Source organism: Nyctibius grandis, chromosome 8 (assembly GCF_013368605.1).
Source record: "Nyctibius grandis isolate bNycGra1 chromosome 8, bNycGra1.pri, whole genome shotgun sequence".
NCBI classification, from domain to species: Eukaryota; Metazoa; Chordata; class Aves; order Nyctibiiformes; family Nyctibiidae; genus Nyctibius; species Nyctibius grandis.
Window position 1 is genome coordinate 9,778,670 of NC_090665.1, and position 71,185 is coordinate 9,849,854.

Below are 71,185 nucleotides of genomic sequence, written 5' to 3' on the forward strand. Positions count from 1 at the left end.
TTTACTGTGCAGCTGAACATCTATAGTAACAAAAAAGACAAAACTTTGACAACTGTGTCAACAAAAAAAATGCTTACATATTTTTATTTTCTTTAAATCTTTATAAAGCATGAATATAGTGCTATGGATCATTTTTTATGGAAGGTGGTCAAATTTCTTCTAGGTCAGATTTCCTCAGAGAAGGAATTATAATTATGAATTATGAGAAAATGAAAGATTTTAGATGGTAGTTTTCACTATTAGGACATCTTCCTTTTTGTTAGAACTAACAGAGCATTGTTTGCTGGGGAGATTTGTACCCATTCACACTATCCGAGGGACTCAGAATTTTGAGCCTTTCAGTTACAGCAGAGTCTGAGATAGTTGGAATCAAGAGGCAAGTTGGAATACTTGTCTTAATCGTTATTTTCAGTGCTGCTTCTCCCTAGAAATTGTATGCTTTTTCCCCTTCTCTATGTGCATTTTTCATTCATTGTACAACTGTCATTGGTTCTGCAACCCTCAAGTTAGGAACATCTTTCTCTGAGGTCATGTAGGCGAATTTTCTGCCATGGACCCATGTGGAAACAAAGGCAAAATTTTTGGAAGAGCAAGTTTGGGGTTTCCTGGGCATGACTTTGATGGTGTAGGGTGATCTGGAAAACCTGGAGCTTCTGGCATCTCCTTTAGACTTGAGACAGTGAAGGGAATACCTTCATCAGTGCTGGAGGAGTGAGAGTTGCTTTGGGATAGCTCAGGAAAGTTTGCAGTGGGAGGTGTGAGAGAATCCTGCTGATTTAGAACTGGAATGTGATAAACAGTTCCTGTTATTTGGAAGGGAAAGTACTTCCCTGATGTGCTTGTCTTGTTGCAGTGATGTCTGTAATAGTGATGTCTGTAATAGTGATGACAGAGATGAGGAGGGTGTCCTGGAGGAGGAGGGTGATGTGGTCCATGATGGGGAGGAGGATGGTGGTGATGTGGTCCATGAGGAGGAGGACAGTGTGGTCCATGATGGGGACCAAGAGGAGGACTATGTGGTTCATTATGGGGAGGAGGAGGAGAAGGGAGATGATGCAGTTCCTCTTGGGAAGGAGGAGGATTATGTGGTTCATCATGGGGAGGAGGAGGAGAAGGGGTATGATATGGTTCCTCTTGGAGAAGAGGAGGTGGTGCATCATGGGGAGGAGGAGCAGAAGGGGGATGTTGTGGTTCCTCTTGGGGAAGAGGATGTGGTGCATCAGCGGGAGGAGGAGCAGAAGGGTGATGTTGTGGTTCCTCTTGGGAAGGAGGATGTTGTCCACAATGGGGAGGAGGTGGAGGACAGTGGTGTGGAGGGTGAGGGTGGTGATGTGGTCCACAATGGGGAGGAGGTGGAGGACAGTGGTGTGGAGGGTGAGGGTGATGATGTGGTCCACAATGGGGAGGAGGTGGAGGACAATGGTGTGGAGGGTGAGGGTGGTGATGTGGTCCATCTTCGGGGGGAGGAGGAGGACAGTGGTGTGGAGGGTGAGGGTGGTGATGTGGTCCATCCTGGGGGGGAGGAGGAGGACAGTGGTGTGGAGGGTGAGGGTGGTGATGTGGTCCACAATGGGGAGGAGGTGGATGACAATGGTGTGGAGGGTGAGGGTGGTGATGTGGTCCACAATGGGGAGGAGGTGGATGACAATGGTGTGGAGGGTGAGGGTGGTGATGTGGTCCACAATGGGGAGGAGGTGGAGGACAGTGGTGTGGAGGGTGAGGGTAGTGATGTGGTCCACAATGGGGAGTAGGTGGATGACAATGGTGCGGAGGGTGAGGGTGGTGATGTGGTCCATCCTGGGGGGGAGGAGGAGAAGCAGGTCCTTCATGGCTGTCTTGATGTTCTTCATTGAAACTGTGATTATGCTTAGGGTCTTCAGGTCTGGATTGAGAAGAGGGTGAACATCCATGTCTGTGATGATGTCTGTGATGATGTTTGTGACCAAAATGATGAGGATGTCTGTGTGGCCATCCCAGAGTTGAATATCTGCATCTTTGCCCATAGTCATGCTGCTGTTTAGAAAAACACCAGGGGAGAAAGTATTAAGTGAGATGTTAATAGGGCATGATAAATGAAATGATAAAACCAACTGAGCAAAATTTGTGATGGATCAAAACAAAATAAAACCCACACTGGAGTAGCTGTTGTAATATAAACTGGACTACCAAATATGATAAAGACCATCTCCCCTCCTCTTGCTTTCCAAAATTCCTTTGAACTTGTTTTCCAATCTCTACTCACTTTAACTAGGGAGTATGATTGGACTGAGAGAAGACGCCCTTGGAGGGAGTAGTAGGGACAGCTCAACTCTAATTCATCCTCTCATTGACCTAGCAGTCAAAAGCCAGTCTGTCCTGACATGCTGCATCGTGCCCAGGCAATAATAAAGGGACATAACAACCGTTGCAATCATCTGTCAGTCTGGACTAAGTGAGGTTGCTGTAGCCTGCATGAGCATATAGCCAGAGACATTTCAGTAAGTGAGTACGTACACAGGGATGGTAGATTTCACAGCTTATATCTGTTCCATCAGGTTCATCTGAATCACTGATGATTCTTGCCTTGCAGAATCCCATGTGCTAAACAAAAGAAAAGAAAAAAACCAATGCACATCTGGGCTCTTGTGATGGAGTTAATAGAAGCTACTGAAAGTTCAACATTTTAAAAGGTAGGCTAGTTCCTTCAGTACCTAAGTATGCTGACATAACTTGGCTAGATCCCGAGATTTCTGACCAGTGATACTTGCCAGGGATGAATAACGATTAAAATATATGCCATTTTTGAACGTTCTTGACTGTGAAGACCACTTCACCATGTGCATCTAGAGGGCTACTACTCTCCATCTTACTTCTCTTTTGATGTCTGTAAGAAATTGGTCAGCTACTGATGTCTCCAAAATGAGTACCCTTGGGTGACTGATTTTTATTCTTTTTTTCTGTCTTTGCTTGTCAAACATCTGTTCAGATTGGACTGTTCTGAAATTTTGCTCAAAGTCCTCAAAAACAGACACTGTGTAGCTATGCTGCTTCAGACAAAGCTCAAAGTAGAGCTTTCTTCCATATTTAATTTTTAAAAAGTAATTAGTTGTAATCTTTTAGCATTACTTCCCTTAGCATCCTGTTTGCTGTGACTATGTTTGGGCCAGCATACTGGCCTATTATGATCAATGATTACAAATGTTAATACCATTTTACACGCATTTTACACACACACACACCAGTGGTGGCAGAATTGAGAACAGAATTAAAACCTCCGGCTGTCTGGCTTGTGCTTCATTCTAGTAAACTTTTGGCTCCACTACCAGTACATTCACAACCTTTTCCAGTCTTCTGGAGTATAAAGAGCCAGAGAAGAAAATGGATGTAGATAAAACAGAAGTTCTACATGTTTTATTTTTTCTGTATTTTTATTTCATTCCTTCAATTTTATTTCTGGGGAATAATTTATTCTGAAATTATGATCTTGCCTAGTTGTTTCTTTGGTGTAGACTATTATTGTAATCAGAAGGTGGGGTGAGAGAGTACTTTGATAGTAACCTGCAGACAAGCCTGAATTATTCCACTCTCCGTTCCCCTGAAGCAGAGGAAAAAAAAGTAACCCTGGGCTCACTGGGATGACATAATACATGTATTTTTACCAAGATCTATGGTTTATGATAATGTAAAAGTTTTTATGAAAATAACATGCATGATTTACAAGGGAATGGCCACAGTTTGAATGTGAAAGCCAGATCCAAACTAAAAAGCTCAGCTCTACGTCTGTAATATGCCAGACTCCAGTTACATTTAGATTTGAGAGTTCAGATTGGCTCCTCACAGAATAAAAAGGAGCAGCTGTAAAATTAGGATCTGGACTTGGATACGCTGGATTTTTAATTTTGAGTTTGGGTGCATACTTATAAGAAACACTTGGAAATCTTGTGGGAAGATCTTCCTGGTGCCACCCATTGTATCAGTTCTCAGTCTAAGACTTTACTTACAGCGTGCCAGTCATCCAGAAAATCACATTCCAATGCCTGATCTGCTTGTTGTGCGGATTTGGAACAGTTGGTCTCTTTTATAGAGAATCCTAAAACGTGACCTTCACGGGAGGCAGTCTGAAACCAAGAGGACAAACAAGAAGTGGTAACTAGAGGTATTTAAAGTTCCATAATTTTAAAAGCAACCATACTTCATGTCATTGTCAAAATCCTGTCTACCTCATGCTTTCATTACCTGTGCTGTTCAAGTGTTCATACATATGCATGTATTCAGTAAGGAAAATAGATGAGATCATTTATACCTTACTTGCCTCACACCTTTATGAGTTCCAGGAATGGTTGCTTTATTTCTTTCTCTATATGTGTACGTTATAAAACCTGTTACTTTTACAGCCTGTGTTTTTAGGAAGTAGCATCCTTAGAGTCTCCTCCCTAAATTGAACTGCTGCTCCGGTGAAAATACAGAAATCTACTGGATGTCAACCACCCCTCACTGGAAAGATTTCTGTATTTTTCTGATTTTAATTTGGGATGAAACTCTGCCAGTTACTGTGAGATTGTTGCTTTCTCTGTCGTCAGTGACGTTATTCATAGAGAAGGCGTTACTCCATAAGAACATGGGAGAAAGCTTTGTGATCCTATTAAAATCCATAAAGAGGTGTTTCATTTTAATTTCCAACTGTAGTAGTAGTTTATTTCAAGTCTGTGTTGAAGGTGTCCATAGCATGTGTGGGCACACAAGTTTCACTGGTTTAGCTAAATTGGTTAAAAGTGGATGCACATACTTTATGGTATATTTTATTATAGTAATTCATAGTTTCTAAGTGTTAGGCAGCCTGTTGAAATCCAGTGGTACAATCTAAGTTGTCTCTGTAGCTAAAGACGGCAAAGTGTGAAAACAAAGCATTTAGGGAGAAATCCATGAATCTAGGTAATCTGAAAAGAGCCACTTGCTAAATGGGAGTAGGGATACATCCTGCATGGGACTACAGTGTAGGAGACTGTCAAGTTTCTGAGCAATATTAAAAGCTGCAGGGAGGTGGGGTTCGTATGCTATAATTTAGGTGGTTTCCAAGATCAACAGGTATTATGGTAGGGGCCATGGGACCTCATTACAGAGGTGTCCTGAACTGACACAGGTGTTAGCAGAATGATCCTGTGCTGTTTAAGTGAAGATCTCTAGTATCTACCAACAAGAAATTGTGGTGATGTGAGAGTTATACTTCAAATCACCCAAAGGATAAGTCTTCATGTCGACATCACTCAAAGATGGAGGAATGATTTACCAGAGCCAGTAGTTCTTCAAGAGGTACAGCACAGATATATATTTGCCTCCTGTCCTTCAGAGCTCTCAGAGCGCTGTTTTGCTCTGCAGCAGAGAGTCAAAATGATGGTGAGCATGTTCCACTTTGTGTTGTACCCATGTGCTAAATATTCTAAGAGTAAAAAATTATCTGACTGCAGTTGACAGAATGTATGACTGTGATAGTACACATGACTGTACACCTTGAAGAACTCTGGTCAGTAGTAAATAAACTCTTGTATGTTACGATATGATAGGTAAATAGGCATTAAAAATAAAAATATGCACACAAAGAAGGCTCTGACATTTTGGATGCCATCACACTGCCATAGTTTTTAGCAGATGAGAAATCCTTTTGCTTTCACATGCCTAAATTAAAGTTGATAACAAGTCTTTGCAGAAGTAGGAGCTTCAATTTTAAGCAGATGGTTTACACTGAGAGGTGACAAGCAATAGTTTGATCCTAGAAGGGTTTGAGTTCTGGTTCCATGGTTTTGGAGCTGGTCACAACATTTTGTAGTTTATAAGTAATTCTAGGACAAAATGCCACTTACCATCTTTAAAATCTTTTCAACTTTGTCCACATTGAAGTAGTTTGTGTGGTTACTCTCACTGTTGAATTTCTTCAGGGCTTTTGCAGCAATATTTTTGTGTTGCTCCGTGACTTCTAAGATTTCAATTTTCACAGGACAATCTTTGCACTCTAATAAATCAGGAGGAACTGTGAAAACAGAAAATTTACTAATACTGCAATGGATATTAATATTCTTGGGAGTGTGCATGTGCCTTTAATGTGAACTCATAATGAGAAACTGAAATGCAGGTGTTTCCTTGGAAGTGAAATACCTATCCCTCACTCCACAAACACGGGTTTGTCCTGTAACGTGAAAAAAACCCCCAAACCTGTGAAAATGAATATTCTTATAAATCTTTTAGCTCCACCTTAGAATCTTACCACTCCAAAAGTTCATTCTTTCCAAGTTAACTTTTTTTCTGCTATTCATTGTCATGTTTTGGTGGACTGGAATGGTGATATCATCTGACATTAATAAAGTCTGCTCTGGAAGAGTAGGGTAACCTTAATTCTATTACTCATTCTTAACATTCCATTTGAATTATCTAAAATATGAATTGCAAGCAGATGAATGAATCTGTTATGGTTACCATACACTAGTAGTGCGCAGACTTGTAATTTGGTACTAGGGCTGGTTTGAGGTATGCATTGGCTTACAACAGTGGTTATTTTACCTGGACTTAATGTACAATTAAATCCATATAGTCGAGGTTTCTTCAGCAGCTGGCTTGTATATATGATAATCTTACATTGCCCAAAGTCCTGAGAGAAAAAAAGATACATGATTATGATTTTATTTTCACTGGATTTAATTGGATGTGGGTGATCATAGAAATTATGCCTCCTTTTAATGTACAGTACTTCTAAGAGTAACAGATGTGGTCATTAATGGAATGTTTGATCTGATACCACTCAAAATTTATGTTGAGATAAAATGGGATCTCCCTCTACAAGAGCCTTTATTTTAATTCTCAGTTTTTACAACTGAGTAGACAATGGAAAACTAAACCAGCCTTCTCAGTCATTCTAATACTTATTTACAGTGAGATAATAGCAGCTAGCAGGGGAAGTTAGGATGCCAGAGATACTCAATGTTACATAAATCTTTATCAAAAAGTGGATGGACCTTTTCTTCCATTCCTTTTCCCCATCTTAATAAAAAGAATAAATGCCTTCTCTCCTCACGGCCTTCCTGCTTTGTCCTGTGGGCTAGTATTACCACTCTCCTATTTAAATAAAGTTTTGGACTGGTGGTTCTCATTCCACACTGCATCATTGGACTGCAACAATAAAGGACAAGTATTGCTACATATCATATGTGTACTGTCACTACCAATATTTCACATTGTTGTACCACAAACGCTATGACAGAAAACTGACAAAATATAACACTGGTATTTCTGGCTAATATACTAGGAACATGCTTTAAAAAATGATTTCTAGCGCTCTTTAGTTGTCAGCATATTATTCTTAAAACAGCAGTACTGCTATCAGCAGTGGAATGCGGAGTATAGCTCCTTTGAGACAACTAGTTAAATAAAGCTGCACTTATCTGAGGAGTCAACCCTTTTCCAAACTTTTAGTTTATGTTTAACAACTCTAGAATTCAATAGATTTTATTCTATAGTGAGCCATATTAAAGCCTAGTCTTCACTTAGAGATTTTGTGACACAGAAATTCCGGGCAGTTCAGATGAAGATCAAGTTAATGCATTATTGACATATGACTCTGCCTGGGTGCCATTACTTGCCATGGAATAGAGGTCACCATATTCACAAGACTCCCAGTGTCTTCTCGATAATACAGAGCATTCAGTTTCCAGCACATCCACAGTTAAGTAGAGGACTGATGAATTTCCCTGGAAGAGAAGTGCAGGTAAAAAGGAGTTTGTATACCAGAAGTTTGGACTGAAAGAAACTTTTTTTGAAGTAGATACATTTAATCTTTAATGTAGCTTCCCTAGTTCCCTATTAAGGTTTTTCTGAGCTGACAAGCATAGAAAGGGTTTAGGCTGGAAGGGACCTTTGGAGGTCATATTGTCCAGCCACTCAAGGCAAAGCTAACTTCAAAGTTAGATTCAGCTGAAAACTATACATCACCAAGACACAACCTCTCTGGGCCGTGCCTCTCTGGGCTTAACCACTTTCACCACGATTTTTTGGGGCCTTACATCTAGTCAGAACTTCGCTTCCTGCAACTTATGACTGTTGCCTGTTATCCTTTTGTTGAGAAACTGTGAGAAGAGTCTGTTATTAACCTGGCATCCATCAAATAGGGAAAATGCCAGTGTTAAAAAGTTGCCATCCCCTTTTTCTGATTTTCACATAGAACATATTGGTCTATTAGGAAGTCAGTTGTCTGGGCAGCCAATGAATATAGCTACATCCATTTCAAATGGCCTTAGTGACCAAATACTCTTTCAGAACTTTGCTTCCTGCTCAGTTTATTCAGGGAGTGATGCAACAAAGCTGAAATAATCCCTACAAAGTCAGGAGCCTTAGCTCTGAAATTCTTCTGGTATGTTCTGTCTTCTGAGCAAATAGGATGGAGAATCAGAATTTGAATTTGCCTGCCAGTGTAATGGGATGTGGTGTTAAGAATTGTCTGTGGCCCAGAGAAGCAATTTTTTATTTTTCTGCAGGAAAATGAATCTCAATTCACATTTGGAATGGATTATTTAAACTTCATGCAAGCCTTGTATGGACATTCAGAACGAACACAGATGTGTTTTATTTTGTCATTTAAAGTGATGCAAAGCTCTTCACTGTAAGTGTGCTCAGGTTTTATGAAATTTCATCCATTTGTATTCCTTTTTCAGAGTGTTTCTGTATAGACGAGACCTTGAGAATGAATTACTGCAGTCTAGTGTAATATTTTTATCAGTGAGAGTCCACCAGTGTCATGTTAGACACTAGTTTTGCAGTATCCATATGTCTTACCATTGTTTCTATTTTTAAAATAGGGGCTAGGTGATATGCACGCCCGCACATAGCTGCATGGCAGCAGCATTCTTCAAGCATGGGAGGCTTGAGGGTTTAAATCTCTTTACGCTGAAGGTGACTGATTGCTTCCTAGTTGAGCTCTTTAACTACCTGGCTATTTCGTAAAACCCAATAGTATCACTCGCCACATCCTTGTCTTTGAAAAGCAAAATAGTCCCTCAGGTTTTTTGAAAGTACACCTGAAGACCTGTAGGAATCTGGGCTTTGCAGCACTTTCTGAGCTTTTTCTTGTCCTAACAGGCAGTCTTAAGCAGCTCCATCAAAAACTAGCCTGTTTTTTCAGTTGCCATACTGAGATGTGTAATACACTGAAACAGTGCCTGTGTGCCTGGATTCCAGTTTCACAGCCAAGCAGCTAAAAGGTAGCCAGGTGCACTAGTAAATCTGCATGTCCTTGGTCTCTTTTATCTACCAGTTAAAGAAATTTTATATTCTATTTCTTTTTCTGCTATTGATTTGCTTTGGCATTTAGGCAGTTGTTGAGAAAGGCTTATGTTACCTCTCTAGGAAACAAAAATAGAAATAGGAAGGAAATAGGAAATGACTGATATGGATTCTCTATCCAGCCCTTCCCCTGTTTTGTCCAGTGGCATTTTTATCTTCTTTGGCTTCCTCTGCGTTTTTCCCTTCCCTCCAGTTATCCAGCTATCTCCAAAATTAAGATAAGAACAAAATACCAATCCTGCAGGATATATTGATCTGTTTAATGTTAGACATTTGCAGATTAAAGAAACCCTCCGGATATAAATTTTGCACATAACATCTGAGACCTGAGAACCACAGGACAGATTAGTTTCCGGTGTTGTATAAAGCCGTTCAGAGCATCTCTTATGCTAACATCCTGTCAGCCAAGAGAATAGAGGGTGTTCAGCATCATTCGAAATCAGGCTTATGTACAATAAATCATGCGCAAATGAATACTGAGGTAGTGTAAATCAGAGCTGATTCATTGAATTACATCAATTGCTCTGTTAAAAGCAATAAACATAAGCTTTTAATGATCTGGCTCATTATTTTAAAATCACAGTCTTGTGCAAATCAGCTTTTAAATTGATACTTACTATATGTAGTTTGTGTGCATCAGCAACACGGAATAAACCAAAAACATAGCCATCTCTGCGATGTCTGTTGACCAAATCCAGGGCCACTCCTGCATCTGTTTCAACGGTATTACAGTCTGCAGATGTAATGCTTGTTTTGTTTTGGGCATTACAGCACTGCAGTAGTGTTAGAAAAAAAGCTGAAGCTAGAAGCAGCATTTTGTTTGCGGTGTTAGGTCACTTCTGCCCATGCTCTGATAATGCCAGTAGTCTGCTTTTAAATCAGAGTAGCCCACTGAAGTCATAAATGAATGCTAAAAGGGCATGGTTTTATATAAATTTAAGTATTGTGTCACAGGGCCATTACCTTGACCCTGGATTAACGTTTGCAAACAGCAAGTAAATGATTATATAGTGATTGAGCAGATTTTGAGGAAAGTAGGCCTTAGGATCCTCTCTGGACTACCCATCAAAGGGACTATGTTTGTGATTCTTTAAGCAGGCATTGTGCAATAGTGTTTTACTGTGAAAAATACTTAGCTTCTAACAGTGTGCTGCTGAGCCTGGCATTAAGAAGGTCCAGTTTATGTATGCAGGTATTATGCAATCTTGGCTTTCTGTTTACTGTAAAAACAGTTGAACTGAAAATATGCTGAAATATTTGTGGTCAAATGATGGCTATATCCATATCCCTGTTTTTACAGATCCTTACCTAGCAGAGAACTAGTGAAAAGGAAACAGGGAGGTCACTCAGATTTGGAAAAGGGATGTAGCTCAAGGTGCACTTGCAAGCTGGTGGTCCGTAGCTTCTATGTGAGTACCTGTTGCTCTTCCAGCTTGAGAAAATTTAGAGCAGATTTCTATCAATCAGCTTTACGTCTTTTCAGACTGGTATACAGAATGGGACTGACTGGCTTAATACTGATGTAGGCATGGCATGAAGTGGCATAAAGCTGCCTTTGCATTCTCAATCTGAGCAGTTTTGTGTGCTCTTTGGCTGTAGTAGCCTTCATAGATTTCTTTAGAGAATTTTTGTATTTATTAAAATAATTCAGTAAATACTAAGATTCATACCTTTCACAGGATACACCAATACCCTCTGCTAAGCAGAAAGGAGATGTTGTCTCATTGTATTAAAAATCTTTTATTCAGGATAGTTTTAAGACATTCTTAGAAGGCAGTAATTGCTTGTCAGGGAGTGGCTGAAGTTTGAATACAAAATTCAAACTCTGAATAAGAAAATACAACAATTCAATGTGAGTCCAAAATGAAAACGTCAGATTCAGATGAGAAATTTTCCAAATCCTGGTAGGTGTGAAGGGTTGGATCAGATTCTCATAGAGAAAGGTACTAGCTATATAATTGACTTGGGTTTATGTGTTTGACTTTGAAGTTTTTCTTTGACTTATTTTTATGAGAAAGATTGGGAAATATAGTGGGTAATCGTCCTTAACCCTTACCTCATTTCTTTAAATCCTTATTAAAAAAAATCCAACTTTTAGCATGTCTGGTGTCTTAAGAAATCACATTTTAAAAGGCATAGAGCTGAAGCAGTGGCTTTCTTTTATAGTTAGTTCAGGACACACTTAAAGGTTCTCTGGTAGTAGATAAGCTAAATGGAGAATCTTACAATAGGAGAAGTGAGGGCACTTGAAACTAGTGTGAATCAGTTTAAAATAGATAAAAATAGTCCTTGCGCAATGGGTGGTGAACTTCTGGAACTTGTTGCCCCAGAAAGATGTGGAGGCAGACAGTATCAGCAGGGTCAGAAATGGCTTAGAAAAGTTCACGGACAGCAGGTCCTTAAGTGGATACTAGAAGGTCTAAGAAGATAAGTACTCTTTAAATCCCTAGTACAATGATTCTGGGTACTGGAAAAGTACCCAGGGGAATGGTTTGCAGGAAGGGGGCAGGTCATATTTTTCTCCTAACCACAATTGTCTTTTGCCACTGTGAGAGATGACTACTGGGCTGGATGAACCACTGTTCTGATGCAGTAGGGCATTTCTTTTGTTTGTGTTTTTATAATGTTTCATTATAATAATTCAGAATTTCTTCTGGAAGATTGAAAAAAAGCGGTGAAATAAATGTTGTGTAAATAATCAAAGACATTTGAAATACACCTCATCAGTTGAAAATAATATTCACATCACTGATGTGTTCCAAATCGCACCCCCATTCATTACTTATAATACTGTATAATTTTTCAAATGGGCAGTCACATTGAAGAAAGGCATCAGATTAGGTAATTTATAACATAATTCCCTTAGTCGTCTATTGTTTGCACATTGTTCTTTTTTTCTCCTTTTGTTCTGTGCTGTTCATTGTGACACCGATCATTTTCCTGACAGTGGCATATGTATTTTTTATGTATGAAACAGAAACACTATCAATAAACTGCAGAAAACATACAATTCCTGGAAAATTGACTGCAGAAGTAAAAGTAAGATTCCATTCCCACTGTAGAGAGTTTTGTCCTTGATTTCTTTGGAAAAGAAAGATTGGACTCTATTGTTAAAGTAAAGTACAGCACGGACAAGCACTCCAGGCACAGTCAGAGCAGTTAATTAAATACTGGTTGTACTTGAGTCAGTATAATGTATTTTTATCATTTCTCATCCAGTTTGATATCTTTTTTAATACTTATTTTGTTTTTATATTTATTGCTTGTAAGTTGTGTGTGTTGTTTTAATGAAGCTATTTCTATAAACAGATTGCTGACAGGAACAGGAATATTTATCCAAACATGGCATTTCTCATGACTAGCTTATCAAAAGCTTGCTTATCTCTATGACTTTTACCAAGGCTTGACTTGCAACAGTAAGAGGTGATCCACATTCAATCTTAAAGGAGTTTGTAATAAACATCCGTCCTAAACCTTGCTCCAGAGATCTGGGAGAATACACCCAAAAGAGGCTTATCTTCCCCACTTGAAAAACAGGGTATCAAATGCTTAATAAATAGAACTTTATTCTAGGGGGAAAAGAAAAAGAGTGCTGACAAATAAAGGAGATAATATTCAATAACCAATTACTCCTTTCGTAAAGTATAGCCATGACTATTTACAGCTGTCTCTGATTTCTTGGGAGGACAACTGCTATGCTAGCTGACTGTTCCCTACCTTCTGCAGTAGTGTTTCACTCACAGGCTGGGATTATCAAATCACATAGCTCAGTGAATTGTGCAGGTAGCAAGACCTTATCTGTCTCCTAGCCTGTGCTGCTCTGCAGCTGCTGTGGTTTCTCCTCCTAAGCAAGAGTACAGCTAACAAAGACACATGTGGCTCCAATTGCTTATAGGAGAATTCTTTGCTAGCTTCTCATTACTTTTTTTTAGTCTGTGGTGCCTCAGAGCTTCAGACCAGGGTGCCCTGGTTTTACACCTTGACGAAAAAAACGTTTTGCAGTTTTTGATGTAGCTTCGCATTTAACAGAAATGCCCCCCAGTGTGATGAAAAAATATGTAAATGCATCACGTCTTCATTCACATCTTATTCTTATCTGCTGGGTGTAAACTGGGTGTCCCCAGATGCAAATGCAATGTTATACAAATTTACTTGGGTTATGGTCTTCAAAGCAGCAGCTGCAGCTATAGCTTCTCCTCCCTGCCTGCAGCTTGTTTTTCTTTACCAGTCACCAGTTTTTTATCAAACTTTTAGAAGCTTCATCACCTTGTCTGTCAAATTTCATTCAAACAGGCCTTAAGTTCAAAGGCTATTTGGAGGAGAACAACTGTCAAGTGAGCAGGTTGACAACGTAGTTACAAAAGTCTTGTTGCTTAGGAGGCCTCAAGAACTAACACAGGGAATAAAGAGTGTCAGTATTCCTTGTCTTGTCCTCAGTGTCTTTGGCTGCAAATTGCTTTCTAGGAAAAAAACACCCTAATTGTAAGTTGATGACCTTAAGAATATGTTGCAAGACTGACCTGTTTGCTGAGGGGCTTGAGAGGCTGGGGAAAAAGGTGGTGTTAAGAATTTGATGTTAAGAACGGGGTCAGAGGAAGTTCCAAGGGATTTGACTTTTTCAGGGCTTCTGGCGTTCTTAAAATTCAAGCTTTAACTCATGCTTATAAGTTGTACATAACAGAAGTATTGGCAACTGTTGTGTTTGTATGGTATTTATGATTATATCTAGTGGGAGATCTTTAAAATCTACTTTTGAAATCAAAATAATATACATATATTCTGAATGTAGCTGCTTAACACGTATAATCTCAGTGATGCAGATGAAAATGTTTAACCATGAAGCGTGTACATTGGGCAGGTTCTGAAGTCAGACAAATAGAATTTATAATTAACTTATTTTATAAAAACCTTGATTTTTAAACCCATCTTGAGAACTTTGATGTCTGTGCCTTGCTTTTTAAAATCTTTTTGATTGGCCAAGGATGAGTGTAGGAGAAGGGTAGCTGAAAAATCTAAACAAATGCATAGCCAATGTATGCAAAAATAAGCCAGCATATCTTATTCTGTACCCTTTGAATATTACTGCCCCTTTTTCTTGCATTCATGATGCCTCACCTGTATTCAGAGATAAAGGCTTGATAATATCTGGCAAAAATATCAACAGTCCTGGAGGTCACTGACCATTGGTTGTCTGTGCGTGAATAAAAAACCTTGTGCATGTGAAACTGGAATGTTTGCTCAAATAAACATCAGACCAGATTATAGCTGGATGTTGCCCAGATAGCAAGTTAATAATGGATGGAATAATATCATAAGATCAATAAGTGTTGAAAAAATGTGAAAGGAAATTGTGAAGTGAATGGGGAATTTTCTGCCAAAATCCACGCACTTCTCATCTCCAGTGACTGGATAGAGGGCTTCTGTGTGTTACTGGCCTGTTTTCTGCTGCACAAGGAGAAGCAGCGCTTAACAGCTCGCAGTCCTGGGAGGAGAAGAGAGCATTTGGGGTGTGACTGAAGGTACACAGGGTGTGTTACTACCAGCTGTTTTCCTCAGTTTGGCTAGAAGGTGACACACCAGGCCAGAAGGTGTGTCTACTTGTACTTCAAGAATTTAGTCTTGGACATTAGTACCAGGCCTCAATTATGGTAAACATTGGTGGTGGCCTAAGTGACACTGAAAGCTGGGTGCAGGACTCTGTGCTGGAGTGGCCACAGCAAATAAAGGAAATGCTTATGAATCTGCACCGACCACTGACCCTCGCTGACCTGCACTGTAGGTACAGTTACCGCTTAGATAAACACCCCTTCTGGTATTTATTTTTAAATCAGAGAAGTCCTTGAACCCAAATCTCAGATCAAAGCTAGAGAAAGCATTGATCCAAATGTCATTTCAGTGCCTTGGCTGCAGAACAGGCTAAACAATATCCAAACTGAATGCTCAAAACTGTGGATTCAGACTTTCAGACGTTCTCTTTAACTCCCCCTGTCTACGTTCACACCAGCTCCACTCCATTTATCTTCACTTGCTGCTGTTGCTGTTCAATTTACTATTGTAAGCAGCTGTAAGTCAAGAAAGAGAACTAACTGAAACAGGGTATTCTTGGCTGTGGCTAGCAGTCAATGAAGTTGATTTCTTCCCCAGTACTCCTTCTGGGGAAGAATCCGGTTACATATGTTGATATAAATCTCCGTAGTGTCATTAAACTGATGGAGCCACAGTGAGATTAGAATCAACATGCAAACAGTTAATAAAATAGACCACATTATAAAATAGCAGAAGTGAGAAATATGGCGATTAATTGAAAAGAGGGGCAAAAAGCACGTTCTGAAAATCACTGAAGCGTGACAGGCTGTTGCCCCAATGCTCTTGTCCTCTGACTCACTAAAGCCAACGGTGGGTGCTCTGTGTGAGGGCATGGAGTGATGCCCCGTATCCCCCATTTCGGCGTGGGGCAAATCAGCAGTTCCTGTGCCGGGAGGCAGAACACACTGGTCGTTCTAGGGAAACCTCAGATGGCAAAGGTGAAGCTTCCCGAGGGAAAAACAAGATGCTGTACTTTGATGACTTGATAAAAAGGGGAACGCTGACACAGCCCAGAGCTCATACTGTGATAAGAATTGGATAGAATTTGAGTTTTATTATTTTTGGAGAACTACCTGATTTTGAATTGTTTTCTACTCTGAAATGAATGAAACCAAAATATGTTGAAATTTCTCATGATGTGCAATTGATTTTGGGAATTATTTTTGGCTCAGTTGATGTGCTTCACACATCACTTTTTGGCTTATTTTAATCTTTGAAGAAATTAATAGAATCATAGAATCATAGAATATTAGGGGTTGGAAGGGACCTCTGGAGATCATCGAGTCCAAGCCCCCTGCCAGAGCAGGATTAAATTTCTCCTTTATATATAATTTATGTTTTTTAAGAGTCTTGCAAACTGAAAAAACAAACTTATTTGTTGTGAAATTAACTCCATACAATATTTCAATATTATTTTGTCTCCACCCAAAATAAAATAATACTTTTATTTATATTTTATTTATAATAATAAAATAATACATTTTAATCAAATTGCATAATGCCAGAATACTTTAACAAACCCATAATTTTTAGTTGAAAGGCTCTTTGAATGGAGAAATTATCCAGCATCTCTAGGGATGATTCAACAGCATAAAAGCTTCAGAAATAATAATATTTTATTGATTTTGTTTTGAACAAATGATTTTACAGATCTGGTGGCAAATAGAGAAATGCTTTGTGGTCTCATATGAGCCCCATAATTATTGCAAATATCCATGTAGTCCTGGCCACAAGTGACATTTCTTTCCCATGTTCACTCTTTTTCTTCTTCTTGCCTTCTTATTTATTGATATTTGTTATTCTCAGTACAGTTGCTATGTCTGGCTTTAGTGAGATTGATTTTTCTTAGCTACAGGTTGTGGAGTGCCCCTGTGGTTTTTATTATAAGGCAGTTAATGTGACCTGTCTCAAGAAAGAATTAACCTGATTTTGTAAATCACCATTTTTTCTGCACAGCAGGTTCAGTAAAGCATAAGAATCTGAATAGCCTGGGCTTGATTCTTCACTAGCCAGAGTTATGTGCAGAAGTTTCACACTCAGGCAGCCTTTTCTACTTTCTTTAAGTGAGGGTGTAAAGCATTAGGAAAAAAATAATCTTTCCTGAGATCTTCCATCGGAAATAAAAAAATAGGCTAAGCTCATCACCTTATAATTAAGAAGTTAACCCATAAAATAACAAAAACCCACTAGCTTTTAATGCTAAACAGTGTCGAAGTCCTCTTCCCTGTTTACACACCTAACACCAGGTGTGACTCTGGAAGGGCGCTGAGAGCATTCCCATCCTAGAAGCTTGGCTGTCGGGGCTCAGGGTCAACTCAGAGACAGCACAGCTGGGGCTGTCCCCCCTCACCTTGGTGACCTTGGGGACAGGCTCCCAGGCAGCACTGCGGGGAGGCCATGGCCAGGGCTGACCTGACACCATTTCTCACAGGAGCTGCTTTAAGCTGAGACTGCAGCATTTTGGCCCCTGCCCAAGCTACAGCTCCTGCTGCATCTCAGCTGTGCCTGTGCCTGGCCACGGACCCTGGTGATCCAGACCCAGATTCAGACCTGCAGCCTGTCTTTCTGGCCTGACCTCAGACCTGCCTCATGATCTGGCCTCCTCCTATAACCTACTGACTACTATCGCTGGGACTGCCCTGCTCACCTCGCTCAGGTACCATGGGACAGGCACCTGCCCTGCCAGCCTAGTTACCACGCTCCGCTCTGTCTCACCATCCCGTGGGGAGCAGCCATCCCACATTGTGCCCTGACAGACTTTTGCTACTGAGGATACTTTTTTCTGATGCCTTTGGGCTGCCTCAGCCCTGCAAGTTCTTTTACCCTCCGCAGTTACCTTTCCTTCATGCTGTTACTGATGGGAGGAATTTGAGAATTAAAAGCCAAATTCTTTTGTTGGAAAACGCTTGTTAAATTTGTTTTTCTAATCTATTCTTGTGCTTTCTTAAAACTGAGAACTCCGAAGATGAAGACTGTAATAAGCAATTTATTTATTTAAACATGTTACACAAATTGAAAGACCAGGTTGCCATTGTGGCCGTTATTTTGTTGCAGGTAGTTCAGGTGATGGGATGCTGGCTAGATTTTGGTAGGCTTTTTAGGCAGCAAAGGCTGGAGGATGGAGTTTATCTTCTTTGCTTCTCCTGGGCATGAGTCTGATAGAGAAAGTTCTTCAGGAAAACGGAGAATAACTGGTCCAGTGATTGTTTTGGTCAGGTCTGGTTTGTCTACTTGAGTCTTTTCTCCGTCGAGACTGGGCGCAGATCCTACAGCCTCAGGTGGAAATGGCTTTACATCTTTATGTTCATTTTGACTTCCTGTTAGGTTTTGGAAAGAGTTGTCCTCAGTTGAAGGGGGTAGAATTTTAACCCAGCCCACTGTTTTTTCTAGGTGTGGGGAGAAAGGATTGGTTTCTGAAGGGAAACCTTGTTGATGATTCTGGCTGGATTGCCCAGGTGTCTGATTATCTTGCTGCTTCCCCTCTTCAGTGGCAGGATCCTAAGCAACAGGTAATAAGCATTACCTATATTGAAGCTATTACAAATTGTTTTAGATATGAAGAAGGTCACTCTTCACACTAAGGATCTGCTGCAGTTGCAGTCTGCAAAGATCAGCTGCAGAACGGAAGCTCAAAGGATAGACAAATGGAACTACTTCTTATGCCAGTGGAGATGGGTGCATGAAACTTGAGTAACTACACAGTTATTGCTCTTTGCATTCCCTTTGTTATTTACAAATTATTTGTAGAGCATTCTGAATACATTCTGTATGATTGACTCTATACTTATTCTATCGCCTTTTTTTATCTACCTAGCAACAGTCTCTTTTATCACAAGAGAGTTTTCTTCCTGATTTGACCTTATAACTTTCTTGAAGCCCATATCTTTGTGAATAAGAAAACTTAAAAAATGGTTGGGCTTTTGAGAGTTCAATTCTTGTTTTGTAAAGGAGTATTACTCTTGCAATATTAAGATTAGATTAAGAAATACCTGCAGACTGTAGATTTCACAGGATATTGTGACAAATTGTTCATGTTCCAAGTCACTGTTTACTACAGAGCCTTTGCAGAAACCTATTTGCTGAAAGAAGAAAATGCAAGCATTTGTTCACATTGTAGCACTTACACTCGGCTCCTGTCTTGTAAAATAAGTGATTATGGAAGGCTGAATAGTCATAGCTTCTACATGTACTTGTAGGGATAAGCAGCTTGGGCAAACTTTTATTTTGGGATTGGCAAGCTTACAAAGGCAGGCAGCATTTTGAAAAAGGCTTTATGTTTGCAAAGGAGGGTTAGGTAACACGATAGTAAAAATAAGCTGGCCGCTTAAGGCCCAAATACAACAGCATGCTTAAGTTCTGCTGCAGCAGAATATCCCCACGCAGGCAAGCTGTGCAATAGAGCCTAATATCATTTTTCAGGCAAAACCAATTTCACACCATACTAGTGAAAGAAACCATGAAAAAATGTTGTTTCTAATAATTGTGTTTTTACTGGGTTGTAGGTAACATGGTTTGGATCTCAGTTAAGATGGGGCTTGAAATGTTATTTCTTGGCAGCATGCCCATTTAGTCTTTCCATTTCTCTTATAACTTTTTCCTTAGTTCCTAAATATTTTCCTTAGCTGACCTGATTGTAATATGAACATACTCTTTATGCATTGTTTGTCGTCTATTGTCTATGTCTGTTGACTTGGAAGAAATCCTTCAGAATGATTCAGTTTTGTAAGGTGATGGCTACCCCTCCTTTTTCTGGATGGTATTTTTTTCTGTTTTCTTTATTCATGGACGTCTGGGTAAGAATTCAGAACTTTTACTGAAATGTTTTCTCTATTCCAAAGCAGTTTGTACAGTTGCAAGACAGTATAGAGCTACAACCTATAAAAAGATGCCTGTGGGTTTGATTCTTGTCTGCAAAGAACCAAGGGGATAGGCTAAGTGTTCACTGAGGAATCATAGTATCTGAAAAATAGGTGTTTATACAAGGAAAAGTACTTACAGCTAGTTTTGACAAAAGTGGCTTGCACTTGGAGATGTCAGGAATCGTGTCATTTTTGGAGCAGGATGTCTCCTGAATTAAAAACTCTACAAAATATGCAGGACCAATGACCCACTGTTAAGGAGAGATCAGTGGCAATTAGACCCAGTGCATGTGTCAGGAAGAAGGAAGAATCCTACAGACCTTGAAATAGATGTAAAACTCCTGCTAGATGTGGAAGGAGCAGGTTATACTTGGGTCATTACTGTTAGTTGTATTACAGGGGAATGATTTTTTGCCAGCACTGCTTTATTACCTGGTTATTTTTTACTTCTTATATGTGCACAATCTTAGTAACTCATGGATTGGCTATAGTTGAAATGAGTGAGTTTTGTAGTAAGTTATCGTCCGCATAGAACTACATATCCAAAGACCCTCTTCAGTGCCTTGTTGATCATTTCTGGCTGCTCTAATGAACAGGATCACTTTTTCTATTTCTGAAATGCAAGTACCTCAGGATTGGAAAATGGGAGTGATTAAATACTGTATTGTGGTAATATCTAACAGTTTGAGACAAAGAATGAAAACCACCTTGTTACCTATACATAATAAATTTTAGAGAGACTGGATATTACTGTGGTAAACAAACAGGATTTAGCCAGGAGATCACTAACTCTCTTTTAGTCTAAAATTAGTTTTAAACTGTTTAAACTCATTCAGTGAATTACAGGTATGTGTTGAAAGGGATGACTGTGCTTTATTAAATACTTTCTGTTAGGGAGTCACTAGTTCATGGTGGTCTAGAAGAAAGTGCTCCTAAACTTTGGAATGCAAATCTGTGTCTTGAGTTTTGCAAAGCCCTTCTTTTTGCAATAAATGGAGACAAAGTCATGTATCAAACAGATCCTAATTTCCCAGGAGAATTCTGCATAGAAGTATTCTCAGTACTATACAGATACAAATTCTAAACAATCTGCAAGACGTAACAAATCATATAAAGTATAACAGGTGAATCCATACTTCTTGAGGGCTAAAGCAAGTCAGATGAGCCTTAGCTTACCTGCATTGAAGCTCTTGTGACATTGAGGACAGAGAAATAATGAGTTTGTTCACTCTCTTCATTGAACTTGGCAAGGCTTTGAACAGCAGCCTCCAAATATTTGGGCTCAGTTGGACAGTCATCAACTGGGCAGTCAGGACATACTGTCCAAATATATCTGGGTGGAACTTTTTATTAAAACAAAACAATGTCATTAGAGAAAGCATAACCATAAGAGCATGTTGATAGTGTAGGTCACTGTAAATGCATCTATGCCCCCAACCCTACCCACTTGTCCTCCAGTCCCCTGCAGTAACAATATGTGATTTGATTCACTCAACGATTTTGAATCTTTATGAATTTGCAGACCTGTAAAAATTGCAGTGGAGGCAGAGACACTGCAGCAAAAACCTCAACCTACTGACAGTGGGCTTGCTTGTTTTACTTGCCTTTCAGAAACCCATAAAAATGCTTTTTGGACCGGAGGGTGAAAGCCCATACAGAAGCTCTGCTGGGTTTCCCAGAGATGAGAACAGTTATTACTGCACTGCTTTGAGCTGCAGGACCACACGTGCCTTATGATCACTGACTTGAGAAAATTAGGGCAGCTGAAAGCTAATGGAGACGCTGTGGTGCCACAATTACAATTAAAATGTAAAGTCATGCTATAAGGCAAAGAGTGTTTTTCCAGTCCTCTTTTAAAGTGAGTGTGTTAAATAAAGACATACCTGGTTGTAAAATGCACTCATAAGTATTCAGATGAGCAATATTTCTTGCCTGATTAATGTAGATAACTGCTTTGCATTGACCATAAACCTAAAACAATATAAACATTTAGAAACAATTAATATTGCACCCTTTGCACTGATCATCTAGTACCTAGACAGTGAGTGGTTCATTTTCTCCTTGCAGTCATGAAATTCTTTTCAAGAAAAAAAGTTGTGTTAATACTCAAATAGCAATGAAGCACATTTTCAAGTATCTCCTTTAGAAATAAAAGGCCAGATCTGCTCCTGGTGTCATTCTGAGCTATACAAGTGCAGTGCTTGTCTGCAGGATGGCCTACACAAGGCCACTCTTCTGGCAGCCAAGAAGTGCCCAGGTGTCACAGAGTACTTTCCCTGGCCAGGTCCTTGCACCGGGAGCTGGGTCTATGTCTAGGACCCAAAGAGCTTAAACCTGGAGATCAGCTCAGAGTGTCTGGATCCAGTCACCCACCTTCCCCCTTCCCCCTTCTCCCTATCTCCATAGTAAGGAAGGAGAGTGGTAGGAAAGACCTTAAATCAGTTTTGTGGCACAGTAACATCACCCTTGTACACAAAGAAACTCTGACTTTATAGCAAAAAAAAATACCGACCTATTAATATCCATTGTGCCTTTATGTTTAAAAGTTAAAAGTATATTCTCTGAGTCCTTCTTAAATAATTGCCGCATGTATGATCAAGGCCTCTAGGACACACATTTCTTGACTTCACAGAAGCCAGACCAGCCGTATATGCTTTGCACCCTTTTCCTTCTGAAAGTGCTGTAAGCAGAAGTGAGCAGAATTCTTTTTGGGTTTTCTAGTTTTTCATTTAAAAATGAAAACTGATTGACCTAAGCAGCAGCCCAGGACAGTTTAATCATAAATTCTTTTTTTTTTCACATGAAGCTCCTTTCTCATCATTCTTCATTTTATAAGTTTTTTTTTTTTTCACTTGTTCAGAATCATTTTGGTCACCTGTAGCAAGAGTCTTAGATCACTTTCTGTCTTTGCAGCTTATATTGCTGAGCTTTCTTTTTTCTCTTCTTTCAGTGCAATTTTTGCAAAGTTGTCAGAATAAAAGTGGAATTAAACTAAACCAAAAATCGCATGTTATATAAAAGTGAGTTTCTTTTATTCCCTTCTTGACAGGCTGTCTTTAAAATAAACTCTTCCAGGGTTGCTATAAAAAGTAAAGCATTTATTCTAAATAGTGGCCTAGCATGGCTATTTAGTTATGTCTGCTTATTAGCTCTGGTCAAAAAGTTTCTTTTAATTTTAATTTTTAAAAATAAATCTTACCAGTCCATAAACTGATTAGAAAGTACAGAGGAAAACTGTGGACCTTGAAAAATGGGTTTTGATTTCTTCCAAGCTCTGCTGCCTACTAAAAATGCACGTGTAGGGATTTTGCTGTCATCAGTAGTACCTGAGTAACTCATCATACCTGAGATTAAATAAGAAAATAAAATCCTTACAGTTGTATGAGCAGATCTGGCCATACAGTTCTTCCACAACTTTTTGCTGAGTACATGGCATTCAGTATCTACTACATCCAAGATAAGATAGAAGACAGAACCAGTGATCTCCTGAATACAAAAAAAAAAGAAAGGGTCATACCCCAATATCCCAGTTTTGTATGGAACAAAGTAGGGACACATAGAAGGGAGAGATGGAGAAACATAAAACACACAGATATCCTGAAAACTGAACATTCTGTGGGACACACTCTCAATGGTGGCAAATCAGGTGAGATTCAAGCCCTGTTAGAACAGGCTTGGTCACGCATCTAGCCAGCTTTAATTAAAGAACAGCCTTTTAGACTCAGCTTTATCCTCCAGATTCTGGTACCAACCAGAACCCAAGAATAAGGACTAAACATGGTGATGTTTTCATTGCAACTGCATTTTATGATTAGATTTGAAAGGTAGGTTATTTTGCCTTCAATAAGAACGAGACGATAAGTACCACAAATTATAAAAAAGTGCTAACATGGAACATTCCCAGTAGGCATTAGAAACAGAAATATCTTATTTCTTAGAGTAGTGTGTTCTTCAAGTATGGATGCTTTGCACTTGCCATAAAGAGGCATTGATGCCGACAACTTGAATATTCTCTCAGATATCAGAAAGTGCTATGAGAGACCTTGCATATCTACATGGTTGTCTCTGACTCACTTAAAGCTTCAGTCCAATGCTTGAGTGCTGAGCCTGTGCTTAAGTCCAGAAACCTTTATTCAGTTCAGTGCAGCACAGGTGCACAAAGCAGTTAGGCCTCAACTTCTGGGCAAACATGTTTCCATGCAAGAGGGACAGGGAAAGACTAGAAGTACAGTCCCATATATCTAGTGATTACATCGTGTGGTACAGAAAGATGAGATGCTGCATGGTGCAGCTGCTGGTTCTGCTTGCACTGTAGATACGGGTAAGCACCTTTCCAGGATGTTTATCAAGGATACAGTTTAGTAGGATCATATTTTATTTTCTGTAGTGGAAAACTGGAAAGAGAGCAGCTGTCATTTATACATCCTAAAGAGCTTAGATGTGAGTGTTAGCTGCATGTTTACACTGAGATTATGTCTTTGCTGAAGAGGAAGAAAAAAACCAAAACTGAATGAGAGTAGTATTCATTCATTCCTAGTTGATTTCACTGGTTTACGAAGTCTTGTAAAAGTCTGAGGCCAGTATCTGTACAATTTTGGCTTCAGTTTTGATTTCTGTTTAACAGTGACTAAAGACCAGTCAATAGAGCATCTAAAGGCTGTAGTAGTGCTGGCTTTTTTGTTTTTTATACTGCTTGGAAAAACACTAAGAGGTATCTGTTCTTGAGTTCTGAGGAGACTGAGTGATATGAACTATTCTGGTCACAGTATAGAGATCTCTGGAAAGAGACTGGGATGGTGGTTTTATATGATCTCTACCATATATACTTGTAATACTAAACCTTTTAAATATAAAAAAGCAAAGTAAATGGAAAATAAATATGAAGAATCAGTAAACTTTTGTTAGCTTTGTCTCTAAGTTACATTCTTACATATGTAACTTATCATGCTTTATACCATTTTTTGTATTTTCATATCCTCTTTTTTCCTAAGTGTTCTATGAAGTAATCTGGTAATGCCTTGCACTGAGCTCTCAGGGTTTGCCTACACTAATCCTGAGGTTTAATTATAAGTGTCATTTTGAAGGTCGTGAAAAGATCAAAAGCTATTTTGTCAAAGAGTGAAGCTGAGGGGCAGCAGCACTGTGTGCAGTGGCATGGCAGTATCCCCCCACCTGGCTGCATAGATCCTTCTGTGGAAGGAATTAATCATAATTTTCTGTTTACATACAAGGTACCTAAATACCATGATGATATGTCTCCTTAATATGATAGCTAATATAGTTTAAATCAGTAAACAGAATGTAAGACTGGTCAAAGAGTAATTGCCATTTGCTGAAAATGTTTTTTTTTGGGTAGTGCAGCATTTGGTACAAGCTTGTAACTTTAAACATATCCTCCATGAGGAAAAAACATCACTAAGACCACCCTGCATAAAGAAGTAATAGCCAAGAAAAATGTGTATCTTTAAGGAGTCCTGAAGTTGGGACTGGTGACTTGAGCTTTCAAGTTGGTTGTTCAGGTATTCTGGAGACAAAAGCACACACATATCTCATTAAAGAAATGTTCCCATAGTCAAATGGGTTTGATGTTACATGGGTTTACTCAGCTGAATCATGAAGACTGACTGTAAAGTTTGGTGATCTTGGAAATACTAAATGCAACCAGGGTGGATCAAACTGTATTTCCTGTTGCATGTAGCTCTCTTGTCTAATATCAGCTCTAATAGGCAGATGAGGCTATTATAAAATCTACACATCTCTTTGTCTGCCTGCTTCTGTATGTATCATCCTCCACTGGGGAAAGGATAATTTGGGGTTTATTCAGAGCTCAGCAGATCTCTGAAGGTTTCATCATCCTTATTTTAATTTTCATTAAAAGACTGTTATGCAAAGGCCTTATGATATCTGCTTAGTGTTGAATAAAAACTTCTATCATTTCTGCATTGCCAAAAAGATCCCTTCCTCAGTGCTGCTGGTGCTAGGATTGCCACTGCAACGCATGCCAGGGAGCCTGGGAGCCAGAAGAGATGCGGCAGCGGTGCAGCGTCGCCTTGGTGGCAGGGTGACCTGGTGCAAGGGAAAGAAGTGGAATATTTTGACATGTTTTGTAATTTTGGTTAAGTGCCTGTCAGTGAAATTAATCATGAGTATCTTTTATGAAAGAAAGGCTCTGTCCTACTTGCATACAAGTTAATACCAGATGGCTCATTAGTTTCAATTAGAGCAAAACTGAACCACAGGTTGCCTAAGGGCATATTTGAATTTGAAGTAACTTTGAAAAGGTTTTTATCCTGAGTACTGGTTAAAAAAAATGGGAGGAAGGACCACTGACTGATTTAAAAAAGAAAAAAGATTTCTTTATTTTTTTGAGGGGAATAGAAGGTTGCATAAGGTTGTTACTGTCCATGAACATCCCTGACATAGCTGACTGCTTCTTATGTGCTCAGTCCCAGGAGCAGCAAAAATGTGACAAAGGGCTTAGATTGTCTAGTTTGCTATTGCAGTGTCTTGAAACACCTTATTTACAGGATAAGCATATTAGATGCAAAAAATAAGAATAAAAGTAAATTAAACTCCCAAATGAACAAAGAGCAAAGTATGCCCGAAGGCAATAAGTCTCTAGGGAATTAAGTGACAGAGCAAATCACAAACAAGGACCAAAATTCTCCTGCGCTGAGATATACTTGGCACAGGTGAAGGAGAAGCAGGGAGATGACCTAAGTGGTTCACTGCACTCTCAGGTGGTCATAGGGCTGCTCTAATTATTGTCAGAAGGAAGTAGCCCCAGGATGAGGCTAAGTCTCTCACTCCATGACTGGTGATTTGGGTTCTGGGCCAGCTCAGAGGCATCCCATGTAGTAAAAATTCTCAAAAGACCTGATCCAGTTGCTTAGTGAGCACATTGAGCAAAGCAATATAGGGAACACAGTGCAAAGCACAGCAAAGTGTGCATCTTTAGTCATGAGATCTCAGATTGCTGGAGGCCACAGCGTGTCTGCAAAAAACTGTGTCCTTGTGAGAGCAACAGGAAGTAGTGTCATATCCTTGCCAGTACAGATCTTTAAACATCTGGCAATGAGCCCGATTTTCTTTAAGGGTTCAGAACTCAGCCTTTCAGGTAAGATTATGGGAAGTGACCAAGCATGCCAGGGAATGTTAGTAGTGTGCTTCCACAGTGCCTTATCTGTTGCAGGCCTTGTGGACTCATTTCAGGTTGTCCCTGGCTAGTGCCAGTAAATTTGGCTATTGTAACACAAAATAGTAATAAATTAAGCACACGTCAAGAAATAAGATACTTGAGAATATGAAAGTGATATTCTGTAGGTACTTCCAGTGTAATTTTTGCACTTGAGCTGGTTTCAGATTTCTTCTGGGGAATGAGTCATCATTTAGAGGTCTGTGAAGGAATTCCCTGGTCCCAAGCTGGACGTGTTTACACCTTTCATGCAAAACGCACAATGACTTAATAGCCTTTGCACTCCAACTGCTCAAGACAGTGGGAGGAAGGTGTAAAATGAAATTAAATCAGAGTAGTGGTGTTTCATACCAAGTTTGAACTGATGCCTGGAGCTATTCCAGGGCCAGGCAGCAGAGAATTGTGACTGAGGTTAATTGCCCACAGTGATGATGAAACTGTTTCTAGTTATCTATGCGTAAAGTTGACATGGCCTCTGGAGTCCTGTGAATGTAATTTTACATTTGCCTTTTGAAATATTTCTTAGTTCAAATAGATATTACTAAGGAATAGTGATAGACACAGGGTTCTTCATGGGAGAAACAGATACAGAACAAGCAGGTAACTTACCTGATGATGTTCTCGGACACTGAAAATTCGGTGGAGACTGAGTATGTAGCCCTCTTTTCGGTCAGCATTGATCTGGCGAAGAGCCAGATCTGCAGCCTCCTCTACTGCAGTGTCATTACAGGTGGGGGAAAGCAATGCAGTTGGTGCTTCTCTGGCAGGAGGAGAGGCAGCCCAGGAGCAAAGCGCCTGTATGCCAAAGAGCATTGAAACAAGTAGAACCATTCTGCTTAGAAAACCAGTGCAGCAGATTAGAATGGTGAGCCAGTATGGAGGGGCTGACTTGCGTGAAATAGCAAACTTTTGTAAAGGAGCCGTGTCCCCTTTTTATCACACACTGACCATCACCTTTAAACCTACAGCTGCAGCAGCAAACACTAAGTCAATGATTACAAGGTTTTACAAAACTGTTGTCACTCCCTCTGAGACCAGAGAGCACTTTCTCCTTCTGGCTTTACATCTCCAGTTCAGACTTCACTGGGCAGATCGTATAACTTTGATCTCATCACAAGGGACAAGAATATACATGCAAAGCTGCTTTCTTAAGAAACAAGAATTGCTTAAATAAACCTACATGCAGGACAGGTCTGGCTCCACCTCTGTTCTGTTGGTGATACAGATCTCTCAAATAAGACAGTGACCTGCTCAAGTCATTAAATACTCTTATATAACATGATAACAAGGCAATGGAAAGAATTAATGGTTTCATCATGGTGTCTGCTTTTAAGCAGAAATTTCCGTTGTGTTTATTTGGGACTTCACTGTAACTTCAACATTCACTGTAAATGAATATAGTAGCATAGATGTGATAAGTTTTGTTCTTGCCTCAAAGACTTCACTTCTGTTGGTGGGATGGTGCAAAATGAGCTGCTGTAAGAGGTTGGAGGAAACAGACAGTAAGTGAACCAGGGCTATCAAAACGGTCTCAGGCTATTGAAGGCTTCATTTCAGGATTTGTTCCCTCTCAATGCCCTGACTGCAGCCCACTTGTCTTTTGTTGCCTAAAACTCTCGATTTATTGACTCCTACCAGGTATTTGACCCCCTACTCTGATTTCCCTGAGCCCTGAACAATTCCCATTTCATCCCACCTTCCCCCAACTCTTGACTTTGTTCTCACTGCCACATTGTGCAAAGTACTCTGTGAACTTGCCATCATTACATGTTGCTTCCGATGCCAAGAGCAAGTCTTGTTTTTCCTTTTATCTCCTCCTGTCTTAACTTTTTTGGCTGCACCTGGCTTCAGCCTCTGCCTGGCAATGCCTAGCTTTATATTCCTGTGGGTTTAGAGGCAGGTGCAGTTACATATGAACTTCACCATTAATTGTAACACGCTGCTGAATTTTTATTGCCTGAGAACTAAACTTAGTGATGAAATAAGAACCGTCTGAAATTATATGCTGAGAGGGAAGAGGAGAGGAAGGTGGCCTGTAAGAAAGTTATGGACCTGAGGCTGATTACACTCGTCTCAGTGCCAAAGGTCTGAAGGGGAGAATGTAGCAGAAAGAACTTTTTAAAGAAGAGAGAGTGTGTAATATGAACTGGAGGGTGAACTGCCTTTTTTTTGCTTCTTGTAGCCAGTGCCTTCCTCCTTATGCTACCTCTTGCTCTTTTTTTTGCCTGTAAATTATTCTTTTTGTACTTTGAATCAAGGAAAATGTACATCCAGTTGTTTCTTTTCTGGTTCACATCACCTTGCATAGCTCTCCCAGATTTAGTCCAGACTTCTCTGGGAACTGCAGCTACTTATCCCATAACTGCCTCTTGGCTGGATGATTTAGTACCTTAGTTTTCTATCTTGTTCAGTGTTATTGTCTTCCCTGATACTGTATGGTCAGAATTGACTCAAGGAAAGCAGTCCCACCTGCTTAATCTTTAGCTCCTTGGCTTCTCTAACCACTGCCACAGCCTACCCCAGTTTAAATTGTAGGAAGCCACAGGAGAATCATAAGGAAATTGGTCCAGCAGTGTCACTATTTTAATTATTTTAGCACTACTCAGTGCTCTGCTTTTATTCCTTTTCAGCAACAATAAATAATACAATCCTGATGTGACTGGAGACTATTTTTCTGGGAGGGAGCCATTCACTGACCCAGCTGCTCCCCCCATAGTATCACAGAGCACACGCTGAGCTCTGCAGGTTTATTCCAGCCTGGTTGATTCTGTGATTCTGTGTGTGATTCGTACCTTTGACTTATCCCCTCATTTCTGAATTTGGAGGTTTGTTTGTCAAGAGACTCCACTGTGGTCACTATTGATTCTCAAGTGATTTGCTGAGTACAGATGAAAAAGAGTCATGGAAAATTCTGCCTGGAGAAACTTTAGTTTGAAATGACAGCGGTATGCCTTGTGGCTACCCTGTCAGGAACTCCAGGCTGGAGACAGGAGAGACTAGCTATGCAAAAAGCTGTTATCTCGAAAATCTGGAGAAGTGACAACCACCATTACTTGGGAAGGATCCCAGTGAAAGTCACTGGTTTTCTACTAAGGGGCAATTCTGCAGTATGTCACCTTGAAGGATACCAGAAGCTGAGCAACCATTTCCCTGGCCCTCATTTTCTGTTATGGAAGTCTCTGTGGTCACAGCTATCTGCTGGATGACACCGAGTACCTTTAGGTTTGAGGACTGCCCCTGTGTTGAGTGAGGAAGGAAAAGTGCAAGTGAAGGACATAATTGTCTCTATTTAATACTACTGTAAAGTTTGGGGGTTTTAAAATTATATATATTGTCACATTTTTTTACTGGTGGCATAAAGAATCTCAGCTTTTTAGCCCAGCAGTGCTCAAAGCATATTCCTCTGGGAGACAGCAGAACCTGTCCCAGGGAATGTCTGTAGAAGGCTGGGTGGGATTATACGTACAGCCAGGAAGACCCGCAACAGCACTGAGGCTGAAACTCTTCTAAGAAGACTTTGGTCGGTGGCAGAGGTAGAAAGCTCAGATAGCAGGAGAAGGGGCACATGCCTGCTCGACTGAGCCACCTCGTGTTGCCAATTGCTCTTCAAACTCAGGGTAAGGGATAATGTACGGACTGTATCCTGGAGGGAAGGGACACAAGCGATGAATGTTGAGAAACACTGCTGTAGCCATAGTACAGGAACAGCAGAAGCAGCAATGCGACTGGCTCACATTGTTCCTTGCGCCTGGGAATGCTCCCCCTGCGGCTAAAGGATAATAACTCATTTTCTTTATCCTTACAGTAGACGGCATTTCTGTGGAGATGGGAGCCAGTTAGTACTGTCTGTGTCACTGCCTCTTATAATGGGGAATTGTTATATCCATGACTCTGTTCTTTGTACTCTTCCTCCCACTGGAAAGGAAAAAAATTTCTCTGTTGAAGTATCTGACCTCAAAACATGGACACAGCTGGGAAATCTGAGCATGTCCAGCCAAAGCAGCACATGAAGTACATATGCTTTAGCAAAACAGGGTTTGAAAAAGCTGAAAAACATTGTCAACCAGTTATGCAGACCTGACAAAACTATTCATGCTGCATTTCAGGGAAGGAGGCATTTGCATTTTATGTATTGCCATTTGGTAGCAGTCATTGCGCAGAGAATGTTACTAAATACTGAATCTGTTACTAAGGTCCAGGTGCATGAATATGGGGCCATACTGGGGGCAGACAAAGTGACTGCTTCAAAGCAGTCATGGAAAAAGTATCCTTAAGAGTGCAAAATGTATCCTTAAGAGGGCAAATGTTAAAGAGCCAGAAGAGGTGCAGCTACTACCTGGAATGCCCAGAGCAATTCTGGGGGTTTTTTCCTCCCTGTTTTGGGAAAAAAATGGAGTAGTTATGTCAGGTGTAGGAGAACATCTGTGAAAAGTGGAGGCTGCAGATGTTCTGCTATGTATCCTTGCTTTGTATGTTTGGAAAAGGCAACAAGAAAATGCAGCATTTCTGGAGTTCAGATCCTGTGGGCAGGGATCCCTTTTATAAACATACTGTTTCTGCCACCAGATAGAGAATTTTCTAAACCTGAAAAACCCTGTCTCTTCTATAACTTAGTGCCCACTTCATTATATACAAGACAATTTGTATGGTTTAGTTAAGGCAATTCCTAGTTTTAAAAATAAAAAAGCTAGGAAAATAATTGCTCCAGACTCATTTATCTGATGTTATTGTAATGCAGATCTTAATAGTAGACGAGTCATTAAATCCTGTACTGTGTCTTGTGCAGTGGGATAGGAGAACCACTTACCTTACCACTTCAAGAAATTTCTACAGCTTAGTACTAGCACTTTTTGAACAAATGGCTGCATGCAGAACATACTGGAGTCACTGCTTTACAGAGCAAAAAAATCACTGAGCAATTGACTGGCAGTAGCTTGTGCAATTGCCTGCAACATACCTCCTGCAAGAGCTCAGCGTATTCTTGAAAAGTGATAGCTGCTGCCTTCATGGGGAGAGCTTGTTGGCAGTATGTTGCCATCACAGTGGACTAGGGCTTATAGAGCCTGGGCGGATTTCCCTTTGCTTTCCCCTCCACACACCCTGTTGAAGCACTGGTGCAAGTGCCTACGGCTTTCCCTTTCCCCATTGACACGGCAGAGCAGAACCTTTCTGCATAGCAACCTGTGGCACTGTCACCAAGAACAAACGTTAGTTGTGTTGCTTACCGAATACTGGAAGGTTGTAACTAGGAGAACAGGTTAGGTTATTTGAAACAGTTCAGAAATGACATGTGTTCTGCAGCTTTTGCTGCCTGAATGATAATTATCTTGTAGCAAGTGCTGTTCCTGGTTAAAGATTCATGACTGTCTTTGAGACTGCTCCCCCGAGCCTGCAGAATTCCAGTCTGGCTGACAGTAAAGATCCTTCTGGCCCCTGTCCCTTATTACTTCTCTACCTAGAATAGATTTTGCCTCTAACATGTCAGAAATTCAGGGAAGATTTAACTGCTAGGACAACGGTAAATTGCCATCACTCTCCAGGTCCTATAATATGAGATACATGTCTGTAGTATATTTTTATTCCCTTGAATTGGTATTCGCTCATATGCACACAGGCCATGCAGTACCCCATGATCATATTGCACCTGTGTATCTGCTGGAAGACAGAGAATACACGTGTTTGGCTGGAAGGATTGATGCTTTCAGCCTGCGCAGCAATGAATGTGTCCTGATTCTTTGTTCTTTTCATAGACATGGATGCTCTTATGCCACGTCCAAAAGTATTGAGGTACTTCTGGTGGGTATTAAAAGTAGGTACATGCTAGGAAACACTACGATGGAAGGGAAAAATACATTTTTTTCCTGCTGCTTCTTTAGTGTTATTGGTGTGTGGTCAAAAGAAAGGACTGACCTGATTTTCCGCAGTGCTCAGCACCCACACATCCCAGAGAAGCTGATGAGAAGTGCAGGAGCTTACTGTCTTTGAAATCAAGCCCAGAGTATGACTCACAATTCTGGAAGGAGGTACTTGACAACTAAATGAAAATATATACAGATAGAAGGTACCAAAGCATTTCTGACGGACATTTTATTGTGAAGTAACCTTTTGGGTGGTGTTTCTATCACAAAGCTACAACTGTTGTATAGGTCTTACAACAGTTTCATTGAAACAATATTTTCTGTATTTTAACTAGAGCACCCCTGTATGTAGAGAAAACAATTGCTGTATTGTTGTAATCACCTATATTTTGAAGTAGGCCTTTGCAAGACCCTGGCCAGGGCTCTGCTCTCTGGAGGTTAAAACTCATTTGGGCTCACAGTCAAGTGTTCTCAACTATTTGCACTTGATGTGGTCTGTGTGTTGATGCTGCTGCTGCACACTGATCCTTCGGTTAGCTGTATTGCCATGTCTGTAACACGGCCTATATCTTGAAATGGCGAATCCTCCCAGGGCATGGAGGAGGAGGAGGCACAGAGCCAACTGGGCGAGGTACTTTGTCATGCTGAGCAACCTTTGCAACTGCTCTCTTTGCTACAGATTTTGCTGATAGCACGGAACTAGGAAATTCTGAAGAGCTGGATTCAGATGCAACAGGATTATTGTGCGAAAGCCTGAGATTATGGTTTGTGAAGCCTTGTGCAACACTGGGCACCAGTCCTGCTGATGTATCTTGACCTGGTTGAGAGTAGGTAACTCCAGGCTGGAAAAGAAAAAACAGTTTGTGTTTGTGTTCAGTGGCTTGGGGCTTATAATATACAGGTCATTGATATCTTACTAGGCACCCTGCTCCTAACTAGATATAGGCCTCCAACCCAGGTACAAAATGTTCCTGACCATCACAGAAGTTTGATTTGCATTTGAGCACTTACACAGTAGCCCAGGAACACGTTTTTAATGTCTGGTGGACATTAGCACCAAATTCTGTGCTATGTGAACTTTCCGAGCCACCTATGCAGCTGGTGAAACATTCAAGGCCAGCTGTCTTATTCTTTCTTTCATATACCTCCTAGACAGCTGATTACTATTGTGTTACCAAGAACTCTGGTCCATAGGAAGTAATCAACCACCACCTAGCCCTTCTCAGACCAAATGGAGGCTGAAATACCTGGAGAGCACTCAGGTCCAGTGCATATATATTTCCCTCCTCTTGCTATAGCAGTGCAGGTCAGGCTCCCTGAATTCAGTCATGTCTAAGGACTACTAGCAAAAAACCCGAGCTGATTTCATCTACCACAATGGCTCATTTATGTTTTACATCTATCTGCCCCATCCCCCTAGGTGAGCAGAGTTTGGTTCCCTTTGCCCTACCAGACATGTGAAGCTCCCAGATGGTTAGGAGGACAAACTGTGTCAAGCATGGATGGCAGAGGTGACATAATTCCAGGCACAGAAATCCATAGGGTAATCAGGAGCTACCTTACCTTGTTTTTTAGGATACAAAGTTAAACTGAAGTTATCACAGACAGCTAATGCAGTCTACAGTGAAACAGGTAAAGTTGGGGTGACTGCTTCTAACCCAGACTACTCTGGAAAAGAAGAGAACATCTGGAGCTGGTACCTGATGTCCGTAGAGCTGGCAGTTCACTTTGAGGTCCTGTGAGGGACGTATTACCATTGTGGCCGTGCAGAAACCAAAATTCTGGCAAAGCAGAACATAGTCAAGAGAAAATAGTTATAAAATAGAGGAGACCTGCATTACAGTTTTTAATTTCAGTACATTTAGAAATAGCTACATCTTTTCACGTTTTATCTGAGCAGTAAAGTGCTTGGTTTTTAGTCTGTTGGACTCAAAAGCCAAGCTGTTTAAACGCATGACCAGCAAATAAGTGAAACTCCTGTATTCTGCCAGAGTAAGATCCTTTGTATGTCTGAATATGAGGGAGGGAAAGAATATATAGGAATCTAGGTAAAAGATTCCCACTCACTAAAACTGCCTAGGACTCCACTTCATGAGAAAGAAAAGAAGAATTTTATCGTGGTAAAGTATACAATATAATTCTTCAGGGCCTATATATCAGAACAAAGCGCACTGACAGCACTTAAATTGTAGGAAGGTGAAACAGTCTGGCCCTTTTGTTATGTGTTTGTGTACTGTCCAGTACAAAGAGCCTGATTTTCTCAGGTGCTCATGTTAAGAAAACAATATTATATATTCTGTTGGTTTAAAATATTTTGTGTTAAGGACACTTTGGTCCTCAAGCCTTTTTGAAATATGTTCAAATACATCAGGATTCAGTTCACATACCTCAGAGAGAAGAGAAAGGTGTGATATAGCTTTAGGAATTACATATTGAAAAGCATATCATGATGTTATACACCTCTCGCACTTTCATCCTTACAAAGGTCTATTCCTGCACAAGTGCGAGCGCGTCACGGCATGCTGCTTTTCTACCTCTGAGCTGGTGAGAGCAGGACTGATGTGCTGGCATACTTACAGACTGATCGTCAGGCAGCAGTTGACAAGCCTCCACATTATCTTTAGCTGCTTCTGCTGAGCAGTTCGTGGCAGCCACAGCAAACTCAACATAGACAAGATGCACTGGATTATACTGATAAAACAGGAAAATTGTTTAAGTGAGTTTGCACTGTGAAACTGCAGAGCTGCTGAGAAAAGATAAAAACCAAGTGTTGTGGTTTCTAGCTCTGCATCTCTCACTGAAGTGAAAGGGAATCCTGTGGCTAAAATGACACAAAATGCTTGGGAAATCAAGAGCAATTCAGTAGGGCAAATTAGAGCAAGCTAAATCTGTTTGCAAACGTAACTGGTTAGCACTGCACAATTACCACAGAAGAAAGATTCTGTTTACGTGGAAGGCTAGACATAGTTCGAGCAATTACCTGTATATTGGCTCTTCCGATCTCCAGGAGCCTGAGGTAAGCATCAGCAGTTTTGCTATTGTGGTCATTGAGAGCAGCTGTAACAGCTGTTAACACATCAGTGTTATTCAAACTTGCCAGCAGAGGACAGTCGGGGCAGAGTTGGAGAACATCTTCACTTGAGTCTGCAGGAGGAACCAAACAGATTATGTTTCGATCAGATTGTAGGTTGTTTTGAAAGGCATTATAGACCTATTCAGTCACACAAAATGCTGTTTCGTGGTCTGTCCCAAATGATAGTGGAGGAATTTTTGCAGTCCAGGCTATAGATGGCAGTAGTTCACACGACTTTTGCCATTCCAGTCTCTGCAAGCAAAAGTGCTGGGGACTTCAATAACACATTTTGAATGTTCTTACTCAGGTTTTAATCAATTCTCTTTCTGGAAAACTATCCATGACACCAATGAAATGATGTCTCAGCTCACACAAGGAATGGTGGGAAAATGAAGATATTTTAATTTATTGGAATTGTATTTGTGTGAGTGTGTTGTTTCATTCACTCACAAGTTTTGAAAGTAGTGCTGAAGACATCTCATACAGAGCGGAGAGATCTCATACAGAGCATGCAGAATAGAGATTCTGCTTTCCCATGGCAATACTGAAAATGCTGCGTTTAGTAAAATAAGCTGCATCTGGCAAAGGGGCTCTGATGACCAACAAGCTCTAGTAAATTCAGACCAACATGAAATCAAATTCTTGAGGCTAAACTCCTAAGTGAAAAGCCTCAGTCCCAGCAATCTCTAGGTCAAATCTGGGACATGCTCCCCAGATAGTCTTATAGGATCTTAATTGTCATAGTAAAGAGGAGCAAAGAGAGGGCTGGGTTTGTAGGTGAATGAAATCAGAAAAGGGGAAAAAATTACTTTCAAAACATCTGGGTTTAGAAAACCCATTAACTGTCATCCTTTATGCCATATTTATGCACAGCATTTTAAAATCAGAAAAGCTAGTGAACTGTAACCACTACTATAATAATACTCCAGCCCTATATTCAAACCTAAAGAACAAAGTCTTTACCTGCATGTGAGTGGCATTTACTAGCAAGTACAGATAACTTTCCATCCAACTTCTGCAGTTTGACATCACAGTCACCCTCAACTGCCTAGAGAGAGACAAAAATCAAAGGGTTACATCGCTGAGATAAATAGGAATTTCTGAAAAGGGCAGCTATTACTAAATTCAAAAGAACAGATCCTGGCTGAGTGTACCTGGCAAAATCAATCTGATTGCAAAGGCGCTGCTAGGCGTGTCCTGGTGTCTGTGATTTTGTAACAGGCAAACCAGAGCTGCAAAATTGGGATCCAAATCTGGATCTCAAAAGTATGAGAAGTACTAGGATAGCCAGATTATGGACATTTGGTTCAGATTCTTTCTCACAAAGAGCAAAGAATATGAGTACTTATGAATTAAGACCTTCTGCAGAGCTGTTTGATAACATTCTCCCTAATCTCAGCTGGTCAGTGGCCATGGTAACAGCAGAGCGTGCTGCCTCGTGTGAGTCGGCTCACAGGCACCAGGATCCAGCAGGGGAGGAGATGTCAAAGGCAAAGCTGGAGTCACTGGGAAGAAGGAACAGTTAGTTACCTCCCCCAAGATGGAAATGGGATCTAAGCCCTGCTGAATACGGGGGTGGATCGTGATTCAAATTTAGTCACGAGCTCTGTGAATTGGGCCCCATTCTAGAAACAGCGGGCTTAAATTGTCAATTGCTCACTCTGCTTTCTGCTTAGAAACCAGAGCTACCTGTGCTCAGGCAACACTTCCGCTGCTTTGGTTAGGGGAAGCTTTTCAAGTTGGATCACACTTGCATAAGAACTAAATATTTGAGGCCAGTAAATTCCAGCTGAGCATTACCTCAAAGGCAGAGCCCTGTCTGAAGGGAATAGCACTTCTGCAGACTTGACTAGGACTAGGTGGCTAGACTTGACGGAATTTCACTAGGTAACAACCCACATGTAGCCAAGGGAAGGTTGTGTTTGCACAGTTTCACAACCTGCCCTATCTACGGTTTGCAACGAGGCAGTGACATCTGGGCTGACCATGGAGGGCTGAATGTGGAGCCCCTAAACAACCGCATGGCATTCATGAACCGCATGTCAGATGTTATGCTGACAGTGACCTGTCCTCTTGACATAACAGGACATGAAAGAAATCCAGGAGTGAAATCCTTCATGACATGAAGGCAACTAAATCAACAGGGATGTTACAAGTGGTTGAGTTGTTATAGGCTGTTACAGTGATATAACATTTGCTTGGAAATCTAACTGATGATAGCCTGGCCTCGAGCATCAACATACTGAACATGCACCTTTGGACTGAGCTAGTAGGGTTGTAGATACTCACATGTGCTGTGAAGCTCCTTACTGTGCAATTTCCAAGAGGCAACGGGCTGAGAATGTGGCACGTGGTCTCTAACAAGTCGAGTTCAAGAAATATTATGTCATTATTTGGGCCCTGGAAGAAAAAAAAAACAGGAATTGTAGTAATTACTTAAAAACACATCACCAGATTTCTTTTCAGAGGCTGCACTGTGGCTTCTGTTGCTGACTGTCATTGGGTAGCTCCAGGTATACACTAGAGTAACTGAATAGGACCTTACTATTTAACTTCATAAAAAACAGGACCCAGTTTTTAAGCTGGAGTAAGTCAAGATAGTCCCACTGATTTTTTGCAGCTAAGGAACTGGCCCATAAATTTTGGAAAGTCCAGCCTGTATGTAGAGGGTCAGTTCTCTTAAAGTCAACTTGATTTTATTTTGTGGGGTAGTTTTAAAAAATCAACAGCTGTCTTTGATGATGAAAAAACTTCATGTTTCTTTAACCAGATACCAAATGAATGCTGGTGCACATTGGCCTGTCCCGTTTAGTCCATTGGAATTACCCCGAATTGCACCAGCTAAGTTCCAGCCCCAATACTCATGTTGTTTATGGACTGCAAGATCCTTTATGGCTGTTCCCGAACTTTGCAACTATAACGTAAGAGTGGAAGGGCAGAAGTGAGGTTCGCTAGCTCCAAGATTGTCTCTGAGGTTTGAGTCATGAGTGATTCCCTTTAAACCAATGAAGTTATTTTAGTGTAAAAGTATTAAATATGAGCGAAGCAGTGTCACCAGTCTTTTTGTGCAGGTAACTGTGGGCACACTTCAATCTCATAAATGTCTGGTTTAGTCTCTTGTAAATTGCTTTGGTATCCTCTCACAACAAGTAGAAAACAGCTATGGAGTTTCATTCTTGTTAATATTTGGGACCTTTTTCAATGTTTTGAGAGAATCGAAGGTTCAGAATGGGTGCATATATTGTACTCATGATCATTTCTACAGCCTTTCTAGATGCTTACAATGATGGCAATAGATCTTAATGAAAATGAGACTACGAGCCACAGTTATTTCCATTCAGCTTCCTTGTCAGCTCAGTGGGATATGAGGTAAAATTAATGCCTACTACAAAATCACTAATAGCATGGAGTTATGATAGGTAGGCATTTAGCCAATAAATAATTACCTGCATCACAAAGATTATCCTCACAGTTTTTCTCCAGATTAGCTACTGGGCTCATGAATCGGCACTTTGAATGCTCTGCCCTAGCAAGCATGCCGCATTTGTAAACAGCCCTTTCTAGCACTGTACAAAAACATGTGAACATGTCTCTCTCCTTCTCTGTTCTGCTCTTTGAGAGATACATTCCAGTGACCTGGATTCTCAACTGCTACCAGGTGGCATTGCCCCATTTAAATCAACAGAGCCACGCTGATTTACCCCATGTGAGGATACAGCCCTTGGCAGGGTTTGTTGGTCATTTCCAAGCATCTCCATGTTAACACAATGCTCTGCCTGCAAGCTCCTCACTTACCTGGGGTAGCACGAGGATATTCTCGATTCTGTTTAAGGCAAACTTGTATCCGTGATGACTGTGGCCATTAATATAACTCACAGCTACTTCAGCTACTGCTTCAGATTCTGGGTCATCGCAGCCCAAGGGAGCAGGGGGAGCTGCTGGTACAGCTTTGTGAATTGGAAGCTGAACAAGCAATACTAAAGCTACTAGTGCCTTCATGGCACCCGAGAAAACCCGATCCCTTTCAGAAATAACGATCTAAGAATACTGTTCAGACAATAGCTAGGTAGCTAGAACTGGGATCTCGTTTATATAGTATGTACCACAGACTTAACATGAGCGCATGTCTGATATTTGTCCCAGTTCCAAGAGGCATTGCAAACAACAAAAGAGAAAAGTAAATGTTAGGACATCAAGCTGACTGATTAATATTGGCCAAAGTAAATTTTATCAGGTAGGATATTGCGAAGTCTGCTAAAGCAGCTAAAGAAGAAAGCGTCAGCAAAAATGTAACATAATTTTTACACAATTTTCTACCAAAAAAATACAGTACATGCTAGAGGAATATAATCCCTCCTGTAAAAGGTGTAGAGATGCTAGTGCTAATTAAGCTTTCCTGTAAACAGGACACATTCTGTTAGGGCCCAGATCTCACCAGTCTAAATTGTGAGATCAGTAACATGATAAATTAGAAAATGGAATTTGAATAAGTTCTAAGGATCACATTCAACAGTAAATGTAATTATATAGCAGCTTTTGCTACTTAATTCATTTGGAATAGGAGATGAGACATAGTTTCTAAGTCTTTTTCATCAGATCTTTGTTTCTCTGAATAATTTGAATATTTCCAGTAGTTCCTGGAATTTTATTTTGCAAAGCAGGCGTCTTGTAGAATTTTTTCTGGAATATGTTGTACAGATTTGAGGATTTGGTGTAAGATCCTAAAGGGCACAAAAATGTTTTAAGAGAATGTAGCTGCTTAAATGCTCAGGAGTGCTGGACCCCAGCTTATATTTACATTCACAGTGTACATGTTTACAAAACAGTAACTGGATAACAAAAACATTCTATGGAGCAGAATATAGCTTCTATGATGTGTCCAGCATTTAAGGTCTTTAATTAAGCTGAGGTGACTTTAGCTAGACAGACTCTAGCTCAACCAGTGGAAAAGTTTTTCCTGCAGGGACTTCAGAGTAGGTTTCTATGATCCATTTTATTGTGGTGATCAGGCTGCAGACTAGTAAAGGTCCCTTTTGGCTTTAAAATATCTGGATCTCTGTCGTCATTTTCAAGGAGCTCAGGACTTAGCTGCAGATTTTAGATGAATAGGAGAACTTCAGCATATTTAGAAGTTTTCACTTTTGATAAGTATTTCTCAGCTTGCAAGACAGGGTGAGTGGGACTAAAAGATCTGTGAAAAAAACAGTCGAGTCATGCCTCTCTCTTCTAGAATCTGGAAATGTGGAAAACAGCATAAATAGAAATGGTTCTGTTAGATTAAGTGATGAAGAATGAGAATGGGAAGAGACTAAAAAGATGGAATTATTTCCTTCAATTGTGTAGGGTGAGATGAGTTTTGGATACTAGGATCTGCATATTGAAGAGATTCCTGGGGAAAAGAAAGCTCTTCCTCTCTCTTGCAGTAAAAAATTGCTCTGAGCATGATTTGTTTGTTCCCCTCACCTGAAGCAGATGTTGTTTGGCATTTGTTCTGTTGTGTGGATGATCATTTGTCTTCTTGACTTTGGCCTGGAACATTTGAAGGATGAAGGTTTGGTGTCCCAAAAAAACACTCTGAATGTTCCTTGTGCGTATCTTTTGAATCATGGCAAATTTATTTAGAAAGATAGTATTTTACTCTTTACTTTTAACCCACAGTTCAGTTTCTAACCTGTGAATCTTGTAATTCCCTTTTTCATTTTCTGGTGTGAAACATTGTGATAAACTTCCAATAGGTGCAGATTGAAATTAGTTTTCACCTACATGTAAGTTGGTTTTCACACTGACATATAAGTGCCCCAGCGAAGGACTTTGACCGTTCTTTAAATTTAGTGTGGTCATTACTCAGCTTCTTAGGTTACATCTTCTCCACTTCAGAGCTGCAAATACTGTAGGATGTATAACATATCCGCAGTCAAGCTCTAGGTATTCCTAAATGTAACATATAACCCAGTTCAGTCAACTTCAGGTTCCGTTTCAAAGAACAACTTTAAAAACTCAAACAACAAACAGGATATATTATCTTCTTTTTTCCCTCTCCATTGTCACTCACATTCAGTGTTCCATTTACCAAGCAGGACAAAAAGGAAATACTTTGGAGTCCACTGTACCTCTTCTCAGTTTCTCTATAGGCTTACTCAAGACCTTCCCATCTTGGTGACTGTATGAACTTTCTTTGCTGGCATACAGAGCGTCAGAAATGTGCCCACGTGATTATTAATGCTCAGTGCAATGCAGAATGTTTGCAGCTAGTACTTTGTGGGTGACTTGTGATATGTGTGAGGAAATTGGTATTTGGTTTTTATGTTTTGGAATGGAGTTTGAAAGTGCAATCAGATAGTTTGCCTACAGGTAATACAACAAAGGAGCCGTTCACCTTTTGGTTACAAACTGACACAGATCTGCCTAATTATTCCCTTCTGGAAGTGAGATTGCTGATGTCAGTTCCCTGCAGGCCTGTGTCCCATCACCACTGGCCCTTTTTTGGCACCCTCACTCAAGAGGTAATAATTGCAGAAATAACTTCTCATTGAACTCAGTGCAGATCTATTCTCTCTCTTTCATGTCTGGGGCATAGTAAAAAGTTGTCCTTTAGTAGTGACTGCAAATAGTTCTTACAGCACAAGAAAGTGAGCTGAATTCCATGGGCTCCTGGACAGAAGGTCACATCTCGACCCCACTGAAGTGAACAAGTCTTTCACTGAATCACAGTGTCACAGAATAGTTGACGTAGGATGGGACATCTGGAGGTCATCTTGTCCAACCCCGCTGCACAAGCTGGCCACCTAGAGACAGTTGCCTAGAACCATTTCCAGATGGCTTTTGAATATCTCCAAGGAGAGAGACTCCACAGCATCTCTGGGCAACCTGTGCCCATGCTCGGTCACCCTCACAGTAAAAAAGTGTTTTCTGATGTTCAGACAGAACCTCCTATTTCAGTTTGTGCTCATTGCCTCTGATCCTGTCACTGGGTACCACTGAAAAGAGCCTGGCTCCATCCTCTTTGCACCCTCCCTTCAGGTATTTATATACATTAAGATTCCCCCAAGCCTTCTCTTCTCTACATTAAGTATTCCCAGCTCTCTCAGCATTTCCTCGTAGGAGAGATGCTCCAGTGCCTTAATCATCTTCATGGCGCTTTGTTGCAGTCTCCAGTGTGTCCATGTCTCTCCTGTACTGAGGAGCCCAGAACTGGGCACAGCACTCCAGGTGTGGCCTCACCAGTGCTGAATAAAGGGCAAGGATCACCTCCCTAGAGCTGCTGGCAATACTTTGCCTAGTGCAGCCCAGGATATCGTTAGCCCTCTTTGCGGCAAGGGCACATTGCTGGCTCATGTTCAACTTGGTGGCTGCCAGGACCCCCAGGTCCTTTCTGCCAAGCTGCTTTCCAGCTAGGTGGGCCCCAGCGTATATTCGTGCATGGGGTTGTTCCTCCCCAGATGCAGGATTTCAGACTTGTTGAACATCATGAGGTTCCTGCCAGCACGTTTCTCCAGGATGTTGTGCTCCCTCTGGATAGCAGCATGACCCTCTGTCCTATCAGTCACTCCTCACAGTTTTGTGTCATCTACAAACTTGCTGAGGGTACTCTCTGCCTCATCATCCAGATCATTAATGAAGATGTTAAACAGGACTGGACCCCAGTATTGAGCCCTGGGGTACACCGCTATTTACTGGCCTCCAACTAGACTTTGTGCCACTGATCACCACCCTCTGGGCCCAGCCATTCAGCCAATTTTCAATCGACCTCAATCCACCTCAATCCACCTTTCACATCAGTAGTGTTAGACTTTGGCCCTAGTGAATTAGGTTGCCTGAGAGACTTGACAAGGCTTCACTGTGATGGAAGTAGAACAAGCTGGGTTTACTGCCCTTGTTACATAAAATACAGTATTGATTCTATGCTCAAGAACTGAGGCTCCACTGAATCTCAGTTCTTAATAATTCATATAAACCACAATGGAAAGGTGAGTTGATGTTTTTCTTTCTTTGCTCTCTCTTTTTCTTTTTGGTTGGATGCTTAGAACAACTAGTGATGATTGGAAACTTGCTGCCCCTGCTCAACCTCATCTGGAAAAAGAGCAAAGAATTGCTTCCACAAGTTGTCAGGTTGACACTTTCCTGAGCTTAAAATTCAAACAAATTAAACAAGCAAACAGATAAATATCCTTTTAAAGCTTCAGATCAAAGTTGAACACTTGTGGGGATTTCTGAGGCTCTCTTTTCAGATTACTAAAACGTCATTTTTTGGTAAAGCAGACAGAACTGGTCCAATTCTCTGCACCACATCAAAAGATACATTTCTGAGCAGTCAGGCATTGTACAGGACAGCAAAACTTAATCACTTCTTGCTTTACACTTGATTAAGTACATTACTTTTGGATCATAGAGTTCACAAGATATTGGAACATCAGGGCTGTCCTCTATATAGCCATCACCTGCACAGAAACCTGCACACTAAGGCAAGAAAATACAGGGAAAATGTCAGATAATTAAAGTGACCAGTCTTGTCAAGGCAGAGTATTGCTTCCTTAAATGACAGTATAATCAGCATTTGAAAATAAAGTGTATGAAAACGCATAGAGGTCTGAGAAAAACCTCAAGACAAATTAGACTAATTATTTGCATAATCTTATTGGCCCCTTTCCACTACATGGGCAAATCTTCAGCAGAGGTAAGTTGGCTTAGATTCACTACAGTGTCCCTATATCAGACATTTCAGGCTGCAGAAAATCCTGTGAAGTCTGAACAGTTTTACCAGACTGTCATAGCAAAACATTATATGTTAATTCTTTTTTTTTAATATGAGATTCTTTAAGGGAAGGAAGGCTGATCATGTGCCATAGTTTGCTGTAGTATTTGCAGTTCAGAGATTTCTCACTGTGAGAAATAAAATGTGCAGACATGGCATCTAATTTGGGAGCCTCTAGTTTTGGGTGCCCAGCTAGAGATTACTTTTCACTCAAATTTGCTGATCCCAATTTGTTAATCTCTATTTTCTTTTAACTGTAAAATGGAAATAACTGTTTTCCATTTTACTTCTGTGATCTGAAATAACTCACTGAATTTTATAAAAAGTTTCAATATCACGGGGTAGAAAGATCTATTCAAAACATTAGTGGAATATAAGAGTCAGGCAAACCAGATGCCAGTGAGTAAAAATTTAGGGATTCCTGGACTTACTGGAGACGTAGCTGGATTGAGAGGGTTGAAATTTGGGCTCCCAGATTTGGTATTGATTATTCTAGAGAAATTTTATTTGCTAGGGCTTCTTTTCAAAAACTGTGCTGCCTTTTTTTTTTTTTTTTTGAAAGAGCATGAAAAGTTGTCAAGAATTCTGAAGTTTTTACTGGAATGGAAATTCTAATTTTTGACCATCTCTCCCAGCCAAAGCCAACCAAGGCTATTTCTGTTCTGTTCTCTCTTGTTCTATTTTGCTCTTCTATTGTCTATGACACTGAAATACTTGAGTGCCTTCCAGCAGTACATCAAGTGACATAACTAGCATTTGTTACATGAAAGTCTATTCTCCTTCTCTTCCCAGTGGGAAGATTATATAAGATGTTTTGTCTTAGTGAAGTTTTTGATTGATTTAAATTTTCCTCCCCATTTCCGCATTGTCTCTGCTATGTTTTGATGTTGCACTCAGTAACAAGAGCAGTTTTCTGAGTTGAGGGGTTTCAAGCCCCTGGATGACTTACCCTGTGTTATGCTGTCCTGGTATGTAAGACCCCCCTTCCTAAATTTTTATATTTTTTTACCCTTTTATCAAGGTCAAAGTTATTTATGTTGCCATGCAACTCTTAACAGTGGGATATTTTTGCTTCCGCCCTGCAGGGATGTCATGGTTCTCTCAATATCAGGCCTGTGCAATTTGATGGGTGTGGGAAAGCTGTGTTGGAGATGGATAGGTGGCAACTGTGAAATCAGAGATTAGCAGCTACTGAAGTTTTTCTTTTGGCTTTATGTCCTTATGCTGTAGTTTGGGCTTCCAGCTTGTATGAGTGCTCCCCATGATCATTGCTTTGTATCAGAACCTAGAACAAACAAAGCAAGATACCTGGGAAGAGACTGCAGAGCTGAACAGCAGGAACAAACAGTGGATCAGACAACAGAAACAGAGTATTTCTCACTAAGTAAACAGACATTCTGCAGTCAAACTGACCTCTCCTTGTCTCAGGGAACAGCAGGTCAACCTAGGTGAATTTAAACTCCGCTCACTCTGAGAACCAATGACTGTCCTGGCATTACCAGGGTATCCACAGACACATGGCTCCAGTTTAAAAAGGCAAATTGAAACATGCCACATTAATTCCTTCTGCTTACAGGAATGTTTGAAGATGTAAATGCACAATTGGTCTGGATGCTGTCATGTCCTATGATGCTGTTACTCTCTTTGATGGAGGACTCCACATGATAACTCCACATGTTATCTTCCCTTGCTGAGTTAAATCCTGAAATTTAGTAGCAAGTGTTAGGGAAACCTGCTGTGCTCGCTGGATTCCCACAGGCTCAGCTGCAGTGACATGTTTTTGATGTGAGAAACCAAGTTCACTCTTGGCACTGTAAGTGCTTTTTCCACTGAGTTCGGTAGAAAAAGCTGTACATTCATTCTTATGCTGTGACAGTCTACAAGCATGAAGTTGTTACCTACTTATACTGGGCTACTGTCTTGAAAACAGTGCATGTGGAGGCTCATTGGCATGAGGGACAGGAGGGTCCATGCTGTTACAGGTAGGGCTAAGGAATGGCAGGTGGAAGGATGGCAAACTGATATGCTTTCTCCCCTTGGAGCACTCCTTCAGGGGCATGACAAACTCAATCACTATCCCAATGAGATTTACATAATTCTGACAAGCAAGAGGGTTTTTAAAAAATTAAAGTTATTTATTTTTAGTGAGGCAGATGATCAAGAAGGCTTTTTTACTGCTACATGTCCCTAAATTATCCATTTATTCATCTCTTTCTGCTGCTTTCCACCCACATGGCTAAAAAACTGAAACTAGGATAGGAAACATGAGGGGGACATTTTAATTTAATAGCATGGAGGCAATATATTAATAACACATTTGCAATAGGGGAAGTGGGTCTTTCCAAGTTAGTGCAATTTGAAAGAAATTATATAGACATTCCTGCTTAAGGAGTTGAAATTTTGCATGTTAGACATAAAGTACAGATGACTTTTATGACAACAAAGTAGCTAGACTTATGGCTTTCCTTGCTTAATTTACACAACATCAGATTCACAGCAGACAGGGACTCCAAGCTGTCAAGAGCAATAAACATGAGGAACTCTGAACAGACACAGGTGCCCAGGTGACCTTCTCCTTAGTGTCTAAAAGAAAGGGAGATGTGAATGTAAGCATTGTGGGCTGATTAAAAACAACATCCTGTGTCACATTTATATAAAGAGGTGCACATCAACACCTTTTCCTGACATGTTTGTGAGTTTGTTAAGTTTTGTAATGCCAAAGGAAAAAAATCTGTATCTTGGTTTACATTCAGCCCAGAAATTCTGAACCTAACAGTGATGTTAAATTCTGCCAGTTAGAAAGTGTACATATAACTGGCTAGTGCAGAATACTGCTTTTGTACTCATGGATTTATGAACAAACCAGGTAAAGATAGCTCACGGAACCGCTTTGGTGAGGCTACAAGATTTCGTAGTGGGCATCTCAGCCTTTGCCTCTGGCATATCCCTTCTGCTGTTCTGTCGAGCATTGCTGGTCTCGATGGGTTTCTAATTTTTCCATTCATTATTTCCATTCTTCATTGCTGGTGGCAGCACCCTTTCCCTGACACCCAGGTCTGTCTCTTGAAGGGGATCATGGGTCATTTTTAGTCCTCTTGTTTAACACAATCAGCCTCGGTCTACATCATAATCTTCTTCCTGCCAAATATACCTGAAGTCCCTATTTTATCTGCCACTATTGCTCAAGTGGTTCATATATGCTAATTTCCATACGATGATCTCCTCTACAGCACAACCACTGACCCTACTCCCTATGCTAGTCTGCCGAATGTGTCATCGTTTCTCCAAGTGGTTCTCCATTCATGAGAATATGAAGCTCAATTTTCTCCTCTCATCTGCAAGGCCCTGGCCAAGACCAGACCTTCTCATTTAACTGTTCACCTGGATCTCACCTCATCCCCACTACCATCACTATCTCTTTGAGCCATTCAGCCATGTCACTGACAGATATGTCTCTTTCACTCTCTTCAGAAAGAATCCTGTTTCTGAGCTTGTCCTTGAGGCTATCACCTCTCTGAATTCTCACAGGGACTGAAGAACTGTCCCTTGACACGTTATCTACAGGTAACACAAGTAACGTGTGACATGACTTTTAAACCTGTGTTTATTATACAGAGGACTGCACTTACACTGAAAAGTTTTTAGGACCTCACAAGTCAAAACATTTGTAAACCACCTGAAATGGTGAGTTTGTCTGCTTCATTTCTGTTCTGTCAGGTATTTGCCTAATCTGCCTTTAAGACCACATGTGGGATAGCATTATCTTCTTTGCTTACCAAGAACAGTTTGGTATGAAATGTTCCTTTGAAAATAGATGTCTTAGCTGGCTTCATCCTAACTCTTGCCTGGGTGTTGGCATATGTAAGGATGGACGAAACCATCCTGTAGTCCACACACAAGTCTCGAAAATGAGACTGTCCTTGGGACAGCTGAGGAAAGCCTTTCACTGACAAAAAGGAACACACAATATTACTTGGTATAGAAGAGGAAGGGAGGTTTAGTTCATGCATTTTGAAACCTGTGAGTTCCTAACAGAAAAGTTGTTAATACTGATGTCAAACATTGCTATTTATCTTGCTATATAACTCACCTGGAACTCAGCTGCAGTTGTAAGTGTGCATTAACACTGGAGCATCAGGCTTGACTAGCATTAGGATGTGGCAATTCCCAGGAATTCCTTGAAAGGAAACAAGATCTTTTGTTAACTTTGCACCAACAAGAATATAGTAGATGCCATTTTCCTTAAGTTTCAGGACGAATGATTTGCTTTATTGTATGAAGCTTCTGTTGTGCTGTGGTATAATGATGCAAGTTAAGGATTCAGTTTTTGTGAGAACTGCTGAGTGATGGTTAGAAATCTTGCAATCTGAAATCTCATTCAGTAGGTATTTCCAGAGGAAATAATTTTCTGAGTGCAGCTGAAATACTGTTAAAGATTATTGTGTAATATTATGTGTGTATCATAGGAACGGGTAGAGATAGAGCACTAAAAGCAAATTTTAGTTCAGGCAAATTTCTTTGCTTGAAATTCCTATTGTCAGGGTTCATCTCTTTCTTGGCTTTTGATGTAGCCCTGCAAGTTCTTGCAAGTCAGGTACTTGGGGCAGGCTCATGGAAATGCCAGTACAGATAGACAGATGCACTACATGTGCTTTGGAGAGCTAAAGCACTGCTGCAAAGAACTGCTAGAGACTATTTGTACACGGAGAACCAAATAATTCATATTCCCTGCTCTGTAATCAAAAGCCATTCTTGGCTGGGGGAGATCCCTACAACAACATTCTTGCCTCCCCTTGAGAGAAGGAAGCCAATGATTATTCTGTTACCCTTCATTATCATTCAGTGTGGTATAAACTGGCCAGGACTTGAACTCTCAAGTGCCCAGGAGGGCCAGCACATGAATATACCTTGTGTCAGCAGAGGCCATTTCAAATAATACAGATGATGACAGATTGATGTTGGTAGCTCATTAGGCAAAGCACTGACCGAGACATCAAATTCCTTTCAGCAAGAATATGGCTGGACTGTTTGCTGTTGTGGATTAATGGAGAGACACATTTTTCTTCTTTGATTTCTTTTGCTTCCTGCTTCCCATGTTTGCATCAGACAGTGCCGGCTATCAGATCTGTCATCATGTTTGACTTTCCTAATGCAAACAGCTGTGCCAGAAGAATCAAGGTGTAAAGCTAAACCAAATCTGCAGATATAGTATATACAGTGCATTTCAACAAAAGACCTGTGTTCACAAGCCTCCTGTGGCATACAGATTTTAATATAACACTTGGCTTCTAGCTCATCCAGATGCAATAGTACAATCTTCCCACTCATGCCTGAAAAGATAGAGAACAGATTTCTGAAACAGTGTAAGGTGTATTTAAATTGCTGTCTTCTTGACATGCTAACTCCCACTCTTGAGGATTATGCTTTCACACTTTTGGGGCATGCCTTAAGCCATGTGGTTAAGCTGGTAGCCTGTGGGCCAGATCTGGCCTTCTGCCTCTTCCTGAGGAAGATGGGGAGCAGTTTTCCAAGCACCAAACACTACCACAGTTCTCTACCTACATGTCACAGTCCAACAGAGGAAGCCAGGTGACTTCTGCTGCCATCACCTTCCTCCCCAGTGAGCTGTCTGGGGATGAAGACAGAGTGCACTGGGCAACTTGCTGCAGAGAAGAGAGGGAGGTCCAAGATTTAGTGGGGGAAGGAATCCCCAGACTATATTCAGTGCTTGTGTAGTCTGGGGGCTAAGAAAGGGCAAATACATCTGAGGCTTGTTGGCCACTGTGACTACCCAAGAAGAAGGGCTGGTGCTGATGCTGGAAAAGAGGAGTCCACAGCTGCTGAGAGGGACCACAGAGAAGAGATGGAAACCCAAAGGAAGAAATCAAAGCAAGGAGGGGAGGGGGGCGGTATTCAGCAACTGAAAAGATCCCAGGGTGAGGATGGGTGCTAAAATAACTGGGACCCTGATGGCTGCCTGCTGCAAACAGCTCATTAGCCCCACGCATACCAGATGGTTCATCCAGTCTCATTGTACAGCACATCTCTGGAAGTTCTTTGCAGCCATGCAGTTCTGTGGCTTTGTGCTTCAATTAGTAATCTTACAATACACTGGGTACTTTATCCTCACAGCTGATATTATACTCAGTGCTTTTGATATCCAAAATAGTTTTACAAACTATGTGGGTAATCATCCCTTGGAGGCAGGAAGAGACAAACATTGCATTTATACAAAATATAATATTGGAATAAACACCACTGCCATTGCAGTATGGTAAATGTCACAAATGGACCTGATTGCTGTGATAGAAAACCAATCTTTTAAAGTGAATATGCATTTTTCCCTGTTTACTGTAGTTTCCTCAGTAGGTTAGGTCCTTGTCTTTCAGCTGTGGTCTAAGGTATATCCATAGTAAATTGCAAGACAGGTGATGAACTGCTTTAAATAGAACTGGCTTTAAATAAAGTCAATGAGAAATGACGATATGGGGCAGGAGTAGCCTGACGGACATTTCCCACATCTCAGTGTTGTGGTAGACATCTTACATGAAAAGATTAGTGTTAACATTACGTCTAATGTTACTAATCTGATGATACACATACCTTTTATTGATTTTGTTTGAATTGAGTTCATAACTGTTGTTTTGGTCTTAATTTATATAACCAGTGGCCAAACGCACTGTTTTCTTAGTAATTCTCGCATTACAGAGAGCTAGATGCAATGACAGTAACTGCGCCTGGCAGTCTACCATCTGGGCACATGCTAATAAAATAATTATCTGCATAATTCTGGAAGTCATTGCAGATACTGGGGGGAAAAGGTATTGGGTTTGATCTGAAAATTGCAGGCAGCCCAGTAGAATAATAATGATACAAATAATTTCCCCTAAAATCCTGGAATGGTCTCTGGTGGGATTTGTTTTACATGCATCATGAAGCTGCCTATGTTAACTTTGCTTTGATAGCAAAGGTAAATAGAGGGTGAATGATTAAATAATTTCTTTTCAGTTTTGCTGAAAGTAAAATTTAAGTCAGTAAGAAATGAACAATTTCTGCTCTGTATTCTGACAGTAATGAGGGGGGAAAACTCTTTTTTTCTTGCATTGCTAAATAATAAACTATTAGGGTCTGCAGATCTCGGTCACAATTGGGTCCCATTGTTAGGATCAATACGCGTTTGTAAGGAAAACAGTTAGCTTTCCAAGGAATATATCCTCTTCAGCTTGTTCTGCATTCTGAAATCAATTCTAACTCACCTCAAAGCTGCCCCAAATAAATCCAGAAAAAGTAATAATTCCTTAAGAAGTATGTCTCTATGAGAAGATATGTGTGGCTCCAACACATTAGCACCATACTTTATTCAGCAGTAACTTCCCCTGTTCCAGTCCAAAGGCCCTTTCTGCAGCTGGAGCTGAACACAAAACATCTTATTCTGGGGCAGGAGTGCCCACACATTAGGTTCTTTCTTAGATAGCTATTTCCATATTCAGTTCCCACTCTGTCTCCATTCAGTTTATCTTTACCAAAAACACTGTGCCTGTGGAAAAACCATGGGAGCAATGGATGGTATCTTGGGTAGAGCAGAGAGTGGGGCTGGAGGTCCACAAACTCGGATCTCGGATGCCAGAAACTGAAAATTCCCAGCAATTGAAGTCTGTGAAAAGAATTGTGGGAGGGAAAAATAGGAAAACCCATTAAATTCCACTGAAACTCATTGGCTTGGAAGAGCTTTTAAGAAGGCCAGCACAGAACTTTTGTAGGTATTTTAAAAAACATTTCTCACTTACTGGCTGGGCTTATAGCCTGTCCCCTGAGACTAGGAACAATGTGGGGTAGTTAATGCAAAAGATGGTACTCAGGCTTTTGGGTGATGGCTATTTAAATGAAGAGCTTGAGCTGGGAAACCAGTTTAGCCAAGTTTGAAGGGACTACAGAATGGAAAATTACCAAGAGGAAAACAGATACCAAGACAGTGTTAAACAGACTTGCAGAATACTACGGGAAGCTTGTGGTAGGAGAGAGGGAAGGATGAACAGGCTTTCCTAGAGCAGAGGTTCAAGTTTGCTGTGTAACAAAGGTCAAAGAAATGTGACCTGAAATAAGACCAGAAAAGTGTCCATGTTTTTGAAGAGAAGCTATTAGGGCAGAAGAACCTGAGCCTACAAACAAAAAATGCTTCAGAGTAGCTAGGAACTAGAGGAGGCACTGTGTATGGGGTTAAGTACATTTTACCTGCAGCCAAACTCTCTTACACTTAGAATTTTTAGTGTTCAGAAAACTATGGAAAATCTGCACCAGTGACATGTCCCAGAGAGGCAATATTCTGGATGCAGGGGTTTGTACCTTCAGTGAGATGGTGAACGTGCTGGGAGAAAATTACGGAGATGGTGCTAGTAGCAGGTAGTACGTACGGGGCTCATGTACTGCCGCTGCCAAGTGTTTTGCAGCCGCTGCTCCGTGCCTGCAGACCGAATGCCAGGATCCATGCCTAATGCTTCCCAACCACAGCAAACTCGGGGCAATCTGGCAGGTGTCCATCAGAGGTACTCAACCACATCTGTGACGCTGTGACAGGTCAGGGAAACGAGGCAGGCATGGAGAATGGAGCAGGCTCAATTCCCATGTCTGCCCCTAAGGCATGGGTTGATGTTACTGGTCGGCTGATGTAGCCGCTAGCGGTCGCAGAAAGGGGAGGTCCCATCCCCTATTCCTAGCCACAGGCTCTCACCCTTCTCTGGCATTCCTCCGTCGTTCATCTGACCATGCGGTGAGGTGATGCAGGGAGCTATGCCAGCAGAAAATGAATCATTCATTATGGTAAGGTTAGCTCTTTGGCAGATTAACTCCATGAGTTGGGTCAACAGAGATCCAACGAGCGGCTGTGCTGGCACAAGGGAAACAACAGCGGCCAGTGGGGAACTGGGCAATCTAACCAGTTGAGTCACCAAATCATAAAAATTCATTTGGAAGGGATCTCCGGAGATCATTTGGGCAAACCGCCGACACGAAGCAAGACTATCACTGGCATTACAATGGTGATTGGAAGCACCAGCTGTTTCAGCTTCAGTTTCTTTGCATGTGAAATAGGGGTAACCCTACACTGGTGAAGCTGAATAACTGTTTGGTGACGCGTCTGGAGATCTGTAGGTGACAAGTACTGCTGTAGCATGAAGGACTTATAAGACCATGCAATGCTGCTGGGTGCTAAGGATAGGAATTGTGTTTTCCCTGGCCTTTGTGTAAGGTTTGTGATATGGACTAATGTTTTAGGTGCAAGGCTAAACTTGTTCAAATATTAAGACTTCTAAGCACAGCCTATGGAAAAATACAACCATATGTCATTGAAGAGGGGGTGATACACAGCCCTAAATATTGATCTGTTTCTCAGTAGGTTTAAAACCAGCGATTGCCTGGAAGCTATTCCTGATGTGATAATGGCTGTCATACTTGTCTACCAAAACACAATGATGTCAGAAAAGACAGACCTTCTTTGCTCCTTTATAGTAGCTGTTTCAGACTGGATCAGTTATAACCAGTTCCTTTAAAAAATATATTTACTTTTCTTCAGAAGTTTACATAACATGTTCTCCAAGGGAACAAATACTGTGTTTCAGCATAGTTTGAAACATGGGAGATGGAAAATAAGTTAATGAACAACATTTAAGTCAACATCAAAGCACTTTCTTTCTCTCGTAAATACCCAGACCATCACGTTATGATGCAATAAGGAGAAGTTAATGGTCAGTCTCTTTCAGCTCGCTCTTTAGTACATTTTTGAGACCTCATGTAAAAATCCTGCACTGGCCTTGGAAGACTTAACTGCAGGCAGGGAGTATTAATGCATATATACACCTTAGGGTAGGCCTGATCTGGTTAGAGGGGTCTGCAGGAGAATGATATTAAAATATTATAAATAAATGAAAATGAGAGGAGAAAGCCTTAGAATCCTCTTCAGAGGAAGGAAGGGCCTGGTGACCAATCCTGTGGGGTTCCTGAATAGAAGGACTGCCAGGCTTGCAAGAGAACAGAAGGGGGTGGAGGAAGTAAGAAACATCAGAAGGGCAGTGACCTCAGCCCATGGCAGGGGTCTTGCCTGCGAGCCCTGTGCTGGGGAAGAAACAGAGCTTGGTTTCCTTTCTGGGGATGAGGATGTCCCCAAAAGAAGCCCACAGTATTTGGATTCAGAACTGGAGACTGCTGGCTGGTGTGAGGACACTTCAGTAGCTGCGCAAACCTGAGGCTGAGTATGAGTTAACTAGAGGACTGAGTCTTGAAGAGAGCTAGATCTTTGTAGACATGCAGGAGGAGTTTGTGGTCCATGCAAGGGACAACCCCAGTCTGTTTAAGCCTGGTGGGAATGGTACATAAACCTTTTGCTGCATCTTTTCATTGTATCAGGATCTGTTGCCTTGCTCTGACTGCAACAGGAATTAGCATCAAACTGCCTGCATTCCTCTTCCCTAAAGAAATAACAACCCTTGGCAGAGGTGGAAAAGAGAAATTATTACAGCAAAATCTGAAGAGCTCTGTGCACCTTCATGGAGGGAAGTGGGCACTGGGGACAAGGCACTTTTTGTCCTAGAACTCTGACAGACTGGGCACATGAGATTGTTTATCCCAGGCATATCTAACAAATGAGCAAACGGGACATCAGGCTTGTGATTGGAGAACAGCAAATAAAAAACGTCCTATATTTACAAGTAGTAACAACAGGGTTGCTAGACTAGTAACAGTAGCATGAAAAGCTTATGAATAGAGTTTGGAGGGAAGAGTAATATGAGAGGGAGGATGGGAGGGAGAGAGAGAGGAAAGTGGAATGAAACGTAACAAGCTTTTGCCAATGTTGGGTCATGTCACACTATTATTTTGAAGATAATTAATTTTCGTAGCCAGGGAAAATGTGGTAGATCTCCTAGGCTTCAGTAAGTATCTGACAGCTGCCATATGGGGAATTACTAAAGATGTTACTTACATGTTACAGTTCTGCTGGTTAAAAGGGAGACAAAAATATGTCCTATAAATAGGAAAAGTATCAGCTTCGAGGAAAGCTGTTAGTGACGTTTCCCAGATATATTAGGTTAGTCTTAAAAGGCATCCTGCTTTAATATATTCGTTAATGTCCTCAGCACACAGGTAGGGACACATTTATGCAAGTTGCTGGTAGCATTTAGAGGGCACCATTAGTAAAGGTGGATCAGGATATGCTATACAAAGGGCCAGGTGTCCTTGAGAAGTGGAGTAACAGAGACAGAATGAAACTTAGCAAAGGAAAGAAGATAAAAGCTGAGCCATGTGATTGGAACGTAGTGCTGTAAGCTCTATGTAAGTAGCATAAATGAGGGGGCAGGAAAATGTGGGCATTTAGCCTCATTTCAGGATGATTGGACTGTTAGCATGAAGCATCTGGAAAAGAAACACAGTGTCTGATGGTTTCCTGAGGAGCAGCAGGGAAGTGTGAGTGGCATTGTCCAGGGAATCGGTAGGACGTCTGCAGTGCTGTACCCTGGTCTGGTCTGCTCACTGCCGAGGAGTGAGCTTCAGTGGAGGTGGGTGTAGGAAAAGGCTTCTAAGATGAGCAGAGTCCCTTACACAGGAGCAGACTAGGGAAGAGTAGCTCTTTTATTCTTGGAAAATTAAGAATAAGGGAGGGTAACACCCAAGAAGGCCTTATTTTTTAACAGTACAGCCTGTCAGACATCATTAGTCACTAAAACCTGGACAGATTGAACAGTCTATCTGTCTGAAACAGGGCAGTTCACCCATGCTTCCACAGCATGAGTTTGCATTGTGCAGTGATCTGGAAGCCCTAGGCACAGGCCAGTCCCTGCAAGCCCAGCAACGGCCCTCATTAGAGCAAAGACAGCCCTAATCAGGCCCATCTTAAAAAAAAAAGGGAGAAACTGCAGAGATGAGGAACAGCAATGTGGAGATAATTCTATCTTCTCTGTGTGGGAGGCTGGTGTGCACTGACTGCAGAACTATTAGGGATTTGTATCCTTTAAAAAGGAGAGTTGGAGGATGCTGATAAAATAGCTAAATCTTGAGATCTACTGCAAAGGCTTGTTCAGGATCTACCATCACAGATAGATAAAACAAATGGATGTAAAGCCATGTGAGTGTACACTGTATGCAGATCCTACGGCAGGGCAGTTTTACCGAAGTGTGTCAGTAAGGGTACATACCTAAATCAAATGGGTTGGAGTTGCAGTGGGGGAGGCTGGATTGCAGCCTCCATTATGCAGACCTGAATCTGGAGTGACTCTGCCGGAGTCAATGAGGTTACACCACTTGGCTTTCAGCCCAGTTTGGTTCGCTTGACCAACTATCTTTTCACCTTTGCTCGCAAACAGCAGCAGATAAAAGTTGGCCTTGTCTGTGCTCTTTTTGGTGACTTAATCCCCAGCATAGGCTTATGTATCAGACCTCTGTACACAAGGCAGAGTTAATTGGCTCAGATCCACCCGAGCGGAGGTCCCTGGAGCTATGCTGATTTTTACCAGAAACAGTTCTGACCTAGCCACTTAATTTCCTTATGTAAAAGAGCTAGTTGGATTTTTCAGTGAGCTTAAATTAGTGATAAAAGATAAGTCTTTCCTCATTTCATGAGTTGGAAACATATTTATTGTGTATTTGCTGGGGAGGTGAGAAAGTTGCTGCCACGCTGTTGGATGTTTTGTTCCATCTCCCCTGCTCTCTAAGACCAGATCGTGTTTTGGGTGTCCACCTGTGAGTTCCTGAGTGTTGATGTCACAGCCCCGGCCTAAGTGGCCTCTGTTTTTATTAATCTTACCTTACAAGGTAAATAAATGGTCTCAAAAGATAAATAAGCAGAAGCACAAAAAGCATGCAGACGTACAAATGGCTTAAGGTGCAATTCTGATTTACTAACGGTAGATGGTACTAATGCATCTCCAGTAACACCACCTTTCTGATGGATTTGAAAGGCCAAAAGAGGCTTAGATCTGAATCCGCTAAAAATCATACAAGCCAAAGGCTGTAGAATATCATCTCCTCAACATCAGAGGGTGTTTAGCAGCCCAGTCACGGCCGTATGTCAGTCTGTTGAGCTTTGCTGAGTTCTCAGCTGAAAAACGACCATATAGGAGAGTGGCAGGAAGCATAGCGGTTGTTATGAGACTTTGTGAATTTTAAATCTATTTTCAGGAGTTCATAAAAAATTCTCTCTGGCCTGCACTGGGGAAGCTCTCTGAAAAATTACTGCAAAGATATGAAAGGCCAAGGTGGAAAACTTCTGAGATACAGCAGCATAGATTTTTACTCCTTATTTTAACCTTTTTTTACCCTACTGATGTTTTTGTTCCATCTTAATTATCTCTGAAAGAAATCCTACTCTTTCCTCCCTCTGTGAATAGGATCCTGCAAATGTCATTAAGTCACATTGTTTCATTGCACTGGGGAGCCCAGGGAGCATTTCTATCATCCTTATGCATGTGATTAACACAGAGTTTTGTGATGGGCAGCAGTTCACCTGGACCGGTTTCCATGGTGCTGTTAAGCTGGAAGTGTGGGATCCGGCACTCATTTGTTAAGAGCTGATGAGGGAATTTTCCCTTTGACCTCTTTGGCAGAGGTCACTAGTGCTAATCAATTTCCTTATTGGATTTCAAGCATTCAGGTACTCTTCTTAGACATACCCTCTGAAATTTGCAGCAAGGACTGATTAAAGGGAGACAATTGGATTTGCAATATGACAATTTCTTTCAGCAACCACTGAAAGGTCAATCAAATACTTGCTAACCAGTATGAACCACTAGACTCCTCAGCTTCTTTAGTGATAAGGTGAACTATGTCTGGCTTGAAGGCTGCACTGCTACCAGCTAGTGAAAGTTCATGTACAGTATAAATAGAGATGAAGATCTTAAAGAACAGGTTTGGTTTTGGCCAGGAATGCTTTGAGTAGAGCTGTCCCAGCCTTTGGGCAGTGGGCTTCTAGGAGATCCTCTTTTCTAGCCTGTTCTATAAGTTTTACAGTAATCTTCAACTATTCATTAAAATGTGTGAGACATTCAATATCTACTTCTCTTTATTGTGGCAGTGATAGGAACAGAAAGCATATTTTGTTCCTCTGTCTGCCACCATTTGCTAATACAGCTTTGCACGTGAAAATGTGCACCATATATGTGCACAATAATTGGCAAAGAAATGGTAAAAGCAAGTTTACCAATGCCTAGTGACTGATGTTTGAGCATGTTTTTGTATTGCCCTTGAAGTTAAGATTGCTGAGCACTTATAGTTCCTAGTCATTACTTATATCCAGGTACCTGTTGCTAAAAATTTTAGTGATTAAAATCAAAGCTAGCAATCGATCCAGATACCAATGAAATCAGTGTAAGGTTCCTGTAGACTGTATGAGCAAACAGGTTGGTATAGTCTGACCAAATACCTTTGAAATCAATGCAAGGATGCTTATCCACTTCAGTGGATGAACAGAGTCAGGGTCTGTGTTCTCTCTGTACATATGCACCCTCACCTTTGCACCCACATGCACGTGCATGCACACACAGAACTACAGAAGACAGATCCCTGAAATCCATTCAAAAACATTTTTGAGGTTAGGACTCGTCTTCAAGGAGTTTTGCTTCATCCTAGAACAGTCAAAATTAATAAACTTTTTTTCTAAGAACATACACCAGGTTTCCGTTTAGAAGTATCTGTCAGAAACAAATGCATTTCATTAGGAATTTAGGGGATTTTTTTCCCAGATAGCTGTGAAATAAATAATGGAAATATTCTCACTTCCAGACAAGCAAAACATATTTAAGAAATGGTTAAATATACCCGTGAGAGAGCTACCAATCAACACTTTTTTTACTAGTTTTGTTTTGCATTCTTTTCTGACTAGTATGTTCATGACCAGCTGTTTTTAGAGCTAGTAAAAATTCTCAAGCTCACATTAGGAAGGTTTCAGTTACATGATCTGTAGCTACAGTTGTTAGAACACTTGGCATGGCATTTAAAAATGAGAAAATTGTTTTTGTTCAGTAAAGCACCAAAGCTCTGAAATAATATTTCACTGGACTTACAGAAAATGTTTTTGAACTTTGCTCTTAATGACCAAGTGATAGGCAATTTGGTAGGCAGGGAGTTTCCAAATGTGACTTAAAGTGATGTCAGTGTGTGAATATTAGACATTTCAGTGCACTTATATGGGAAGGACTTGTACCCAATCGACCTTGACCAACATTTCTTTATCCACACTAACTCATCTCACCCAAGAATTGCCTCCATATTGGTGGTGAAGTGTACATGCAACAAAAGTCTCCCTCATCTTTGTTGGTCACCTTAAATGAGGAAGCTAGCAAAGTTTAGTCAAATCCTAGCAATTTTTGCTCTTAACTGTGCACTGCCTAATAACATTTCTTGTTTTCTGGGCAGAAATTACCTATCTTGTGTACCATCAGTCTCTGCCAGGAGGCTTGTACAAACCTCTGTCTCCATTACAGAAGCGAGCACAATAAAAAGCGTGTTTGGACTATGGTGATAGAGAAACTGGGGCTTATAATGGTGCAGTGGCTTGCTGCGCTCTCAGATTACTTCAGACTCCAGAGGGAAAATAAATGCAGAGAGTTATAGGAATGTATGAAATTCAGAAAGGCTACAGGAAAAGCTAGCCTGCCATTCTCAGAGCAGCAAAACTAATGAAATAAGGATGGATGATTGGATCTACCACTGAGATTCATTAGGCAGGATCATTTCAGGATTTCTGAAACAAGGTGGAGGGCATAAATGCCAGTATTGCCAGTACCACTGCTTCCCCAGGTGCCCATGGGGAAAGCAGGTCTTGTGAGAGCACCAAGGTGGGCCAGCCTGCTTTGTCCCTTCCATATGGATGATTTTGCAGAACAGGGGAAAAGCTCTGTCCTTTTGCCAGCCCCTGTGACACGGCAGGGAACAGGAGAACTAATGGCCCAGCTTCATACAGGTCAGGAAAGCAACTCAGACCCTGGCTTTGGCTCCTGCAGGGACCAAAGCATCTTGCAGCTAGCAGCAACTGAAGCCAGCTCTGCCCATGGCACTTACCTCCCAGGGCTTGGTGCCTTTTGCAGCGCTCAACCCTTTCTTCAGCAGGCTCTGCCCTACGCACTGCCCTTCTGGTGCACCCTGCAAGGTCTGAGGGTCCAGGAGGTGCTGGGAGCAGGTGGGGGCTGGAAAACAGGGGAAGGAGAAAGCAGTGAGGACCCTGCCCAGCTAAGGGTGAGGATGTGTGGGGAAGGTGCCTTGTTCCATCTGCGCCAGCCATGCCACCCTCCTTGTCTCTTCAGCCCTGGACTTCAGTGCTGCCTGCAGCCCCTCCAGCATTGGGCCATCCCTACCCTTCAGTTGCCCACCCGCCTGCTACCCAAAACACTGGATGCTCCCCGCGGAGGTGGGACCAGCCTGCAAGTGCTGCTTGCTGGTGGTAACAAGCCTCATCTCCCCCTCCTTAAACCCAGCAATCTGCAGGTACTGGCAAGCTCTCAGGTGGTGCTTGCCCCTTGCTGGGCTGGCAAAGCCCCATCTGCAGTGCAGCCAAGGGGCTGGGAGACACGGCCAGCGTGTCGAGGGGGCAGCCCTGCAGAGCTAGTGTTCACTGGCAGAGAAAGAGAGCGTACTGGCCCATCTCAAATGCCCTGTGATTAATTCCCAGCCCTACTATTTAGAAAATTGTTTAGAAAATCATTCCTGGCTATATGCTATAGTCACTGTCTCCATATAAAAATTCAGAAAATAAAACTACAGAGCCAAAACAGATCAGCATGAGTAGTGTCAAAATATCTGGCTGAGGGTTTTAATTTTGGGGTAGAAGTGGCCATTGCTTTGCATATGAGTGGACAGAGAATGCAAAATCCAGAAGGAAACCAAATGTTCAGCTTCCCATTCAGACATCACTCTGTGTCTCCTCTTAACCAATATTACGACTAAAAGGATCAAGGAAGTTAAATATCAGTGGGGCTGGATGAGATTTTGTTGTGGTTGTGTAATGAGAAATATGGCATATTCCTGCTTTTTTTGAACTGAGAGTCAGATGGAGCATAGCTAACATTTGTCATGGTACCACTAGTCAAGTTAAATATGCTGGTGTGGAACTGGGAGGGAATCAGGAGGCATAATTCGGTCCCACAACCGTGACTTACAGGCTGGAAGCAGGACAGGATGGAGACGTGACAGTTCCCTGACAGTTACTTTTGTCCTGCCATAGACAGTTGTAACAATTACACTTACACTTAATTATTGCACTTAGACTGTGATAGGCTAAAGCACTCAGTAGGATAGGAGATTTTAAGAAGCAGAATGCATTTTAAATTTAGAAAATCCCCTTGAGAAATATCCTTATTTCACACTTATTATTAGCAAAGCCAGCTTTGGAGAGAAAATCTTTGCTTCCATGACTGGAACCACTGTCTTCAGCAAGAAGCAGGTGTATAGAAACCTCTCATACGGGAACATCGATGTTCCTTCTGCCCTGAAAATCTAGTAGCTGCTGAGTCATCTCCCATGCCATGTATATTTGACATAATTTTTAAAGGTTATCAATACTGGGGCACTGCATGCTTAACGGATGGGGTTTTTTATCTTATTTCATTTTCCTGTGAGCCTGAAAGTAAATACCTGTCTGATCCTACTACTGTTAAATTCAATGACTAAAGTCCTTGTTTGTTCCAACAGTGGAGGATTTAATGTTGCAAACTTAAAGAATTGAAATAAGTGACCCATAGTGATACGAGGCACACATCCAACAGGCAGAAGGTCATTTTCTTCTTAAGCTGTTTATAGGTGTGAATTAAGATGCCTATGAAAAATGCTTTACCATTTCTTCCACATTCACCCATGTAGCAAAATACATGCAGAGCAAGCAGAGTTTATAGGGGGAGGATTGGAGCAAAAAATTACAAATAACATATTGTGCAGCTCACAGTCTTGGCTGAAGCTGTCAGCACCCAGCAGTTTCTGTTGTGCTGCTTATGGGCTGAGATTTTTGGTATCTTGTGCTCATTGTGCACCTCGTGTGTTGGGCTCCTTTGAAAATTTAGGTACTTGTTTTCCTGCCTAATTGGAAGCAGAACTCATTTGAAAATGTATTCGCTTACCCTCCAGGGATGGTACTATACCAAAATACAGTGTATGCTTTGGCTTAATTTAATAAGTCATAATCTCTTCTCATATTTTATTACATTTTAGTGCGAGGTGATTTTTTCCAGAGATGACTCAAAATAATACAAAAGAAACAAGCTTGTCCTGTGAACAAAACATGAATTATAGCTGATAAAATCAAGATAGTTTGAAGGCTTGCCAGCACAAAGAATGAACTCCCTCAGATTCCTAACTTACAGAGTAATGTTAGCAACGCAAAATTTCCCTAGTAATTTTGAAGTTTAAAGGAACCTTAAGGACACTCTAAGGAAATCAATAGAAAGAAAAAAATTCCTGTTAACACCGAAAAGAATCGCTGCGAAATGAGGAAAAGAATAAGGTGATTTCTGCTGTTTCGATGAAGACCCACAGCTTACAGTGCCCTTGGACACACTTAACCTGTGCCTTTTGGATGTGGGTGTTGTTATGCTCATTGGGAACTGCCATCTCAAGAAAGTGTGTAATGCTGTGTGTGGAAATGTCGCATAAGCGGAATGAGGTGTTCACTCGTTTTCTGAGTTTCTTGCATGGGGGATATTGTGCTGAAGCTCTGTAGACTGCATTATCACACAGCTCCTCGCCAGGTGCTGTTCAAGATGTGAGCTTTGGCTTTTAAAGCCATTTATGGGTGGAATAGAGCACACCGTGCCAGCTCAGGCTGCAAGCCTTCAGATGGAGGTGTAAATTCAGCACGCAGCTATAACTGAGCATTCAAAGATTTACATTGCGAGTCTCACACGATTCGGTATTCTGGTGCTGCTGTTTATTTTAATGCTGGAGAGCATCATCTTTCAGTCAGGCTTTTCTACAAAAGGAAGTGGAACTGATTCAAAGAATGAATACATTGGGTTTTCAATGTACTGAGCTCATGTTTAAGGATCCCAATAAATTCCTAAAAATTCATCCTATAAAAACCTGTAGAAGAGTCTGTCTTTGTCCTCATCAGCTTCTCTGTAACAGAATGCAAGAAATCAACTGATTTCAGTGGAGACTGTATCTTGTGTGCTGAAATCAGCCCCAGTAAAGAATAAAAGAATGTATGTAAGCACTTCTACATTAAGGACATGCTTAAAGGTTTTGGATGTAGGTAGAGTTGTGCCTAAAGCAAAACTTATGTTTTGCTAAACAGGTTTAGGTGTGAAAGAGACCATTGCGTAAAGCGTGTGAGGCTCTGTCTCAGCGAAGCACTTCAGGATGCTCTCAGGAACTTTCTTACACTGGAACTTTTCTCACAGTGCACGTGACATGGTTGAGGTTGATGGCAGGCTACTAATGACTCTCTTATCCTTTAGGATTTTGTCAAAAATGAAGACTGCAACACAAATGAGATTGAAAGCGTACAAAATCTGAGATGAGGAATCAGTTCCCCACTGCCACATTTTTAGCCTGAGAAGTACATAGCTACAATTTGAGGCAGACTTTTCAGTTCTCCTTCTGTAAGTGTAATAGTGGTTATTTTAAATGCATGCATCATACTGAAAGGATGGTGGAATGGATGCTTTCTAGTTCAAGGTCTGCGGCTGAAAACATTTTCTGCTTTATTAGCTGTATGCATGCTGTGATGTCTCACAGTGCTCAGTGAGAGTACTCTGGGTGCCAGGATTTGCAGGGTTCAGGACAGAACAGAATGTAAGATCAGGCTCTGAACCGGTACAAGTGGACAAACTGCAGGTGTGTAGAGGGTAGCAAAACTACACTAGTTGCTGCCTACTTACCACATCCTGATGTTACTTAGAGTTTTCCCCATCAGCCTGTTGCTGCAACATGTAGGTCTAATAAATCCTGGTTTTTGCATCATATGCACCAACCGGATCTCTGCTCTGTTTAGCTCACTAACAGTTAATATTTGTGAGCCATTTTTTCCAACAGAGAGCCACTTGTTCATGGAGAAACTCTTTATCAGCCTGGCAACTTATGAACTTCTTAGCATTTGATCTGATGCAGACAGCACTCCTGATGAAATCAATAGCTGTATTGATTGAGTAGCAACCTGAGGGACTGGGCCCTGGACTGGGCTAACACAGCTGAGAGATGAAGTCAGTGATTGAAATGCTTTCAGCAGAGTTAGGAGCCGTCCCTTAAGACAGGAGATTTTCTGCAGACTAGAGATTTTAGACGTCCTCATATGAACTCTGATGTACAGACAACTCACCCCTAAATCAATCTTTTCATCCTATAAACATGGGTCTCAAAGTTCTCACTGACTGAATTCCCAAGAAGGACCTGGAGGTGCTGCCTTTCATGCTTCTGCAGTTGTGTTCTCCATTAGGTGAAACGTTTTCTCCCTTCAGTAGAGAATAGTGCAGCTTACTGCCTCCTTTGACCGAATGAGTCTCCTTGCAGTGACTGGGAACAGCAGGACCTCAGAGCTACCCTGGGTTGTGCTACCAGAGCCATTACAACCCTTTGCTCTCCTGGCCATGAGGAAAGGCAGCTCTAATTGCTGCAGCTCTCCAAATCTTTTCAATGCCCATGTGACACTTGCACCTTCTAGACTTTCAGAAGTAGTCCTGAAAATGAGCACTGTCAACCTAGAAAAAACAACACGTTAATCTCCATGGTCATCCAAGGGGCAAAACAAACTTGGAGCACTTTAGTAGCTGGGCTTCATAACCTTTCTGCTTCGTGCCACTGTGAGCAACCTCTGGAGACCTCACAGATTCATTCCTCACCTTGGTTAACCAGCTTTATCTAGCAGCATGACTGGGGTCAGTTACGCTTACTAAAACTCCTAACCTTGGATAAAACCTCACTGATCCCCTCAGCAGGATGACTTCCTTTTTCAATACTGATAAAAGGCCTGATTCGGTGTAAAGTTATGCAGTTTTCCACTGAGTTATTCTTGACTAACACCAGTGTTAGGAAAACACAGCAAAGATTTCTAAAATGTTTACATGGGATATTATTTGGGGTTTTTTGGATTGTGGGATTTTTTTTAATTGGTACTAATTGATCAATACTTTTTCCATGGCACAGTGACAAGCAAAGCTAGAACTGTGTCTGCATCTGCTTATCAGTGCTGCTTTTGCAGTGGAAGACAGCATCATTTGTTGCAAAATACATGGTATCTACAGGATAACTAAAGCTTTGTCTTTGTGGGAAAATACAGAGGATTAAACTGATGCATAAATTTAAGTTTGGGTGAAAATTTATGTGGACATTCTTCTTCTGGTGTGTGAGAGGTTTGTCTGAGTTTAGCTTAAAGTGAAGCTCAAAGAGACATCATCTCAGTGTATTTTTCTACCCTGCAAAAAATGCTAACTTAATTAACTGTGTTTTCTCTGTTTAGTGTGCCAAAATTTTGACCCGGTATGTGGGCCACAGGAGGTGTTCTTAGGTAAGTGCTCAAAAAAGCTTTCTTTTGGTCTGTGTGACCTTTTTTGCCAGGTGATTCAGGTCAGCTACTGTGATAAGCCAGGATCAGGTATCCATCTCTGAATCCAATTGTGCTAAAAAAGGGGGGTTATTGTCTTCCAGTCTTTCCTCCTCTCCCAGCTGTTTGTCTGGTGTCTCCCTGCCAGATGTTATCACATCCTCAGATTGTTTGCAGAGATGTTCAGAAGAGGGTCCTTAAGTTACTTCTGACAAAATCCTCTGGGTTAGCAAAGAGCTATTACTTAAGCCATCTTAAGTAAACCTGTCTTGGTTTGGTTGATAGGGATTGGGAATACTTAAAAGATCAGCCCTTAAGAGGCTATGGATGTGTCCTGCCTGCCCCCTGATCTGGTGGCAGGGCAGTGGCAGGTAGCTGGAGACAGTAACCACTCATGAATTTACAGAAAGCACATCTGCCCAACGTCCCAGAGTAACTCCTCAGCCTCACTGACACCAGTGGTGGTGGGCTGGGGCTCCTGGGTTATGTTCCTGCTTTAGCTGCTGGCCCATTACGTAGTCTTGAGCACATCAACCATCTATGCCTCAGTTTCTGCATCAAGTCATGCTCTGCATCTGCACAGCAGGAGGACTGTGAGAGTTAATTGTAGAGTGAATTGATCCCCTTGGTGCTGAATTACAGGTGACTGGCGCTACTTCTACACTTCATAAGAATTAACTTTTTTTTTCTTTCTGATATCTTGAGTAAATGAAAAGCCAAATTTATGTTCACAATGGGAAACTATACTTCACTTTGAAGAATGTTGTTTATTTTGATGACTCAATATCGGGATTGTTGCTATGTTAAGTGGCTCAGCAAGGAATCCTCCTTCTCAGCCCTCATCAGAACAAGCACACAATTCCCAGGATCAATGCATCGAACTATTCACTTGTCCACATGGAGGGATAAAATCTGCTGTCTGGGTGCCCCTGAAATTCAGTTCAACTTTGCATTGCTGGGTAAAGTTAGCACAAATGCATTCTTACATGTATTCAATTAAAACTCACATCAGCTTCTCAGAGAGACCAACACAAGTAACACTGGAGTAAGCAACAGCAGTCCTGGTTCCTTATTTGGAATTACTCTAACTTTATTTTTGTCCATAGGGTGATGTTAGTTGTTACAATGCGGGGGAAAAAAAAGTGGTTGTTACATGCTAGCTGGGTTGCTAAGACTCTAGTGTAGGCAAGACAAATTGTTGATAGAACACCCTGTCAGTGAGAACAACAGAAAGGAAGAGTCCCCTTCCAACGTTAACACAAGTTAGGAACATAAAGCCATGTTGTGTAAAGTCATATGAAACTAAGGCCATAGCTCTGTAGTATAAAATAGTCATCAACAATGCCAGCTTGAGGAGTTCCCATCCCCGGGTCACTCCAGTGACAAAGCATGGTCCCTCAAGTGGTCATCTCTGTTGGCAGCAAACCACAGTGCAGAGCTAGGAATAAACAGTCAGGGTCATTTCACTCTTGAAGAAAACAAGAGTATGCAACTACACCTGGAAGTGTCTGCTAAGGTGGTGCACGGCTGGGTTGCTCCCCAGTTCGGCTGATATACCTCCTTACACCACTGGCTTTGTAGAGCAGTATTGCATATAAGTGGATATATAGAATCTGTAATATGGTCTGAGTAACTCTTCCAGTGGAATAGCTGGGGTAGGGCAGTGCTGCTTATGTGGCTGGAAAAATCTAGAATTGAGCCCTTAAAATGAAAATTAACAACTATTCCTTGGTGGAGGGTCAGTGTGCAAAGCGAGTGGTTTTGTAATATTGTTATAGCCCAGGAGTTAAAAATCTATTTTCAAGCAAGTATCCTTCCAGAAAATTCTCACTCTTCAAATTATTATAAGATGCTTTCAGCTCTCCCAAGATGATATGATGAATGGTGAGAAAAGCAAATTAAACATACTGAGTTTAAGCTGGTTTACTGCTTATCTGTATCCTCTACTGGGTTTACTGTTTTTTTATTTTAAGCTGCAAAAGCCTTGTTACCATCTTAAAGCTGGGAACTCTGGTCTCCAAATCCCTATAACATCATGCAAAAGTAAATGGGACAGTTAACTGACAGACACTGTCATAACTTACCCGATAGAAGCTCACACAAGCTTCTGACACTAAAATCCTGCCTCTGAAGGCACAGAACCAAATCCCGTCATCAACCTGATGCAAACACAGTTTGACCACAGCAGCTTTGTGTGGAGCTATGTCCACACCACCAGACACAGTTAAGGGCCAGCCTTTACCTTCTCTGTATCCGAAGGGCATCTTACCCTCTTGGTGTCTGTCTGAGCAGTCGCAGCACGACAGCCCCTCTCATGCTTGAAATCTTTAAGAGGAGACAAGGAGATGGTGTGGGGACAGTAGGAGGTGGGATATCTCAGAGAAGCCCAACCCAATTAATTCCCTCAAGGGTGGGTTGGGATTGCAGCAGTATCTTCTGGCAGCCTCCTGCAAATGGGGACCATCCACTCTGGTCCTCAGAGGCTCTCTCCCTCCCTCGTCTCCACCATGCCAGGCCTCCTTTGGAGCAGTATTGCCAGACGTCTGTCAGCTGCTGCTACCTCTGATCGCTTCTCTGCTTGCCATACAGTGGGCCCCAGGAGCAGCTCACGCTATCTCGAGTGACATTAGTTAACTGCTCTTTTTTCCTCTCTCCATGGCTGTCTCCGTGGCCACTGGCACCTTTGCGTGGGTTTGCTGTGGTACCAGAGCTCCTCCTTCCTCAGCAGGATGGAGCCAGGGGACAGGACCTGGGGCAGGGAAGACAGTGCAAGAAGCCTTTCCCCCTCCTACTCTTGTTCCAGTGTATAGTCCAGGCTGCTCATCTGTTTTTCTGACACATTTCTCCTTGCTCCTTGCAAAGGCTCATTTTTTCAGGCCGATTTCAGAAGCAGTGGGAGACACCGAAGTGAAGCCAGCGTTGTAAAAGCACACTGAAACCTAGCTTAGACTTGGAGCCTGGCCTAGCCAGATCAGCAATAAAATTTTCAAAAGGAAAGAGGAAAAAAGCTATTTCCCATCACAGGAGCAGTGGGGTGTTTTCCATGGGAACAATGATGTTCTGGTTAAGTTCTAAGAACTTTTCTAATTATTAGGCCAAACCAACGTGAAAGCTGATGTCAGCAGGAAGGGCTGATGGGAGGAATTATAATTGTGTCTGGGGCCATATGAAAGCATTATACCATGTCTTGCTCCAGACTTTGCATGAGTCATTTTCCTCCTGGTCAGGATTTTGTATTGAAGTGCAGACTGGCAGTTGTCTGGCTCTTTCCTTGTGCCAAAACTGCTGTGAAGTTGGTTTTGTTTGGGTTTTTTCCAGTGCCACTGTGAGAAGTACCATCAATAGAATTTCTTTGCTGTGGAGGGAGCATCAAGCAAGGCATCACACTGCGTGGGGCAGTAATTGCAACACTTGCTGCTGATTTATTGTCAGCAAGTTCTTTTGTGGAAAGAGTGCTTCCTCAGTTCCATCCATAAAACGCTACTGGTTGCAGGAGGAATTATGGCTGCTTGCCACTTCTGAGTATCTGCCTCTGAGCGCTTAGGTCTTTAATTGTATGTAGATTTTCTGTAGAAGCCTATTTGCTTCAGATACCTACCTTTAGACACCACACTGCAAGACTCTTCCCAAATTATACTGTAGTTTCCATCTGTAAAGCTGAGATAACAGTTTTGCCCCTCCCTTGATTAGAAGGCATTTTTAAAGGCAGATCCAGAGTGATCTACCTCTTTCCTCCCCTTTCAGCTCATCCCAGCTCCTCGTGGCATCACAGGAGAAGTACCCACTGTTTTCAGATAGAGCTGGGTTGAACTCCAGGATACTCTGAAGAGACAGAGTCACCAAGTTATTGATGTTGTCAAGAGGTGAAACGGGTTACAAGACTGTGTAAATCTAAATTTTGTAGGAAGCAACAAAGCAAGCAGTTATGTCATAGAAAATGGGCAAAGCCTGAACACGAGTTGTGTCAAGCACTTCCCGCTACAGTCTTCAAATCAGAGAGAAAAACCCATCAGCTCCCTTGTGATCCGTGTCATTCATGTTCATATGATGAGTTAAGCCACCGCACTAGCATCAGCCGCATTCATTCACAGCTGTGTGGTACTTGCTGAATCCTCATGAAGTCTTTCTGGTGCATAAACTGGAAGGCTTTGTTATATGTCAAGCCCGCTTAAATGTTCATGCTCTTAAAATATTCAAAGGCTTCTGTCACACCCACAAAGCACTGTCAGAGCTCCCCTTCCTCAAACCTCTCCTAGGCTGCTCTGGGAGAGGCTTGACTTTGTAGCCACTTTGGGTGTTAAGCGTGTGCTCTGAAGAGTCTGTGCTCAGCCCTGGTATGAGGTCTTTATTCACACTTGAGCACAGATTTTCCTATGCATGCACAATGTGTACTTGCACAGAATGCACCAGCTTTGCACAGGATTTCAAAGCACAATTGCTTTTTACTTAGTAGCACTAAAATATATGAATCTACAAAAAATTTAAAAAAACCCATCAACAAAATATCTATATTTCCTGCCTCTGTTTCTTTACCACCATGGGCATTGCTCAGTCATGTAAGTTGATCAGTTTTTCTTTGCAGTTCATCTTAGGACTTTTGAGCTCTGCAGTCTTTTTCAGCTCTGCCTTTTGGCTGGGACCTGAGCTAAATCAGAACATGCATGCTGAAAAAACATTTCCTTCTTCTGCCCCATCTTCTGCTCCAAACCTTGTGTATTTTCTACAAGTGTGTTTCTATATCCCAAAGACTGATATATCTTGTTTTATGTATTTGCTTTTTATAATTTTCTCTGCTGCAAACAGCAGTCCTCTGCACAAGAGCTGGAAGAAGTGACTTTTCCTGCTCCATCTTCTCTTCTTCTGACAGTAACTCCTGAAACAGATAAGCTCCTTCCATCAGTCCTCCGCTGTTTTCTGATGCACATTCATAAAACTGGAATTAAAATTCATCCTGCTGCAGTATGTGGTGGTTTCCCTCTCGACAGTTTTCTGAGTGAGAGCAGCAAGTGGGAAGGTGTTGAAAAGCAGCCTGCGGTGCTCCATGTCAGCTTTAG

The 71,185-nt window shown here is 41.3% G+C and overlaps 3 protein-coding genes across 3 annotated transcripts; all 3 read right to left on the reverse strand.

Moving 5' to 3' along the window:
- Positions 1 to 528: 528 nt before the first annotated feature.
- HRG (histidine rich glycoprotein) lies at positions 529 to 10,118 on the reverse strand. Its single transcript, XM_068406511.1, has 7 exons — positions 9,921 to 10,118; positions 7,608 to 7,715; positions 6,532 to 6,619; positions 5,838 to 6,004; positions 3,981 to 4,097; positions 2,494 to 2,580; positions 529 to 2,013 (listed from the first exon to the last, which is right to left on the reverse strand). The coding sequence occupies exons 1-7, from the start codon at positions 10,116 to 10,118 to the stop codon at positions 529 to 531; spliced, it is 2,250 nt and encodes a 749-aa protein (XP_068262612.1).
- A 7,849-nt stretch (positions 10,119 to 17,967) lies between these two features.
- Positions 17,968 to 27,774, reverse strand: FETUB (fetuin B). The gene is made up of 7 exons (XM_068406998.1): positions 27,553 to 27,774; positions 23,124 to 23,234; positions 21,632 to 21,719; positions 20,925 to 21,091; positions 19,886 to 19,999; positions 18,879 to 18,968; positions 17,968 to 18,387 (listed from the first exon to the last, which is right to left on the reverse strand). Exons 1-7 carry the CDS (start codon positions 27,772 to 27,774, stop codon positions 17,968 to 17,970), a joined length of 1,212 nt encoding a protein of 403 aa, XP_068263099.1.
- A 5,251-nt stretch (positions 27,775 to 33,025) lies between these two features.
- Positions 33,026 to 39,873, reverse strand: AHSG (alpha 2-HS glycoprotein). The gene is made up of 7 exons (XM_068406956.1): positions 39,670 to 39,873; positions 38,164 to 38,274; positions 36,838 to 36,922; positions 35,782 to 35,945; positions 35,379 to 35,492; positions 34,502 to 34,582; positions 33,026 to 33,643 (listed from the first exon to the last, which is right to left on the reverse strand). The coding sequence occupies exons 1-7, from the start codon at positions 39,871 to 39,873 to the stop codon at positions 33,365 to 33,367; spliced, it is 1,038 nt and encodes a 345-aa protein (XP_068263057.1). The 3' UTR covers positions 33,026 to 33,364.
- Positions 39,874 to 71,185: the final 31,312 nt, after the last annotated feature.

What these genes read in the sequence shown, in the direction of transcription:
- AHSG (XM_068406956.1), bottom strand. Translation starts at nt 39,873, where the DNA reads ATGAAGGCACTAGTAGCTTTAGTATTGCTTGTTCAGCTTCCAATTCAC. An exon ending in ATATCCTCGTGCTACCCCAG is followed by an intron (nt 38,275 to 39,669) that starts GTAAGTGAGGAG and finishes TTTTTCTTCCAG; the next exon opens with GGCCCAAATAATGACATAAT. An exon ending in TAAATGCCACTCACATGCAG is followed by an intron (nt 35,946 to 36,837) that starts GTAAAGACTTTG and finishes TTCCTCCTGCAG; the next exon opens with ACTCAAGTGAAGATGTTCTC.
- FETUB (XM_068406998.1), bottom strand. Translation starts at nt 27,774, where the DNA reads ATGGTTCTACTTGTTTCAATGCTCTTTGGCATACAGGCGCTTTGCTCC. An exon ending in CCAGATCTGCTCATACAACT is followed by an intron (nt 21,720 to 23,123) that starts GTAAGGATTTTA and finishes ATATTGTTTTAG; the next exon opens with GTTTATGGTCAATGCAAAGC. An exon ending in TCACAAGAGCTTCAATGCAG is followed by an intron (nt 20,000 to 20,924) that starts GTAAGCTAAGGC and finishes TCTCCTTAACAG; the next exon opens with TGGGTCATTGGTCCTGCATA.
- HRG (XM_068406511.1), bottom strand. Translation starts at nt 10,118, where the DNA reads ATGCTGCTTCTAGCTTCAGCTTTTTTTCTAACACTACTGCAGTGCTGT. An exon ending in ATGGTGACCTCTATTCCATG is followed by an intron (nt 6,620 to 7,607) that starts GCAAGTAATGGC and finishes TTTTTCTCTCAG; the next exon opens with GACTTTGGGCAATGTAAGAT. An exon ending in TAATTGTACATTAAGTCCAG is followed by an intron (nt 6,005 to 6,531) that starts GTAAAATAACCA and finishes CTGTTTTCACAG; the next exon opens with TTCCTCCTGATTTATTAGAG.